The sequence below is a fragment of the Mauremys mutica genome, chromosome 22, assembly GCF_020497125.1.
Source record: "Mauremys mutica isolate MM-2020 ecotype Southern chromosome 22, ASM2049712v1, whole genome shotgun sequence".
In the NCBI taxonomy this organism is placed as follows: Eukaryota; Metazoa; Chordata; order Testudines; family Geoemydidae; genus Mauremys; species Mauremys mutica.
This window is the reverse complement of record NC_059093.1, coordinates 23,886,944-23,957,300: the sequence shown is the minus strand read 5'-3', so window position 1 is coordinate 23,957,300 and position 70,357 is coordinate 23,886,944. Positions and strand designations below refer to the sequence as shown.

At 52.6% G+C, this 70,357-nt stretch overlaps 8 non-coding genes across 8 annotated transcripts; 4 read left to right on the top strand and 4 right to left on the bottom strand.

Moving 5' to 3' along the window:
- Positions 1-6,041: 6,041 nt before the first annotated feature.
- TRNAE-UUC lies at positions 6,042-6,113 on the top strand. The gene has a single exon. It is a non-coding gene; the product is annotated as a tRNA-Glu (tRNA).
- A 13,620-nt stretch (positions 6,114-19,733) lies between these two features.
- Positions 19,734-19,806, bottom strand: TRNAA-UGC. Its single transcript has one exon. It is a non-coding gene; the product is annotated as a tRNA-Ala (tRNA).
- A 112-nt stretch (positions 19,807-19,918) lies between these two features.
- TRNAI-AAU lies at positions 19,919-19,992 on the top strand. Its single transcript has one exon. It is a non-coding gene; the product is annotated as a tRNA-Ile (tRNA).
- A 6,358-nt stretch (positions 19,993-26,350) lies between these two features.
- TRNAS-GCU lies at positions 26,351-26,432 on the bottom strand. The gene has a single exon. It is a non-coding gene; the product is annotated as a tRNA-Ser (tRNA).
- Positions 26,433-38,339: 11,907 nt separating this feature from the next.
- On the bottom strand, positions 38,340-38,411 carry TRNAA-UGC. Its single transcript has one exon. It is a non-coding gene; the product is annotated as a tRNA-Ala (tRNA).
- Positions 38,412-48,097: 9,686 nt separating this feature from the next.
- Positions 48,098-48,179, top strand: TRNAS-CGA. Its single transcript has one exon. It is a non-coding gene; the product is annotated as a tRNA-Ser (tRNA).
- Positions 48,180-50,844: 2,665 nt separating this feature from the next.
- On the top strand, positions 50,845-50,917 carry TRNAK-CUU. Its single transcript has one exon. It is a non-coding gene; the product is annotated as a tRNA-Lys (tRNA).
- A 16,590-nt stretch (positions 50,918-67,507) lies between these two features.
- Positions 67,508-67,693, bottom strand: LOC123354988. The gene has a single exon (XR_006574991.1). It is a non-coding gene; the product is annotated as a U2 spliceosomal RNA (small nuclear RNA).
- Between the last annotated feature and the right edge of the window lie 2,664 nt (positions 67,694-70,357).

Below are 70,357 nucleotides of genomic sequence, written 5' to 3'. Positions count from 1 at the left end.
ATATGCCTAGGCCTAGTACTGTTTCTCACATGCGTACTTTTCTGGGCATGACTGGATATTGCAGGCAGTGGATTTTAGGTTATGCAACAGTGATTAAACCCTTACAGGATCTGACTAAGTCTGGTACCCCTGAACCTCTTCCTTGGCCCCCAGAGGCTGAGAGCGCTTTTGTTGCTATTAAACAGAGACTATCTACTGCTCCGGCCCTGGGACTTCCTGATTATACTAAACCATTTACTCTTTTCTGTCATGAGCGTAATGGGTTTGCTTTGGCTGTACTAACGCAAAAGCACGGGGACAAACACCGTCCAATTGCCTACTACAGTACTGCCTTAGACGCTGTGGCGGTAGGATTTTCCCCTTGTTTACGGGCTGTAGCGGCAACGGCCCTTTCTGTTCAGTTATCTGAATCTATTGTATTGGGTTCTCCTTTGAGTGTGTGTGTTCCGCATGCTGTGGCTGCACTCTTGTTGAAATCTAGGACGCAGCATTTATCCGCTTCTCGTCTTATCAAATATGAACTGGTTTTGCTTTCTTCCTCTCATATTACTTTGGCTCGTTGCCCTGTTCTTAATCCAGCCTCTTTGTTGCCTGGGCCTGAAGATGGAACCCCACATGATTGTGTGTTTGTAACGTCTGTTCTTACTCGTCCTAGAGATGATTTACTGGATGTGCCTTTGCAGAATCCTGATCTCCTTTATTTTGTGGATGGCTCGTGCTTGCGAGATTCTAAGGGTACATTAGTTGCTGGTTATGCTGTCTGCACTACCTGTGCTGTTGTTGAAAGTGCTTTCCTTTCTTCAGTGTTTTCCTCGCAAGTAGCTGAACTGGTGGCTTTGACTCGAGCTTGTGTTCTGGCTAGAGATCAAACGGTCACTATCTATACAGATTCTCGTTATGCTTTTGGAGTGGTTCATGATTTTGGATTGCTTTGGAAATATAGAGGCTTCCTTACATCCACTGGTTCTCCTATTAAGAATGGTTTTTATGTTTCTGCTCTTTTGGATGCTCTTTTGTTGCCTAAAGCTATAGCTGTTGTTAAATGTACTGCTCACAAGACCCCTCATGATGAAGTTACCCGTGGGAATGCTCTAGCTGACTCTGCAGCTAGGACAGCGGCTCTTTCTGCACCTCAGGCTGTACATTCCTGTGTACTGATAGAGCAGCCTTCACTGGCCTCCCTTGACGATCTGGCTAAGATCCAGGAGGCAACATCAAGAACTGAGAAGCACTCTTGGAGTGCTGCTGGCTGCATTTTACATTCTGATAATCTTTGGCGTGCCCCGGATGGTCGCCTGGTGGCACCAAAGATGTTATTGCCCTATCTTGCTCGCATATACCATGGGATGGCACACGTGAGCAAAGGGGGGATGGTTGCTGCAGTTGCCCGAGATTGGTTTGCACCCATTTTCCCTTCTGTTGCCCATTCCTACTGTCAACACTGTGTGATTTGTCAACAACACAACATTGGTAAAGCTGTTAAAGCTATGCGAGCAGCCCACCCTCCTCCTTGGGGACCTTTTGTAAATATTCAGATTGATTTTATTCAAATGTCTAAATGTTGTGGTTATGAATATGTATTGGTTTTAGTTGATGTATTTACCAATTGGGTTGAAGCTTTTCCCTGCAGGAAGGCAGATGCCAGGACTGTTGTGAAACTTCTGCTTAAGGATTTTGTCCCTCGTTTTGGCATTCCTGTGAGTATCAACAGTGATCGTGGAACTCACTTTACTGGACAGATTGTAAAGGAGTTATGTACAACTTTGCAGATCCAACACAACCTTCACTGCCCTCATCACCCACAATCTGCTGGGACAGTGGAACGCCAGAACGGGATTTTAAAAAATAAACTGGCCAAGATTTGTGCTGAAACGAACTTAAAGTGGCCAGATGCCCTTCCATTGGCACTGATGAGTATGAGAGCCATTCCCAATCGAAAGACTGGACTCAGCCCTCATGAGATTTTGACGGGGCGCCCAATGCGACTACCAACTGCACCCCCACTGACCTTAGCTCAGATGGACATTCATTTGATGGATGATATAATGCTTAAGTATTGTCAGGCACTAATGAAATGTGTTAAGTCTTTTTATACACAGGTGAAGGAAGCCTTACCGAAGGATCCTGTGCAACCTTGCCACTCGTTGGAACCGGGAGACTGGGTCTACATAAAGGTCCATCAACGAAAGACTGCCCTGGCTCCACGCTGGAAAGGCCCTTTCCAAGTCCTGTTGACTACCAACACTGCTGTGAAGTGTCAAGGACTACCTGCCTGGACCCATGCATCGCACTGCAAAAAGACCCCTCCACCTCGGGAGGCCACACCTACTGATGATCAACGTGCTCCTTCTTCTAGCCCTGCTGCACCTGCTGGACAGCGGAAGAAGAGGACAAGGTGACGTGCTAGAAACCTCTCCCTTGTCCTCTGACGGACCTACTGTGCCTTTGGATTTTTCTAAAGGTATTCCCACATTACAACCCTCTTCCCTTTATCATGCTAGAGCACGATTGTTTTTGGGGAAGAGGAGAAGATGCATTCGTTCTGCAAACTCCTCCAGAGTCCAGGGATTCCTGACTAAAAGAGACATTATGAACTGGCCCTGGTGGAAGAAACGAAGCATCGTTTATTGGCAAGGAGGGAACTGTGGGGAGCGTGCTTGGGCGTGTGGGGTTCAATGGTGGCTTGGATTTCTTCCAGGGGCAGGGCTCTGTGCTTATGGACAAGTACCCTGGGGATGTACTGCCCTCCCTAATTGGCTTTCAGATGATGACTACCAAAAGCACCTTGCTACCACAAAGGTTACCCCCACTGGCCCCTCAACCCTGGCCGTCACTTCTGTAATTTATCCGGATGTAAACGAAATTGTATATTCTAATGAGATTCGTTGGCCCAGACCTTCCCATCTTAGTGATTTATTAGAATATTGCTCAGAAAGCCTATTTTTTAAAGTTCAACAGACTTCATATGAGAGAACCATTGAGTGGAAAACAAATGGCTCAGTGGCAATAGAGATCCATAATATTACTGCAGATCAGCCCCTAGCCTTTAGATATGAAATTGATGGATTCCATAGTGAAGTAGATATGATGGTTATTCCTGGAATTTGTGCTATGTTTCCTGAAAGAGGCCCTTATTGTTATTTGGTTACCCAATTAGTGAATAATCAAACGACTACCCAAAGAGTTTGTTCTACTACTGGAAATTTTACCTGTCTTGAGACCATTCCAGTGACTGATAATGTGACTTGTACTTTATTGCAATACACTCCCTCTTATGCTATTGATATTAATGCCTCTCAGAAATATATGCAGGTCTACAACCAACAGATGTGGTATAGACCTACGCTGAGGGGAAATGTGCCAGAATATCGGTGGACTGTACTAAACACTACACTAGGGACTGTGAAGTTTACATTGCCTTTATCTAGTTTTCACATCACCTCTACATATCCAAATTGTTCCCAAGGGGCTGCCATTAGATTAGCACAACTGAGGGCCTGGGTTATTTCCTCTAGAAAGAAGAGGGATCTAGCCGGATCCTTGTGGGATGGGGCCAATTCTGCAGCTGCTGTTTGGAATATTTTTAAGACCCAGGAGCATGATGAGAAATTGGGCCAATTAGAGAAGGCCACTGGCCTGATTTCTGGGGCACAGCTGACACAAGTGCGAACCGGAGTGGGTGAGTTACATGTCATTTCCGCCCTTAGTTCTCTGACCCAGAATTTATTGAGAGAGATGGTACTGAATATAACTGAAGCCAGGGGAAGTTGTCACTGTTTATGACAATATTTGCTGGGAGGGTAAAGGTCAAGGGACTACCCTTACAGGACACCCACTTTTTCAGGCTAATGATAGCTGTGTGTACATTAATGCCACCACGTTACAAGATATACATATTAATCTTACCACTGCTGCAGGCAATCATATTATTTACTGGCCTGCAGATAGAATGTTACATGTAGCTCTTAGATTTCAGGTATATTTTAATTGGACTAGGATAGTACCTGATCGGTTTCAGAATTTGCTTTCATTGTTGCCAGAGGTTCGCAGAATCTCTGAGTTGCAGGGGCAAATTCACATGCTTCAGAATATATATCATGCTGAGCAGAATGCCTTTCATTCCGCTTATAGAGTTTCTACTTTATGTACTAAGTTTGATGTATTGTGCTTTGTTACCAAAACTGTACGACAACCCCATTATTTTATTCCTATGGGGATGTTATTGTTTGTAGTGTTGTTAGTTGGTGTGGGATTATGTTATTGTTGTTGTTGTTGTAAAGGACGTAATGATAGTAATACTACTTTTCATGTTCATGCTAATCATGCATTGTCCTTACATCCCATGAAAACCCCTAAGGTTGGGATGTCTCCTGTGGACTCTGAAATCCATGGTTTAATGCAAATTGAGATTTGAGGTATTTGTTGTACTAGAAGTACAAAAGGGGGGAATGTGGAGGCCAAGAATTAATTAATAAAGGTTTGAAGGGATCTTAATGTATGTTAGCTAATTAGCAGAGGTTAAGCTGTTACCCTGTATCTGGTGCAGAGTGAATTGTGTGAAAAGTCGTTATGACCTTGTGAATTGCAGTCTTGTTTTCTGTTCTGGTATTGCAGACAAATAAGATAATGAATAGGCTTATGTATAAACAAATGCAAATGTTTACTTTTACTGTCTGCAAGTTTGCTAGCCACTGTCTGTTAAGAAGGTATAAAGATTGTTATGATTGTTTTACTAATTGAGAGAGATCTGTTCAGGACAAGGGGCAACCCAGTTCCTGACACTCTCTCCCTCTTGTGTTCACTAGAGTATTATAATAAAGTATTTGTTTTTGCTGCACCTAAACATAAGCGAGAACTGAGTTTTCTTCGACACTGAAGCTCAGCGAGAGGAAGAAACATGACCTGCCAAAGAGCATAGAGAGTTTGTTTCATTTTGGTCTGTGACTATTAGCAGAAGAGTGACACCTAAGGGCTGTCGCTACCACCCACTGTGGGGCTTGGATTTATGATGGTGGGATTAAGAGCATCATGCTCTACCAACTGAGCTAGCTAGATTTAAAGTCAGTCAACTGCCCAGTCGCAGTGTAGGAGGAGCCTGAGGGTGTTTATTTGTGAGCTGAGGTTCCCTGTCTGACATTTGCCTTCTTTCCTGGTTCGTTATGTCTCCAGCTAGCAAACCGGAGCTGTCACAAGGCTGGTTAAATGCTGCTTTCTAGACCAGAGAGCTGGGGTTGATTTAGCATGCTGTCGCCATCAGCTGGTCAGAGTAACCAGGGTGGGAGGGTGGAATTTAGGATTCTCCCACCAAGGGGAGGTGCTGTTGGACTCATCTAGTGGGGGAGAGTCTGAGTCTGAGTTCCCCACATACCACACACACATTTTCACAGGGAATCAGGTCCCCTGTGGAAAAACTCAAAAGAAGCCTGGCCCAGGAGTGTCAGAGAAGGGAATCACTGTTTGCCTTAAGAGGTGGGTTCGGGAAACCTGCAGGTCCTTAGATCCCTCCAGCGTCTGATAGAACCATTTGTGGGGAAAGTCTGGGGAAGCCGAGGAGGACAAGGAGACGGGAAAAGGGCTTGCAGCTGTTGTGCAATCCCCATGGTCCCAGCAGAAGGTCCAGGGGGCTCAGCACTCAGAAGATGGCAAAGCTCAGAGCCCTGTTACACAGAGTCAGAATGTAATCAGCTCACACCCAGGGGGAGCAACACCCTTCCCTTGGTCTCTGTGCCAGAGCTCCTATCAGCTCAGTGTCCTTCCTGCAAGAGTCGGCTGCTGAGAGGGTTGCGATGGGGTAAATGAAGGCAGAGGAGGATTGTTCCTCATGGGGTTTTTTTGTATTGCTCTGTGATCCTGCTGGAGGAAGCATCATTTGAGTTTGTTTCAGTGACTTGGGTTGGTCTCAGGTTGTGACCCTGAGCACAGGGGTTCCTGCACTCTGCTCCCAGTCCCTCAGGGAATGGACAATGGAGCAGTTTCAGAAAGTGGCTAGAAAGTAGCCTAAGAAAGTGTAACATAAGTGAGAAGAAAAATCATATTTCACCTCCCTGGTGGTCTAGTGGTTAGGATTTGGTACTTTCACTGCCAAGGCCTGGGTTCAATTCCCAGTCAGGGAAAAGTGACTTTAGACTGAAAAAGCTTCAGTTATTCTTCACTTGCAATGTAAACAAATCCATGTTTTTTTCCTGATTCCCCCATCTTCCCAGTGTCTCCATGGCAGGGCTGGCTCCAGGCACCAGCGCAGCAAGCAGGTTCCTGGGGTGATCAGTGGAAATGGGAGGCACAAAGGCAGGTCTGGCCCTCTGAGTCCCTCTTGGAGGGAAGGACTTGCTGCCAAAAGTGGCAGAGGTAGAGCTACTGTTGATTGCAGCTTTTTTATTTTTTTTTCCACTTGGGGTGGCAAAAACACTGGAACTGGCCCTGCTCCATGAAAGACAATTTGTTAAATCCCAGATCAGTGCAGTTCTATCAGTTCTCAGCCTGAGTCCTTAGGTCTTAATCCTGAGGATATTGTCCCATCATGGGACCATTTCCCTCCTCTCTTTCCTAGGGAAGCACAATTTTCCTTGCACAGACACAGGAACAGCAAGATCTTTCTCTGTCTCTTGTGCAAAGCTGGGGGCCAAATTCCATGGAAACAATGGACAAGCCGGGGGCCCTGGGCACATCCAGCCCTGGCCGTGAGATGTTCCCTCCCCTCTTTCTTTATGCCCCTGTTGTCATTTCATGGATTGTCTGGGATGGGGGAAAAGCTGAGTTCACTCCAGGTGGAGGGGAAAAAGGACCCTGAAAATCTCAGGCCCCAACCCCTGCTACCAGGATCACTGAGGTGCTGGGAATCTGCATGGGAAAGGGACTGTGTGAATTGTCAAGGTGGGGAATGAATAACAATCTACAACTAAATCCACCTCATTAACCACTGACACAGGCTAATCCTGCTGCCGATAGAAGGGAAACTGGGAGTGATTCTTTGCTGTTCAGCCATGGAACCAGTGACCCCATTGCACCGCAGTGAATGTGCTGGGGAAAGCTGGACTTCACAGGCAGGTGGAAAGAGCAGATCCTAGAAACACCTGGAGCTCCCCACACCACTGCTGCCACCAGGGTCAGGTGTTGAGCGCCTCACAGTGCCCCGCCCCGACACATTACCTTCCAGCAGGGGGTGGCAGCACCCCCCACCCAATGCAGGGGCGAAGGCTGAGTGTATCTCTGCACCCTGAGTCAAGGGCACCCACTCTCTCTGCCCCACACATCGAATCTGGCCCTGCTGCAAAGTGACCCCTAAGAACCAGCAACCTCCAGGACAGCAGGTTTGGCCCTCAGAGGAGGGAATGTGTCCCCCATGCTGCTCTTAGGCCACTGGATGCTCTGGAAACAAGAGGGCTCTGAGTGTAACCCAGTGGTCAGCAACCTTTCAGAAGTGCTGTGCCGAGTCTTCATTTATTCACTCTAATTCAAGGTTCCGCATGCCAGTAATACATTTTAATGTTTTTAGAAGGTCTCTTTCTATAAGTCTATAATATATAACCAACTATTGTTGTATGTAAAGTAAATAAGGTTTTTTAAAATGTTTAAGAAGCTTAATTTAAAATTAAATTAAAATGCAGAGCCCCCAAGACTGGTGGCCAGGACCTGGGCAGTGTGAGTGCCACTGAAAATCAGCTCATGTGCCACCTTCGGCACACGTGCCATAGGTTGCCTACCCCTGGTGTAACCCATAGCAAACAAAGACTATCTGGGGATGTAGCTCAGTGGTAGAGCACATGCTTTGCATGTATGAGGTCCTGGGTTGCATCTCCAGGTTGATTTTTTCACCCTGCTGCTTTGCTCATGCCCAGAGGGGATGTGGCCCAGCAGTCTCCCTGCACCAGTTTCAATCCTGCTCAGTGAGGGGCAAGTGCCAATTGCATGGAAGGTCTGGGGGGGGGGGTTCTGCTCCTAAGTCACCTCGGTACATGTAAGATTCCCACCCGCTGTGCTGCTTGGGACAAGGGTAGATGAGAAGGGTGAATCCTCCAGCACTGGAGGGAAAGGTCCCATCTGCACAGACTGAGAGGCCAGGAAACAGAGGGGCCGTCAGTGCTCAGAGAGGAGGGAGGTCAGTGATGTACACCCAGCAGGGGACACTGTCTTTCTGAGGCGAGTGCAGCTGGCTTGGGATGGTTCTGACTGTTAGCCAAAAGGGCTCGTTTCCCCCCGGAGCTCACCTAATTACCCCAAGGAGGCACGGAGGATCAGAGAGACGAGTACCACACCCTTTATTGATCGGTCGGCTGAGCGGGTGTTCTCCTCTCGGCTAGTGCCAGAGAAAGAGACACACCCCACAAGCCCGAACGGGCCTTTTTATAATCAGTAACAAACAACTTAGCGTACGTTCGTCTACGTCATTTGGTTGACCTGTAGAACCTGTACATGTATCTGTTAGGGGATAATTGGGTACGCAGGATACATATATCATTTTGTGGGGGAAACAAGATACATCTGTTGAGGATACATTTGTCATTCTGACGGGGACACAAGATACATCCGTTGACTCTTTGTACTAGATACTTTGGATGCATACATGGAAAAACAGCTGCACACACTTGAGGAGCCAAAATGGCTGATAAGCTATCCAAACAAGCTAATAAGCAATTAGCTGACATAGGTAGATGTACGTCCCTTGTTCCTGTTAGGTCGATTAAAGTTTCAGGCCTACTACAGAAAAGCTTCATTGACACTGGTTTTCACCAACACTGACGATGGATAGAAAAAAGGCTGGAGTCAATGACTGATGAGACCACAGCAGGGGAAGGGGAATGGCAGCCCCACAGAAGGTCCTGGGTGTTCAGATGCCCCAGTTATTGCACCCTGGCCTGTCGTAGAGAGAGAAAAGACCCAGCGGGACCCAGCCCCCTACACTGATCCCATGGACAAGAACCTGGCTGGGAGTGGGGTGAAAGCTCCCTGTGGGCAAAGGGGAGCTGAAATCCCTCAGTGTCCTGGAATTTAAGCAATGGAAGCTTCAAACCCTGCAGGGGTGTGGGCTGAGGTGCATCAGCAGAAGGTTGGGCTGGATGGGGGCGGCAGGTTTGTATAATTTTTGGTGGTGCCCAGAATGGGACCAAGTCCTGCCCCACCCCCACCCCCACCCCAGCTTTAGGCCGATTCTCCTGATTCCCCTGAATCGGGCCCCACCCCTAAGAGGGCCCTGTGCCCAAGCCCTGGTACTGCGTACTGGCAAGAGCTGGTGCGCTGTACCAGGGTGGCCCGGCTTCCTCAGGGGGCAATTTAAAGGGCCTGTGGCTCCCAGCAGGGGCTGGGGTAGGGCGGTTTTGGGTGCTGGGGGCTATTTAAAAAGTCCAGGGTTCCCATTGCTTCTACCACCCCGGCCCTTTAAATAGCCCCCAGAGCCCCGCAGCTTCCCCAGGGCTCCCTCAGCTATTTACAGGGCCGGGGCAGTGGAAGCAGGGGAGCCCCAGGCCATTTAAATAGCCCCCAAGCCCCGGGCTGCTGCTGCTACCCCGGTGCTGAGGGGGGAGGGGGCACTTACCGTACAGGGTGGGCTGTACCCCCTGTACCCGCACTCCCTGCCCTGCCTGCACCAGTCCCTGCCTCCAGCCAGCCCCACACCCCCTGCCTGCAGCCAGCCCATCTCCAGCCAGCCCCACACCTCCTGCCCACAGCCAGCCCCACACCTCCTGCCCACAGCCAGCCCATCTCCAGCCAGCCCTGCACCCCCTGCCCTGCCTCCAGCCCCTCACCCCCTGCCCTGCCTGCACCAGCCCCTGCCCCCAGCCAGCCCCACACCTCCTGCCCCCAGCCAGCCCATCTCCAGCCAGCCCTGCACCCCCTGCCCTGCCTCCAGCCCCTCACCCCCTGCCCTGCCTGCACCAGTCCCTGCCTCCAGCCAGCCCCACACCTCCTGCCCCCCAGCCCCATCTCCAGCCAGCCCTGCACCCCCTGCCCTGCCTCCAGCCCCTCACCCCCTGCCCTGCCTGCACCAGTCCCTGCCTCCAGCCAGCCCCACACCCCCTGCCTGCAGCCAGCCCATCTCCAGCCAGCCCCACACCTCCTGCCCACAGCCAGCCCCACACCAGCCAGCCCTGCACCCCCTGCCCTGCCTGCACCAGCCCCTGCCTCCAGCCAGCCCCACACCTCCTGCCCACAGCCAGCCCATCTCCAGCCAGCCCTGCACCCCCTGCCCTGCCTGCACCAGCCGCTCACCCCCTGCCCTGCCTGCACCAGCCCCTGCCTCCAGCCAGCCCCACACCCCCTGCCCTGCCTGCACCAGCCCCTGCCTCCAGCCAGCCCCACACCCCCTGCCCACAGCCAGCCCCTGCTGCACACCCTGCCTGCACCAGCCCCACACCCCCTGCAGCCAGCCCTGCACCCTGTCTCCAGCCAACCCCTGTCGTACCCCCTGCGGCCCTGCCTGAAGCCAGCCAGCTCCCCACACCCCCCTGCTCGCACCAGCCCTACACCACCGGCCCTGCACCTCCTGCCCTGCCTGCAGCCAGCCCCACACCTCCTGCCCTGTCTCCAGCCAACCCCTGCTGCACCCCCCTGCCTGAAGCCAGCCAGTCCCACACACCCCATCTCCAGCCAGCCCTGAACCCCTTGCCCTGCCTGCAGCCAGACCCTACCTCCAGTCAGCCCCTGCCCTGCCTCCAGCCAGCCCCATGTCCACTGATGCCTTGCAGTTCCCAGGGCAGTAACCCTGCACACCTGCTTCAATGAGGGGGGCAGGGAGCAGCTGGGACCCACACATGTGCACACCGTAGGGTGACCAGACAGCAAGTGTGAAAAATCGGGACGGGGGTGGGGGGTAATAGGATCCTATATAAGAAAAAGTCCCAAAAATTGGGACTGTCCATATAAAATCAGGACATCTGGTCACCCTAGCACAGCCCCGGGAGTGGCAGGGACCCACACATGTAAAACGGAGCTCGTTTCTAGTTCAGGCCCATCTTTTTTAAAAAGAACTGTAGGTCGGGTTAACATACACCTGTATTTTCCTGGACATGTCAGGCTTTTTGGTTCTTAAATCACTGTCTGGGAGGAACTTTTAAAGTTTAAAAATTTAAAAATTCCTCCTGGGAAAATACGGACGCATGGTAACGCTATTGGTACAAAAATACATACTGTGGCACATCCCTTAAATCAGAACTTTTTATAGGGAACCGGTTCCTAAGGAATGAAAGTCTTTTTTATATATACATATATATATATCTATATAAATTTTAAGTTATCCCTGCCGGGGCCCGGCTGAAAATGACTGCCCAGAGTTCGAGAACTGTCCCTGTTCTCATTGGACAGATGGGGAGAAGCCTGAAGTACAAAGAAGGGACGTGACCTTCCCAAGGGCCTACACAGCAAGGTGGTGGCAGAGCCAGAAAGAGAAGCCAACAGTCCTAACTCCTGTTCTAATGGACCAAAAAAACCCAGAGAAAGGGCTAGAGCCCAGGAATCGAGATGGTGGGGAAATTTCATTGAAACCATTTCAGTCAGAAAATCCCCTTCAGACTAAACCAGTTTGTTTCTCGAAATCAAAACAAGTGGGATGAAAGTTCTTTGCACAAATATTTTGTTGCAAAACAAAAGCATCTCCTGTTTGTCAGTGTGTTAAATTGTCTCGTCGCACACAAAGAGGAGACACTTAGATCTCAAACATTAGATAAGATGCTTCAGTCTGAGCTAAGTAATTGCTGCTCTTAACAATTTCAAAATAAAAAAATACAAATCAAATAGACTATTTCAGCTATTCTATTATGTCATAATCTGCTCTGAGTAAATGTGATAGGACACCGCATATTACACACTACTCCTAGTGACACTCGCCAATGGATCCCCACCCACCATGAGGTAGGTAGGAGCGGATCATTATTATCCCTACTTGAAAGAGGGAGAAGCTAAGGCTGAGAAAGGAGAATTGACTTGTCTTAGGTCACACAGCCAGTCACTGGCAGATTTGGGAATAGGACCCAAGAGCCCTGATTTTTAAACTAACCATCGGATCTTGAATTTCAGACACTGAATGACCTGAATAAAGTGCTCTCAGATGAGCTCCAGACCAACAACAGTGCACAGTAATTATTCAGCAAGTATTTGAGGAGAACTGCAATGTTAGAGAGAATCATGAACTGCTCAGAGACCATTAATGCAGAGGAGCAGCAAAATTCATCAAACATATAACAGGTTCTGACTTATTTCCTTGGGCTTAAAAGAGAACAACAAGGACCTGAGTCTCCTCCCTGTCAATAACCCCCTGCTCAGCCAATCAGGGTAGAGACTGAGGACGGCAGGCTGAGGGCTCTCGCCCAAAGGATGGCCCAGGTCACCGGTGGGGATCACTGCCTGAGCACTATTTCAGCCCCACATTTTTGGGTGGACATCCCACAGTGGGAGCTGCAGAGCACTCACCTGAGACACATACGCACACCCCTCCTGGTGTTGGGAGGGGAACAGGAGAAAGGACAAAAGAAGCAAGAGACAAAGAGAAAGGAGGGAGAGACGGATGGAGGAAAAGGTGAAACCAAAAGGACAAACCCTAATGACCCCAGTGATTCTAAGGGACAAAATCCCAGGTGCGCAATAAAATTCTGCCTCCTTAAGCTCATGTTTTCCATGCCTAGAATTCAACGGTCACCAGATGGTTCAGACTGAACAGGTTTCAAACCTCGAGGAGGCTCTTACCTTCTAAACAGGGAAGGCTGGTCTCTAGTAAACTCACTAAAAGGGAAGGAGAAAACTTGAAAGAGGTTCCTCCTGGCGCCCACGTACGTGAACCCGAATACTCTCTCAGTCCTCAAAGAGAGACCTGGAGAAGGAGACTTGCTGAAGCAAAGCCACAGGGGTCTCTGAGGTTTCCCTGACCCCTCGCCCCTGTCCTGCCTGCCTGATGTCAGCATCTCTCTGTGAGGTCACCACCTCCCCACCACCTTTGACCAATAGTCTGAGGTCCTGCAAAAGGCCTTTGTGATGTCACTGCCACACCCCTCCCTTGCTGTGCTAATGTCCTGCCCCTGCCCAGGCACTTTGGAGTTTTGAGCTACTCCCTGTGGATCACCCCACTCAAGGAGCGTTCGTTCTAGGAAGCAAGCCGGCTAGACAGGAAAACATCAGACGCTGCTCCCAATGCTACACTCAGTTTTTCAGAAATTAGTCGACTTTATGGCCAGAAGAGACCATTAGAGCATCTAATCTGACCCCCTGCATATCACAGGCCTCCTGTATGACACAAGAGCTACTTTTGGGGCAAACACATTCCAGAAAGGCATCTAGTCTCCATTAGATGACACCAGGAGATGGCAAATCCACCACTTTCCTTGGTAGCTTGTTCCTGTGGTGAATCATCCTGGCTGTTGAATATTTGTGTCTTATTTCTAATATGAATTTGTCTCTTTTCACCTTCCAGCCACTGGGTCTTGTTATGCCTTTCTCTCCTCGATTAAAAAGCCCTTTAATACCCAATCTTTTGTCTCCATTAAGGCCCTTCAACACTTCAATGAAGTCACCTTTCAATCTTCTTTTGATAAGCTAAACAGGTTGAGCTCGTTCAATAGCTCCCTAGAAGGCATTTTTCTCCAGCCCTCAGAACACTTTGTGGCTCTTTGGTCATCAGACTCCTGAAGTGCAGCTGGATGTGGCTCTTGTTCTTCTGCACAACATAGCTCCTGGAGAAGAGGGATCTGCAAATGTACATTCATATGATACCTTTGTTTAACTGATGAAAACATAAACTAGACACTTAGAGGATTGGAACTGATTTTAGCTGATGGACAGCTTTGCTAGGTTTTTATGCATTTGGACAGTGAAATGTTGAGTGTTTACATTGATATCAAGCACTCCTGTATAGAGGAGCCCCTGAACATAATGGACAATGGAAATGAAAATGTTTTCCTTTTTTTAAAAAAAAGAAAGAGGGTTATAAGAGAACACTGGGGTTTGAACTGATGACTATTTGAACTGCAGTTAAGCACTCTAACACTGAGCTATACCCCCATGACAACAGGAGTATGGAATCATGATCTCCAGGACTTTGAGGGACAAACCCAGATTCATCGAGCTCCTTTGCCATTCCCAGACCACAGGTGGTTTTAAAAATGGGGTTTGATTAAACTTCTTAAATGTGGCAAACACCACAGCTTGCACACCCACCGATATAGCTTCTCCCAGTGACATAGCTGCCACCTCTTGGGAAGTGGATTAACTGCACCCACAGGAAAACTCTCTCCCATCAGCATAGAGCAGTGGTTCTCAAACTGAGAGTCAGGACCCCAAAGTGGGTCATAACCCTGTTTTAATGGGGTCGCCAGGGCTGCCATTAGACTTGTTGGTGCCTGGGGATGAAACCAAAAGTCTGAGCCCCACCACCCAGGGCTGAATCCCTCAAGCTCTGGTTTTGCCCTCCCCTAACTGGGGCAGGGCTCAGGCTTTGTCTCCTCTGCCTCTGCTCAGTGTAGAGGGGCTTGGTGCGTCTTTCTAGGGTCATGTAGTAAGTTTTTTTTTGCAAAAAGGGGTTATAGTGAAAGGAAGTTTGAGAAACCCTGGCATAGAGCCTCTGAATATGTCTAGACTTGGCTCCCTGTGGGTGATCAGACACTGGAAGTGCAGCCATGGAGACACCACACACCAGCCTTGCCTAGCAGGCAAGAATCAAACCTCCACAGACAAATGCCTGTTGCTTTCTAACCCATCTCCCTAAGCCACCACCACTTAACAAAGGGGCTTTTCTACACGATGGTTCTGTTCTCACTGAAGGGTCATTTCCAATTGTTCGCTCAGACCAGCATTAGGGGAAATGGTGCCCTGGGCAAAGCTTGTACTTTGGCACTTCCCCATTGCCCCTAGACGATCCCCCTCCCCCTTTACCGCTAGCTCCTGCACTCCCAACCCTTGCACCTCCTTCACCCCTAACTCCTGCCCCTGCTGTGCCCCCTTTGCCCTTAACTCCCTGGGCCACCAGCCATTGCCCCTATCCTGCAGCCCCTTCACATGGCTCCAGTGCTGGGGGCCCCGCACTTGTTCTCCCTTTCCCTGGGCTTTGGCATCACTAGCCCCTGCTTAGCGAGTAGGGTTCAGTGGTTCCCAAAATGTGGGGCATGACTCCTAGGGGGACACAGAGGAACATTTATGGAGTCAATGAAATCAGTTGAGCTTCTTCAGTCTCTCGCTGGAGACATTTCCCTTGTTTTTAAAGGCAAAAATCCTGATCTTTCCAATGAGCGCTGCTGCTTCAATGTTCAGTTTGGGGAGGGATTTGGCTGCACTCAGAGATCTGCCCGCGGGTTAGAATCTGCGAGCTGAAGGGTCGAACGCAAACAGCGTTTAGATGGGACCGTTAGTGCCGCCCCCGTGTGGCCAAAGTTCAGAACTGACCAGCAGAGTTTACAGCTGGAGCCTGGGATGCTCCTGAACAAACTGGGCCCAAAGCCTCTCGCGTGGGACCCTCGCTGTGCGGTAGGAGGCGGAGGGAAGCTGATTGTCAGGACTCAGGGCAGCTCCCTGCCAGGCTGAGCCGGTGTCTGTGCTAAGCTCGGCATCAATCAGATGATTCTGGGCAGTTCGGGGTCCCCGGGCTCCCACAGGAGGGTGAAGCAGGTCACCCCTGGAGCAGGTTAAAGCTGCAGGTTGACAGTGGGGTTGCTGCTCCTGTGAACAGCTGCTGTAGCACCGCCTGGGCAGGACAGGGAGAGCCAGTTATACCCCCCCCCCAGCCTGTATCGGGGGATGGGAGCACTCACACCCTGGGGACCCACCCACCAGAGATCTACTGGGGGGAGAGTGGCACCCACACACCCAGGATGTTGTGGGGGGGGACAAGGGCATCCACACTCCGGGATCCTCTGCAGAGGGACGGACACCCACACAGCCAGGATTCTGTATGGGGGGCAGAGGTACCCGGACACCTGGGTGGGGGAAGGGGGCACCGAAACAGCCGGGATCTTACCTGGCAGGACAGCGGCACCTGCAGCTCGACATGAGACGGGGGCGGGGGAAGCAGGAGCATTTCCCAGTCCCAGGCTGTCCCCGTCTGGCCAAGGCACAGAGCTCACAAGCAGAGTTTAAAGCTCCAGCTGCCAGGCCACAAAACAAGCCGGGCTCTGTGGCTGGTGCCTGTAATCCCAGCTCCTGGAGAAGCTGAGGCCGGCGGATTGCTTGAGCTCAGGAGTTCTGGGCTGTAAGGGGCTGTGCTGATCAGGTGTCCGCATTAAGTTCAGCATCAATATGGTGATCCCGGGGAAGCTTGGGGTCTCCAGGTTGCCTAAAGAGGGGTGAACCGGCCCAGGTCGGAAACGGAGCAGGTCAAAACTCCTGTGCTGATCAGTAGTGGGATCGCACCTGTGAATAGCCCTTGCAGCGTAGCCTGGGCAAGACAGTGAGACACGGTCTCTTTTTACAGGTTTCAGAGTAGCAGCCGTGTTAGTCTGTATCCGCAAAAAGAACAGGAGTACTTGTGGCACCTTAAAGACTAACAAATTTATTTTAGCATGAGCTTTCGTGAGCTGCAGCTCACTTCTTCGGATGCATAGACACCCCTACCCCGCAGAGCCTGGCTGGGGGGATGGGAGCACCCACAGGATGGGGATTCTGACTTGGGGGGAGGGACGCCCCCTGCAACACAGATCTTGAAAATAGAAACAGCGACACCCACACACCACAGATCCTGGATGGGGTCAGGGGAACCACACACGGGAGCTAGTTCATGGGGTGGGGGACACATCCTTATGCTCCGTTGCAACATTCTTAATGAGAAGAACGGGGGCATCCACACAACACGGACCCTTAACGGGCGGGGGGTCACCCACACACTCCACTATTAACCAGGAGGGATAGGGGCACCAGACACCCCCAGTAACATGGGGAACACCGACATCCACCAGATCCCTCATGGGGAGTAAGACAGAGGGGATTATAATGGGGCCCGGCGCACCCACGCACCGGGGATTGTTAAGGGTTGAAGGGACAGGGACACCCACACACACTGAGATCACGGCCTTGAAGGAACGTAAACCCTCCACAGAAGGACCTGGTCTGTTCCATGATGGCAGCCCAGCCTGGGTGAGTCAAAGTCTCTTTTTATACAGGCACGCCCCAGAGATCCTGACTAGGGGAGAGAGAGACACCCACCCCCCAGAGATCCTTAATGGTCTAGGGTGCACCCACACACCAGGGATTCTTATGGGTGGGAGGAATGGAGACAGCCAGACACACTGAGATCACTTCCTCCCAGGAGCCTGGGCCAGACAGGGAGACACAGTCCCCCTTTACAGATCTGCCAGACAACCTCCTCCCACTCCCTCCACACAATGTTCTTATTTGGAGGTGAAGCCAGGGAAATCACATGGAGGATTCTTATCTGGGGAACTGGGGGTACCCACTTACCACCTGGGATTGTTAAGGGCAGGAGGAACAGGGACTCCCACCTCTGTAGCATGGGGGTGGGTCGCCTGCTGGGATCATCGGGGCATATTTCACCTCGTCAGCTCCCTGCCATTGCCTTGGGGGCCCCTTGTTCGCTGCCTCTGGCACCCAGTTTAGCCTCCTTCCTGAGGGCTGAAACGCTTTGATCTGTCTAAGTTCTGTGGGATCAATACGTGTCATGGTGTAATTCTGTGTTATTCGGGGCTCAGACTAGCTGAGCTAATGGCCCCTTCTGCCCTTAAACGCCATGAAAACATTTCCCTGGTTTCTCCTTGCGCCTGACAGACACCACGGTGAGGGGCCCAATAGAAGATCCTGGACACAGCGCTCTGGCTCTTACTTTACTTGGGGACGTCAGCGCTTTCCTAGCAAAGCTGCTGCTAAAGCGCTGGATTTGGGGAACGGTTCGGCTCCGATTCAGAGATCTGCCTGCGGGGTGTGAACCTGCCACGAGGAGCGGGAAACGCAACCAGCAACGGGAGGCGTTGGCTGAGCTCCAGGCTGCCCCGGTTTGGCCAACGCTTAGAACTGAGCCGCGGAGTTTAAAGCTGGCGCTGGGAGGGACCTGAACACGCGGGGCATGAAGGCTCCTGCGTGTAATGCTTGTTAGGTGGGCAGCTGAGCGTAACTGATTGCCGGAATTCAGGGCTGCACCCCGGGGTGCTGAGCAGGTGTCTGTGCTCAGGTTGGCCTCACTATGATGGTTTCTGGGAAGTTTGGGGTCACCAGTCTCCCTAAAGAGAGGGGAGCCAGGCCAGAAAAGGAGGCTTTCAAAACTCTGGTACCAATTGGGCAGTGGGACTGCCCCTGTGAAGAGCCGCTGCAGCCCCGCAAGGGAGAGCCGGTCTCTCTTTATGCAGCCCCCACCCCACTCACCCATTCCTCAGGACAAGGGTTGTGCTCAAAGATCTGTGCCCCGTGTTTTCACCTCCATGTGAAGCACACAGTGCAAATAACCCTCAGCACATCAGCTCAGTTCCAGGCTCCACTTCTACCCGTTCAGGGAAGATGGTGCAGAGGAGCCCCTGGGTGGCTGTGGGCCTGGGGAGGATGGCTTTTGATTTTTCGGCCATACCGCTACGGGCAGCAAGGCCAAAAGTCAGATGGCCGACTCTCCCGTCCACCACGCTCATCAGGAGCACTTAGTCGACAGGCTCGGAGAATACGGGCATCGCCCCCCCCCCACTACCTCTCGCATGCAAAGCGAGCGCTCTGCCGCTTGAGCTAATTCCCCACAGCTGGCCTGACTCTCAGGCACCGGGCAACAAAAGGCAAGGGCTCTGTGGCCTTAAGCAGAACACAGCCTGAAATGGGGGCAGGGCGCTACCCAGAGCTGGGGAAGGGGGTCCGAGTCCCAGCCACGCTCCTTGGCACAAACACCAACGCTCCCTCCCTGGAGTGTGTCTGGGCTGAGAGTTAGCCCCTGAAACAAGCACCAAACTTCAGAAGACAACGCAGGGATAGATCACTTGACGATTGCCTGCTCTGGCCATTGCCTCTGAAGCGCCTGGCATCGGTTACTGTCAGAAGACGGGATAGTGGCCTAGCTGGACCATCGGTCTCACCCAGGAGGGCCGTTCCTATCTTCACCACTTTCCTCTAACCCAAGCAAAGCCAGGAGCAGGCCCAGCTCAGCAACTCTAGCAGGCTCCCTGGCCCCTGGCCCAGCATACAGCAAAACGACCCTGCCTCCACCAGGATAGACAGCCACCCACTCCCTCTTCCAGACCAACGCAGCCCTTCCCCGCTTTGGCTGTCTCCAAGCTGTCTGCGTGCTCTGCTCTGCTCCACGGCTGCCATGCTGCCTGAGATCAGGAGTCTGCGAGGTCTCATGGTCTCAGCTGAGCTGGTATCGCGTGCCACCCCGCCCATCTCCTCATTCCCTTCATGGACCCCTGGGATGTGAGTAATTCTGTATTTAAGTGGCTCTCCCTCCTGGCCAATGAGCTTGGCGTAGACTAGCAGGGAGGGAGGAGGAAAGGGATTGTGCTCCAGTGAGAGCTCAGAAAGAAAGGTGCAGGTCCCCCACTAGAGCCCAGCCCAGCAGAGCAAAGCAGAGCAGAGCAGAGCAGGCTGGAGAATGTGTGTCTGGGTCTGACTACTTCTCCCCTGCTCTTCCATTTGAGCTAACTTCCCCCAGCTGTCTCCAGCCTCCCAGTCAGCGCAAGAGGGAGAAGGGCCAGGGAGGAAGAGCTTTGTGCTCTGCAAGGGCTGGCTTTTTGGGAGGCCAAGCAGGGAGAGGGATGGAGGCCACTGGAGGAGCTGAGCCGGCTGACTGTCCATGGCTTCTAAGCAAAGGGCAAGAGAAGGCCCCGGGGCTGCCTTGCCGCTGGAGAATGCGGGCATTGATCCCGCTGCCTCTCGCATGCAAAGCGAGCGCTCTACCACTTGAGCTAATTCTCCTACCTTGGCAGGTGATGTCTCGATCCATCCATTCGATAATGGAGGCCACATCGTTCCCCGCGCCAGCCACTGACTCCTTCCAAAAGGGTCAGGCAAGGCAAGGCTTGCCGTCGGCCGGCTAGCTCAGTTGGTTAGAGCGTGGTGCTAATAACTCCAAGGTCATGGGTTCAAGCCCCATGCTGGCCACTTCGGGAGGGAGAGGGTGGCTTCTGCTCTTTTGGCTGACTGCTAAGGGTGGCAGACGCCAAAACCAGGTGGGCCAGGAGCGGGCAAGAGCCCTGCTGGGCGCAGGCGCTGGGGCAGGACCAAGCTCCTGACACCTCCTTGGGCTCCCCTCCCTGGGCTCCTCGCTCCACCTGCTGCCTGAAAGGAACTTGGAGACTCCGTCCACACTTGCAAGGCACATCCAGTGCTGTAACTCCCTGGCTGCAGCGCTGGCTGTGCACCCGTTCGGGTTGGGGTATAAGGAATGCAGCGCTGGTGATCCAGCGCTGCTCATCAGGTGTGGACACACACCAGCGCTTTAATTGGCCTCCAGGGAATAAGGAGGTATCCCAGAATTCCTGTTCAGCCACTCTGCTCATCAGTTTGCACTCTACTGCTCTGGCCTCAGGTGACCCGCCCTTTAAGTGCCCCGGGAATTTTAAAAATCCCCTTCCTGTTTGCTGCAGCCAGGTGTGGAGTGCAATCAGTTAATCTTTCCAGGTGACCATGCCTCCACGCGGCAAACGAGCCCCAGCATGGAGCAATGGCGAGTTGCTGGACCTCATTAGTGTTTGGGGGGAGGAAGCTGTGCAGTCCCAGCTGCGCTCCAGCTGTAGGAATTATGATATCTTTGAGCAGGTATCAAGGTCCATGCTGGATAGGGGCCATGATCGGGACGCGCTGCAATGCAGGGTTAAAGTAAAGGAGCTGCGGAGTGCCTATTACAAAGCCCGCGAGGGGAACCGCCGATCTGGCGCTGCCCCCACGACCTGCCGTTTTTACAGGGAGATGGACGCGATACTTGGGGTGACCCCACTGCCAATCCGAGGACCACGATGGACACTTCTGAGCAGGGTGGGGGACAGGAGCAGCAGGAGGAGGCGGGGGGGTGGAAACCACGAGTGAAGCTACTGGGATGGGGGAAGACACCCCAGAGTCCCAGGAGGCATGCAGCCAGGAGCTCTTCTCAAGCCAGGAGGAAGGAAGCCAATCGCAGCAGCCAGCAGTTGCTGAAGGACAAACAGAGGAGCGAGTTACCAGTAAGCGTCTTTTATTTTCAGGGTGGAAATGTTTCAGGAGAGGAGGGGGGGTTAGGGCTGCATACATGCATGCCTAGATGTGGAATAGCCCATTGATGTAGTCTATCACGTCGCGGTAATCGGCTGCAGTAATCTCCTTAAAAGTTTCAGCCAGAGCGTGGGCAATGTGCCTACGCAGGTTTATAGGGAGAGCCACTGTGGTCCTTGTCCCAGTCAGGCTAACTCGTCCACGCCACTGTGCCGCGAGGGGTGGGGGGACGATTGCTGCACACAGGCAAGCTGCATAGGGGCCAGGGCAGAATCCGCATTGCTGTAGAAGACCTTCCCGCTCTTCCCTAGTGACCCGCAGCAGGGAGATATCTTCCAGGAGTAACTCCTGTGGAAAATGTTGGGAGACTGTTTAGTGCAGATCCCCCATGCAGCTGTTTGCTGTCCCCAATGCACAGAAACCCCTGCACAGCCCTGAAGCAATCTCAGTACCCCTTACTCACCATTTCCTGTCTCCTGTTGTGTTATGTGTGGTCTTATTTGGTATGGGAAAAGAATGCTAAAGTGAACACTGAAAACTCCTTCAGTGTGTGGGAATTACTGTTTGGATGAGATAATTAACAATGCTACCCTGTTAAATGTTGCCATTTTTGCCTTCAAGAAGTGACCTTGACTGCTGGACGGCCCAGATCTACCACAGCACAGAGACTACAGAATCTGAGGAAAAAGCCTCGAAAAACCAGGGAAGACAGGCTGAAAACAGTTATTGATCACTCTGCTTGAGAGAGTAAACAGCTGCAGGAGTAGGAGAGAAAGGGAAAGCAGGATCCACCAGAGGGACAGCAGGATCCGCCAGAGACATTGGTGGAGAAACACTGTGGCAAAGAGGAAAAGCACAGGCCAGCTGCTAGGCATCCTGGCACGCCAAGCGGACTCTCTCCAGGCACTCGTAGCCATGCAGGCAGAGCAGTCCCGTGCTGCCCCACAGCCCCCCCCGTCCCAAATTTTATTCTTTTCTGCCCCAATGTTAGCTCCAAACCCCCTTCCACAGCATCCAGGTTCTTACCACCACCAGCTGCCTCCAACACCTGTACGTTCACCAACCAGCCCTGAGAACTATGACCCTTACACTCTGCACTCAACCCCCATCACCATGCAGTATATGCACCCTGAAGTGCAGCAGCCATTGCACAGCACTGCAGACAGGACATATGCAAACTTGTGACTGTAGAAGCAGCAAAGAATCCTGTGGCACCTTATAGACTAACAGACGTTTTGCAGCATGAGCTTTCGTGGGTGAATACCCACTTCTTCGGATGCAAGCAGTGGAAATGTCCAGGGGCAGGTGTGTATATATAAGCAAGCAAGAAGCAAGCTGGAGATAACGAGGTTAGATCAATCAGGGAGGATGAGGCCCTGTTCCAGCAGCTGAGGTGTGAAAACCAAGGGAGGAGAAACTGGTTCTGTAATTGGCAAGCCATTCACAGTCTTTGTTTAGTCCTAAGCTGATGGTGTTAAATTTGCAGATGAACTGGAGCTCAGCAGTTTCTCTTTGAAGTCTGGTCCTAAAGTTTTTTTGCTGTAGGATGGCCACCTTAAAATCTGCTATTGTGTGGCCAGGGAGGTTGAAGTGTTCTCCTACAGGTTTTTGTATATTGCCATTCCTAATGTCTGATTTGTGTCCATTTATCCTTTTCCTTAGAGACTGTCCAGTTTGGCCGATGTACATAGCAGAGGGGCATTGCTGGCATATGATGGCATATATTACATTGGTGGACGTGCAGGTGAATGAACCGGTGATGGTGTGGCTGATCTGGTTAGGTCCTGTGATGGTGTTGCTGGTGTAGATATGTGGGCAGAGTTGGCATCGAGGTTTGTTGCATGGGTTGGTTCCTGAGCTAGAGTTACTATGGTGCGGTGTGCAGTTGTTGGTGAGAATATGCTTCAGGTTGGCAGGTTGTCTGTGGGCGAGGACTGGCCTGCCACCCAAGGCCTGTGAAAGTGTGGGATCATTGTCCAGGATGGGTTGTAGATCCCTGATGATGCGTTGGAGGGGTTTGAGCTGGGGACTGTATGTGATGGCCAGTGGAGTCCTGTTGGTTTCTTTCTTGGGTTTGTCTTGCAGTAGGAGGCTTCTGGGTACACATCTGGCTCTGTTGATCTGTTTCCTTATTTCCTTGTGTGGGTACTGTAGTCTTGAGAATGCTTGGTGGAGATTTTCTAGGTGTTGGTCTCTGTCTGCGGGGTTAGAGCAGATACGGTTGTACCTCAGTGCTTGGCTGTAGACAATGGATCTTGTGGTGTGCCCGGGATGGAAGCTGGAGGCATGAAGGTAGGCATAGCGGTCGGTAGGTTTTCGGTATAGGGTGGTGTTAATGTGACCACCACTTATTTGCACCGTAGTGTCTAGGAAGTGGACCTCCCGTGTAGGTAGGTCCAGGCTGAGGTTGATGGAGGGGTGGAAGCTGTTGAAATCATGGTGGAATTTTTCCAGAGTCTCCTTCCCATGGGTCCAGATGATGAAGATGTCATCAATGTAGCGTAGGTAGAGAAGGGGCGTGAGTGGACGGGAGCTGAGGAAGCGTTGTTCCAGGTCGGCCATAAAAATATTGGCATATTGTGGGGCCATGCGGGTGCCCATAGCGGTGCCACTGATCTGGAGATATATATTGTCATTAAATTTGAAATAGTTGTGTGTGAGGATAAAGGCACAGAGCTCAGCAACCAGTTGTGCTGTGGCATCATCAGGGATACTGTTCCTGATAGCTTGTATTCCATCAGTGTGTGGGATGTTTGTGTAGAGAGCCTCTACATCCATGGTGGCTAGGATGGTGTTTTCTGGAAGGTCACCAATGCACTGTAGTTTCCTTAGGAAATCAGTGGTGTCACGGAGATAGCTGGGAGTGCTGGTAACATAGGGTCTGAGTAGAGAGTCCACATATCCAGACAGTCCTTCAGTGAGAGTTCCAATGCCAGAGATGATGGGGCGTCCAGGATTTCCGGGTTTGTGGATCTTGGGTAGTAGATAGAATAACCCTGGTCGGGGCTCTAAGGGTATGTTGATTTGTTCCGGTGCTAGTGTAGGGAGTGTCCTGAGTAGATGGTGCAGTTTCTTAGTGTATTCCTCAGTGGGATCTGAGGGAAGTAGCCTGTAAAATTTGGTGTTGGAGAGTTGTCTGGCGGCCTCCTTTTGGTAGTCAGACCTGTTCATGATGACAACAGCACCTCCTTTATCAGCCTCTTTGATTATAATGTCAGGATGGTTTCTGAGGCTGTGGATGGCATTGCGTTCTGCACGACTTAGGTTGTGAGGCAAGCGATGTTGTTTTTCCACAATTTCTGCCTGTGCACGTCGGCGGAAGCATTCAATGTATAGGTCCAGACTGTCATTTCGACCCTCAGGAGGAGTCCATGTGGAGTTCTTCTTCTTGTGCTGTTGGTGGGAGGGTAACTGTGTATCAGTGCGCTGTTCAGTGTTGTCCTGGAAGTATTCTTTGAGTCGGAGACGGCGAAAGTAGGCTTCCAGATCGCCGCAGAACTGTATCATGTTGGTGGGGGTGGCAGGGCAGAAAGAGAGTCCCCGAGATAGGACAGACTGTTCTTCTGGGCTGAGTGTGTGGCTGGATAGATTGACGATATTGCTGGGTGGGTTAGGGGTATCACGGTTGTGGCCCCATGTGGCAGGTAGGAGTTTAGACAGCTTACAGTCCTTTTTCCATTTTAGAGAGGTGAAGTGGGTAATGTAGATCTCCTGTCTTTCAATAGAGTTACTGAAAGTTTGGGTGTTAAGAGCTGATAGGTCAGTGGTCCAGTCCCCTCAATACGGTTTCACCATTTCCACTCGCTAAACTCCCTCCCACCCAACTGGGCTCCTGGAGCAGGGGACTGAGCCTGAGCCCAGACACGGACACTGCAACTTTACTCCAGACCAAGCTGCGTGATCCTGATTAATCCGACACGGGCCAGCCGAGAATGTTTCATTGCACTGGAGATGTAGCCTAATGTTACGTCTACACTGTGATTAACACACCCAGGGCACCTGTCCCAAAGCCCGGGTCAGCTGACTCAGGGTTATGGAGCTGGGGCTGCAAGACTATAAAATTACAATGCAGACAAATGGGCTTGAGCCCAACCTCTGAGGCCCCACGAGGGGTGAGGGTTTCTGAACCCAGGCTTCAGTGTGAACACAAATATCTGCACCACAGTTTTTAGCCCCTCAGCTTTACGTCCAGGAGCCCAAGTCAGATGACCCAGGCCAGCCCTGCTGCCATCTTTATCCCAGGAGAGATGGACTCTAAGAGTACGTCTCCACTGCAATGTAAGCCCAGGTGTGGCACGCTGTGCTCAAAGCAGCACCTGGAAGCCCCATATTCACCACTCTCATATAATGATGCCATGGTTTGTACAAAGTCTGCCTGGTGAAGTATCATTTCAAAAGTCTTGATCTGTTGAACATTAATATCATGTTGGCTTGTGTGTGCTCGCATTGGTTGGGAAGTTATGAAGTTTTGCTCTGTGTGCGTTACTGAAATATGTTATGAGGTTGGGAAATACCCCCCACCAGCCTTTCAGGTGCGACAAGGGAGGCGCCAGACTCGCTGCTGGCCCATTGAAGGGATCCACACTCCAAAGGACTATCCCAGGAACCGTGTACAATGCAGGCTTCTCCGAGATAGCACAGAGACAATGGACACTGCTTGACTCACATCATAGCAAAGGAGCTTCCTAGCAAATTGGAAGAAACTATGAAAGAGAGGAAGAGACATCATGACTTGGCCTCTCTCCCCCACAACTCAGCAGCTGGAAACACACCTGGAGGACAAAGACTGAACTGAACTGACTCAGAAATCAGAAGAGAATAATAACAATAATACTTGCAAACCAAAGTCCCCAAACAGACTAGTATTGGTTTTTCAGCAGAAAATTTGCAGTTTGGGGAATTTTGTTTTCTCAGTCAGACTTTGCCAAGGGAAGCAGGGAGAAAATGTTTGAGTTGCCTCCTTCAGAGCAGCTTGGCCTAGACACTAGCTCTGGTTCACTGCTCTGGCCTTGCTCGGGGTGAGGGTATTTTAATAATTTGGGCAGGTCCCAGGGTGTTTGGGGGAGATGATGAGGATGTTCCCTTTTGAGATAAAAACTAAGAAATACAGCACTAGAGAATTTTTTTTTAAAGAAATCTGGGATTTAGACATTTTATTTTAAGCAAGGGAGTTCTGAGTTTCTGTTTGCAAGAAGGAACATTGTTTGATCTGTCATTGTACCAAAAGGGGACATGGTTGTCTACAAAGGAGGGGGTGATGACTAAATGCATCCGATGAGGATGGGATTCGAACCCATGCGTGCAGAGCACAATGGATTAGCAGTCCATCACCTTAACCACTCGGCCACCTCATCTGAGCTGTCAAGCAAAAGACAGGAATAGAAATCTAAGGCCAGCAGAGCTAGGGACAATAAGGAGATTTTAAATACTAAGCGGAAGCAGAAGCTGAATGAGCTCCCCCCTCACACCTAGTGAGGAGCTGGGGGAAAGACTTCAGGAACAGACCGTGTTTGCACAGACACACGTACTCTGCCTAGGTATGCAGCATGATGGGGCCACTTTCCCAAAATTACCAGTTTTGGTGGTGTTGGGTTACAAATCACTTTAGGATTGAGTGGAATGAAATGTTATTATCCTTCCTGCATGAGTGAGGGGCAGCAGAACATACCTAGTTGGTCCTGATGGAGGGGTAGGTGGGTGAGGAATAGCTTTTATTGGACTTTGTAGAAGTGATTGAGAACATCACCCTAAACCAGTGGTCCCCAAACATTTCACACTGTGCCCTCTTAGCCATGGCTGTGGCCCCGCGGAAGCTGCAGTCAAGAACCGAGGCTGGGAGTGGGGCTGTTGCTTGCTGGGGAGAGGGGTGCAGACAGGGGTTAGGGGGTCGAGGCCGAGCAGGGAGTCAGACCCCCAGGCTGAGGGTGGGGTTGGGGAAGAGCTGGGGCAGAGTGGAGCTGAGTGCTGCTCCCTCCATGGGGGCTGGCTCGGACCCTGAGGTGCCCCCATGAATGTTCCTCTGTGTCCCCCTAGGAGTCATTCCCCACATTTTGGGGACCACTGAACCCTACTCGCTAATCAGGGGCTAGTGATGCCAAAGCCCAGGGAAAGGGAGAACAAGTGTGGGGGCTCCAGCACTGGAACCATGTGAATGGGCTGCCTGAGAGGGGCAATGGCTGGTGGCCCAGGGAGTTAAGGGCAAAGGGGGCACAGGAGGGGGCAGGAGTTAGGGAGGTGCAAGGGCTGGGAGTGCAGAAGCTAGCGGTAAAGGGGGAGTGGAGATCGTCCAGGGGCAACGGGGAAGTGCCAAAGTACAAGCTTTGCCCAGGGCACCATTTTCCCTAATGCTGGTCTGAGCAAACAATTGGCAATGACCCTTCAGTGAGACCAGAACCATCGTGTAGAAAAGCCCCTTTGTTAAGTGGTGGTGGCTGAGGGCTTAGGGAGATGGGTTAGAAAACAACGGGCGTCTTTCTGTGGAGGTTGGATTCTTGCCTGCTAGGCAAGGCTGGTGCGTGGTGTCTCCATGGCTGCACGTTCAGTGTCTGATCTGCCACAGGGAGCAAAGTCTAGACATATTCAGAGGCTCTATGCCAGGGTTTCTCCAACTTCTTTTCACTGCAACCCCCTTCTGCTAAAAAAAACCTTATTACATGGCCCTGGAAAGAGGGACCAAGCCCCTCCACACTGGGCAGAGGCAGGGGACACAAAGCCTGAGCCCTGCCCCAGTTGGGGGAGGGCAAAACCAGAGCTTGAGGGATTCAGCCCTGGGTGGTGGGGCTCAGACTTCTGGCTTCAGCCCCAGGCCCCAACAAATCTAATGCCAGCCCTGGCGACCCCATTAAAACAGGCTCACATCCCACTTTAGGGTCCTGACACACAGTTTGAGAACCACTGCTCTATGCTGAGGGGAGAGAGTTTTCCTGGGGGTGCAGTTAATCCACTTCCCAAAGAGGTGGCAGCGATGTCAGTGGGAGAAGCTATATCGGTGGGTGTGCAAGCTGTGGTGTTTACCACATTTAAGAAGTTTAATCAAACCCCATTTTTAAAACCACCTGTGGTTTGGGAATGGCAAAGGACCTCGATGAAGCAGGGTCTGTCCTTCAAAGTGCTGGACATCACAGTTCCATACTCCTGTTGTCATGGGGATATTGCTCAGTGTTACAGTGCTTGACTGCAGTTTATGTAGTCTTCAGTTCAAACCCCCATGTTTTCTTATAACCCTTTTTCTTTTTTTTTAAAAAAGGAAAAAATTTCCATTTCCATTCTCCATTATGTTCAGGAGCTCCACTATACGGGAGTGCTTGATATCAATGTAAACACTCAACATTTCGCTGTCCAAATGCATAAAAACCTAGCAAAGCTGTTCATCAGCTGAAATCAGTTCCAGTCCTCTAAGTGTCTAGTTTATGTTTTCATCAGTTAAACAAAGGGATCATATGAATGTACATTTGCAGATCCCTCTTCTCCTGGAGCTGTGCTGTGCAGAAGAACAAGAGCCACATCCAGCTGCAGTTCAGGAATCTGATGACCAAAGAGCCACGAAGTGTTCTGAGGGCTGGAGAAAAATGCCTTCTAGTGAGCTATTGAACGAGCTCAACCTGTTTAGCTTATCAAAAGAAGATTGAAAGGTGACTTCATTGAAGTGTTGAAGGGCCTTAATGGAGACAAAAGATTGGGTATTAAAGGGCTTTTTAATCGAGGAGAGAAAGGCATAACAAGACCCAATGGCTGGAAGGTGAAAAGAGACAAATTCATATTAGGAATAAGACACAAATATTCAACAGCGAGGATGATTCACCGCAGGAACAAGCTACCAAGGAAAGTGGTGGATTCACCATCTCCTGATGTCATCTAAAGGAGACTGTTATGTCCTAGGGGCAGCCGGTGTAGGAAGCAATCACTTGAGGCCAGAGAGCAGACAGCTAACCAAAACCTCCATTTTATTTACAGACACAGAGAGCTCACTCAGCCGGTTGAAACCAGCTGAGCTATCCCTTAATAGTCTAACTCAGTTGCCATAGTAACAAAACCCATGACAACCAAATACACAACATATTCCTCCCCCCCTAATAAGAACATCCCCAAAATAAAACACACACTAAACTAGAGAAGGAGGGTAGACTGCCTCCATTCCCGGCTAAACCCTGGGGATTATTTTGCCCCATAACCGTGGGTTCGCCCTAACTAAAGATCCAGCCGATGAGGAGGCCTTCTGTCTCTAGGTGGATTACGGCGAACTTCTGGTGTTGTTGCACCCGAAAGTACTAGGGGCTCAGGGTCCGCAGCACGAATAGGTGAGGAGGTGGTATCAGCTCGTGCTGGGCAAAGGGGTATCTCAGCTGCCGGCGGTAATGGAGGAGAACAGTCAGGAACAGGTGACTCATGATTCGGTGTCTCACCAGGAGGGGTGAAGTCAGACCCCTCAACTGCAGATGCGTCCTGAAGACTGGCATGACCTGGCAACAGCTGATCTACATGTCGCCGCCAGGTAAGATTCTCTGCAGTCCGGACTGTATAGGAAACAGGTCCTGTTTGAGTGATGACTGTGGCCGGGACCCATTTAGCTCTGGAAGTATAATTCCGAGCCAAAACTGGCTGTCCTGGGCTAAAGGTTCGGTCTTTTGCTCTGGGTGCCTGTCTGATGACTTGATATTGCTGCTGATGTTGCACAGTTTGTCTGGGTTCAGAAGGTTTCAGCAGATCAAAGCAAGTGCGCAGCTGTCGTCCCATCATTAGAAAGGCTGGGGAAGCCTGGGCCGTAGCATGAGGTGTGTTTCTATAGGAAAGTAAGAAGGTATCCAGACGCTTTTGAATGGAGTGTTGTCCCTTTGCTGATTTCAAAGCGTTTTTCATTGTCTGCACAAATCTTTCAGCTAATCCGTTGGTGGACGGATGATATGGTGCTGACGTGATGTGGTGTATCCCATTTGCCTTCATAAAATTTTGAAACTCCTGAGAGACGAACTGCGGTCCGTTGTCGCTCACAAGTTGTTCTGGCAGACCAAAACGACTAAAGAGTCCTCGTAGTTTTTGAATAGTACTCTCTGCAGTAGTGGACTGCATTATAGAGACTTCTGGCCATTTAGAATGGGCATCTATTGCCACCAAGAACATGCTTCCTTCAAGGGGGCCAGCAAAGTCAATGTGAATACGTTGCCACGGGTTTTCAGGCCAGTCCCATGGGTGTAGGGGTGCCAACTGGGGTGCATTTCTTACACCCTGACATGACATACAAGCTTTTGCCTTCTCTTCAATAGCACTGTCCAATCTAGGCCACCAAAAATAGCTTCGTGCAATTTTCTTCATGCGCACTATTCCACAGTGACCGGAATGTAGCTGTTCTAACATCTGTGATCTCAGGGGTGGTGGAATAATGACACGCCTCCCCCACAACAAACAACCAGATTGGACCGATAACTCCGTCCGCCTGGACATGTAGGGAACAAGGTCGGGTGAGACCGGAGAGGTTTGTCGAGATTTTCCATGCATCACCAGGTCCATAACTTGGGATAATACTGGGTCAACGCGGGTTGCCTTCTTTATCTGAGTAGCAGTGATGGGTGTATTCTCTACCTGTTCAAAGTAGAAGATTTCCTTTTGGGCACTATCTTGATGTTTGACCGGTAAAGGCAACCTTGAGAGGCCATCTGCATTGCCGTGCAGAGTGGATTTCCGATATTTGATTTCATATGTGTGTGCAGAAAGTATCAATGCCCAACGTTGCATACGACTAGCAGCTAATGGGGGAATGCCTGTGTAGGGTCCAAAAATTGATGTCAGAGGTCGATGGTCTGTAAGAAGAGTAAACTTTCGCCCAAACAGGTACTGATGAAACTTCCTAATTCCAAAAACAATTCCTAATGCATCACGTTCGATTTGGGCGTAGTTAGTTTCTGCTTTGCTTAGAGTGCGTGAAGCAAAAGCAATAGGTCTTTCTTCTCCCGAAGGCATAATGTGTGACACGACCGCTCCCACTCCATAAGGGGAAGCATCGCAGGCCAATTGCAGGGGTAAGGATGGATCAAAGTGCGTTAGAACTTCAGAATTTAACAATGCATCCTTAGCTTTGTTAAATGCAACATCACAGGCTTCAGTCCACTTCCAGGCCTTGTTCTGCCCAAGGAGCTCATGAAGTGGTTTTAGCAGTGTGGCTAACTGTGAGATGAACTTTCCATAATAGTTCAGTAGTCCTAGAAATGAGCGCAGCTGGCTTACATTTCGAGGTGGGGGAGCCTCCACAATAGCTTTAACTTTTGCAGGGGCCTTATGAAGACCTGCAGAATCGATGATGTGTCCCAAATATTCAACAGAGGGCTTGAAGAATTCACACTTGTCTTTGCGAACTCGTAGGCCATACTCTTCCAGTCTTTGTAGGGTAGCCTCTAAATTCTTTAAGTGATCCTCTTCATTTCTTCCAGTGACCAGGATATCATCCAGATAGCACTGAACTCCTGACAAGCCACACAAGATCTGGTCCATAGCCCTCTGGAACAGGGCGGGAGCCGATGTGATTCCGAAGGGTAGGCGACAGTATCGATAAAGCCCCTTATGAGTCACAATAGTCAACAGTTCTTGGGACTTTTCATCGACGTGCATCTGTAAATATGCTTGACTCAGATCAATCTTACTGAACTTTTGTCCCCCAGCCAGGCCTGCGAAGAGGTCATCGATGCGGGGAAGCGGGTATTGCTCTGCACACAACACTGGGTTGACAGTGACTTTAAAATCACCGCAAATCCGGAGAGAGCCATCTTTCTTCACTATTGGAACGATAGGAGTGGCCCATGAGCTATGGGTAACTGGTATTAGGACTCCATTGGTGACCAGGCGCTCCAGGTCTGCTTCAACTTTGGCCTGATGGCATATGGCACAGTTCGGGCTTTCAGATATTTTGGTGGACTGCCAGGTTTAATGTTCAATGTCACAGTGATTCCCTTCATACTTCCCAAATCATCTCCAAAAACAGCAGCATGTTTCCTTAGTATAGGGGTTAGACTGGTTTCTTCTTTAGTCATCCGGTGCACTTCTGCCCAGTTCAGCTGAATCTTCCCAAGCCAAGACCTACCCATTAAGGCTGGGTAGTTACCTCTCACCACAAACAGTGGCAATTTAGCCGCCCGTCCATTGAGCTCCACCTTAACATCAATAGTGCCCAACATGGGCACAGCTTCACCTGTATACGTCTTCAGAACAGTTTTTGTTGCCTTAAGCGGAAGATGCTGTAGCTTTTCCTTATAAACAGTCTCAGGAACCAGCGAGACAGCTGCACCGGTGTCTAGTTCCATGCGTATAGGTTTGCCCTCCAATAAGGGGGTTACCCAGTATTCATGTGAGCCTGCTGCCAAAGACAAAACATGCAGTGGCACTTCCTCTTGTGAGGAGGTGTCACCTTGATCATCCTGGGTCTGCTCTAGGGTATGCAAGGTTCCTCTTTTTGTCGGCCAGACCACAGGCCTCTTTTTCTTTTGTTTACAGGCACACTCAATGTGTCCCTTTTTGCCACAGTGTCGACACACCAGGTCCTTACACCAGCATTCTGATGCCTGGTGACCCAGCTTACCACAGCGGTAACATTCTTGACTCTGCACAGTTTTGTGGGTCGGTTCTTGTGACACCTTTTGCACCCTAGGGGGTGCACCGATGTATTGTGCCTCCCTTGTAGCCAGTTCCATGGAGACAGCAATATCAACAGCCTTCTGTAATGTAAGCTGAGCCTCTGTCAGTAGGCGCTTCCGTATAGCTTCACTGCAGAGGCCACACACTAACCTGTCACGCAGGGCATCATTTAACATCTCTTTAAATTCACAGTGTTCTGCTAGCTTTTTTAAAATGGCTACAAATTGTACAACTGTTTCATCTTCCTTTTGGTCTCTTTTGTGGAACCTATATCTTTCAGCAATTACCAGTGGTTTTGGGGAGAAATGAGACCCCAGGATTTCCACAATATCACTGTAAGATTTAGTCTCAGGCTTAACAGGGTGTAGTAAGCTTTGTAGCAGAGAGTAGGTTTTAGCCCCTACAACAGTTAAGAATATTGGCACCTTCTTCGCTTCTGTAATGTCATTTGCAATACCAAAAAGCTCAAAATGCTCAGTATACACATGCCACTGCTCTGTATTCTCATCAAAAGGCTCCAGGGGCCTGGTCAGAGTAGCCATGATTTTTAGTTTCACTTTCACAGTCACTGCAAACAAGCAGCTTTTTTTCTTTGTTTGGTCTTTACCTTGACTTCTACTTCCTTCTGTTACTGGAGCAGCACCAGGATCCCATCCTCGTCACCAGTGTTATGTCCTAGGGGCAGCCGGTGTAGGAAGCAATCACTTGAGGCCAGAGAGCAGACAGTTAACCAAAACCTCCATTTTATTTACAGACACAGAGAGCTCACTCAGCCGGTTGAAACCAGCTGAGCTATCCCTTAATAGTCTAACTCAGTTGCCATAGTAACAAAACCCATGACAACCAAATACACAACAGAGACTAGATGCCTTTCTGGAATGTGTTTGCCCCAAAAGTAGCTCTGGTGTCATACAGGAGGCCTATGATATGCAGGGGGTCAGATTAGATGCTCTAATGGTCTCTTCTGGCCATAAAGTCGACTAATTTCTGAAAAACTGAGTGTAGCATTGGGAGCAGTGTTCAATGTTTTCCTGTCTAGCTGGCTTGCTTCCTAGAACAAACACTCCTTGAGTGGGGTGATCCACAGGGAGTAGCTCAAACCTCCAAAGTGCCTGGGCAGGGGCAGGACATTAGCACAGCAAGGGACGGGTGTGGCAGTGACATCACAAAGGCTTTTTGCAGGACCTCAGACTGTTGGTCAAAGGTGGGGGGGAGGTGGTGACCTCACAGAGAGATGCTGACATCAGCCAGGCAGGACAGGGGCGAGGGGCCAGGGAAACCTCAGAGACCCCTGTGGCTTTGCTTCAGCAAGTCTCCTTCTCCAGGTCTCTCTTTGAGGACTGAGGGAGTATTCGGGTTCACGGACGTGAGCGCCAGGAGGAACCTCTTTCGAGTTTTCTCCTTCCCTTTAGTGATTTTACTAGAAAACAGCCGTCCCTGTTTAGAAGGTAAGAGCCTCCTTGAGGTTTGAAACCTGTTCAGTCTGATCCATCTGGTGACAGTTGAATTCTAGGCATGGAAAACACGAGCTTAAGGAGGCAGAATTTTATTGTGCACCTGGGATTTTGTCCTTAGAATCACTGGGGACATTAGGGTTTGTCCTTTTGGTTTCACCTTTTCCTCCATCCATCCCTCCCTCCTTTCTCTTTGTCTCTTGCTTCTTTTGTCCTTTCTCCTGTTCCCCTCCCAACACCAGGAGGGGTGTGCGTATGTGTCTCAGGGGAATGCTCTGCAGCTCCCACTGTGGGAGGTCCACCTGAAAATGTGGGGCTGAAATAGTGCTCGGGCAGTGATCCCCACCGGTGACCTGGGCCATCCTTTGGGCGAGAACCCTCAGCCTCCCGTCCTCAGTCTCTACCCTGATTGGCTGAGCAGGAGGTTATTGACAGGGAGGAGACTCAGGTCCTTGTTGTTCTCTTTTAAGCCCAAGGAAATAAGTCATAACCAGTCATATGTTTGATGAATTTTGCTGCTCCTCTGCATTAATTGTCTCTGAGCAGTTCATGATTCTCTCTAACATTGCAGTTCTCCTCAAATACTTGTGGAATATTTATTGTGCACTGTTGTTGGTCTGGAGCTCATCTGAGAGCACTTTATTCAGGTCATTCAGTGTCTGAAATTCAAGATCCGATGGTTAGTTTGAAAATCAGGGCTCTTGGGTCCTATTCCCAACTCTGCCACTGGCTGGCTGTGTGACTTAAGACAAGTCAATTCTCCTTTCTCAGCCTTAGCTTCTTCCTCTTTCAAGTAGGGATAATAATGATCCGCTCCTACCTACCTCACGGTGGGTGGGGATCCATTGGAGAGTGTCACTAGGAGTAGTGCATAATATGCGGTGTCCTATCACATTTACTCAGAGCAGATTATGACATAATAGAATAGCTGAAATAGTCTATTTGATTTGTATTTTTTTATTTTGAAATTGTTAAGAGCAGCAATTACTTAGCTCAGACTGAAGCATCTTATCTAATGTTTGAGATCTAAGTGTCTCCTCTTTGTGTGCGATGAGACAATTTAACACACTGTGACAAACAGGAGATGCTTTTGTTTTGCAACAAAATCTTTTTGCAAAGAACTTTCATCTCACTTGTTTTGATTTCGAGAAACAAACTGCCTTAGTCTGAAGGGGATTTTCTGACAGAAATGGTTTCAATGAAATTTCCCCACCATCTCGATTCCTGGGCTCTATCCCTTTCTCTGGGTTTTTTGTCCATTAGAACAGGAGTCAGGACTGTTGGCTTCTCTTTCTGGCTCTGCCACCAGCTTGCTGTGTAGGCCCTTGGGTAGGTCACTTCCCTTCTCTGTACTTCAGGCTTCTCCCCATCTGTCCAATGAGAACAGGGACAGTTCTCGAACTCTGGGCAGTCATTTTCAGCCGGGCCCCGGCAGGGATAACTAAAAATGTGTATATATATGTATATATAAAAAAGACTTTCATTCCTTAGGAACCGGTTCCCTATAAAAAGTTCTGATTTAAGGGATGTGCCACAGTATGTATTTTTTGTACCAATAGCGTTACCATGCGTCCATATTTTCCCAGGAGTAATTTTTAAATTTTTAAACTTTAAAAGTTCCTCCCAGACAGTGATTTAAGAACCAAAAAGCCTGACATGTCCAGGAAAATACGGGTGTATGTTAACCCTACCTAAAGTTCTTTTTTAAAAAGATGGGCCTGAACTAGAAACGAATTCCGTTTTACATGTGTGGGTCCCTGCCACTCCCTGGGGGTGTGCTAGGGTGACCAGATGTCCTGATTTTATAGGAACAGTCCCAATTTTTGGGACTTTTTCTTATATAGGATCCTAATAACCCCCACCCCCATCCTGATTTTTCACACTTGCTGTCTGGTCACCCTACAGTGTGCACATGTGTGGGTTCCAGCTGCTCCCTGCCCCCCTCATTGAAGCAGGTGTGCAGGGTTACTGCCCTGGGAACTGCAGGGCACCAGTGGACATGGGGCTGGCTGGAGGCAGGGCAGGGGCTGACTGGAAGTAGGGTCTGGCTGCAGGCAGGGCAAGGGGTGTAGGGCTGGCTGGAGATGGGGTGTGCAGGACTGGCTGGCTTCAGGCAGGGGGGTGCAGCAGGGGTTGGCTGGAGACAGGGCAGGAGGTGCAGGGCCGGTGGTGTAGGGCTGGTGCAGGCAGGGGTGTGTGGGGCTGGCTGGCTTCAGGCAGGGCCGCAGGGGCATGCGGCAGGGATTGTCAGGGCTGGAGACAGGAGTGCGGGACTGGCTGGCTTCAGGCAGGGGGGTGCAGCAGGGGTTGGCTGGAGACAGGGCAGGAGGTGCGGGGCCGGTGGTGTAGGGCTGGTGCGGGCAGGGGGTGTGTGGGGAGCTGGCTGGCTTCAGGCAGAGCCGCACGGGGTACGACAGGGGTTGGCTGGAGACAGGGCACGGGGTTCAGGGCTGGCTGCAGGGGGTGCAGGGCTGGTGCAGGCAGAGTGTGCAGCAGGGGCTGGCTGTGAGCAGGAGGTGCAGGGCTGGCTGCGGGCAGGGCACGGGGTGCAGGGCTGGCTGGAGACAGGCTGGCTGTGGGCAGGAGGTGTGGGGCTGGCTGTGGGCAGGGGCTGGTGCAGGCAGGGCAGGAGGTGAGGGGCTGGAGGCAGGGCAGAGGGTGCAGGGCTGGCTGGAGATGGGCTGGCTGCAGGCAGGGGGTGTGGGGCTGGCTGCAGGCAGGGGCTGGTGCAGGCAGGGCAGGGGGTGAGAGGCTGGAGGCAAGGCAGGGGGTGCAGCAGGGACTGGCTGCGAGCAGGAGATGCAGGGCTGGCTGGAGATGGGCTGGCTGCAGGCAGGGCAGGGGGTGCAGGGCTGGCTGGAGATGGGCTGGCTGCAGGCAGGGCAGGAGGTGTGGGGCTGGCTGGAGATGGGCTGGCTGCAGGCAGCGGGTGTGGGGCTGGCTGGAGGCAGGGGCTGGCTGCAGGCAGGGGGTGCAGGTACAGAGGGTACAGCCCACCCTGTACGGTAAGTGCCCCCTCCTCCCTCCCTCAGCACCGGGGTAGCAGCAGCAGCCCGGGGCTTGGGGGCTATTTAAATGGCCTGGGGCTCCCCTGCTTCCACTGCCCCGGCCCTGTAAATAGCTGAGGGAGCCCTGGGGAAGCAGCGGGGCTCTGGGGGCTATTTAAAGGGCCGGGGCGGTAGAAGCAATGGGAACCCTGGACTTTTTAAATAGCGCCCTGCAGCCCTACCCCAGCCCTATCCCAGCCCCTGCTGGGAGCCCCAGGCCCTTTAAATTGCCCCCTGGGGAAGCCGGGCCACCCTGGTACAGCGCACCAGCTCTTGCCAGTACGCAGTACCAGGGCTTGGGCACGGGGCCCTCTTAGGGGTGGGGCCCGATTCAGGGGAATCAGGAGAATCGGACTAAAGCTGGTCCTGTGTGAGGGTGGGGTGGGGTGGGGTGGGGCAGGACTTGGTCCCATTCTGGGCACCACCAAAAATTATCCAAACCTGCCGCCCCCTGTCCAGCCCAACCTTCTGCTGATGCACCTCAGCCCACACCCCTGCAGGGTTTGAAGCTTCCATTGCTTAAATTCCAGGACACTGAGGGATTTCAGCTCCCCTTTGCCCAGAGGGAACCTTCACCCCACTCCCAGCCAGGTTCTTGTCCATGGGATCACTGTAGGGGGCTGGGTCCCGCTGGGTCTTTTCTCTCTCTGTGACAGGCCAGGGTGCAATAACTGGGGCATCTGAGCACCCAGGACCTTCTGTGGGGCTGCCATTCCCCTTCCCCTGCTGTGGTCTCGTCTGTCATTGACTCCAGCCTTTTTTCTATCCATCGTCAGCACCATCCCAAGCCAGCTGCACTCGCCTCAGAAAGACAGTGTCCCCTGGTGGGTGTGAATCACTGACCTCTCTCCTCTCTGAGCACTGACTGCCCCTCTGTTTCTTTGCCTCTCAGTCTGTGCAGATGGGAGCTTTCCCTCCAGTGCTGGAGGATTCGCCCTTCTCATCTACCCTTGTCCCAAGCAGCACAGCGGGTGGGAATCTTACATGTACTGAGGTGACTTAGGAGCAGAAACCGCCCCCAGACCTTCCATGCAATTGGCACTTGCCGCTCACTCCGCAGGATTAAAACTCCTGCAGGGAGACTGATGGGCCACATCCCAGCTGGGCATGAGCAAAGCAGCAGGGTGAGAAAAAAAAAGCTTGGAGATGCTGGGGATTGAAGCCAGGGCCTCACACATGCAAAGCATGTGCTCTACCACTGAGCTACATCCCCAGCTGGGTTGCAGGTTACACTCAGAGCTGTCCTATTCCCAGAGCATCCAGTGGCCTAACAGCAGCATGGGGGACACATTCCCTGCTCTGAGGGCCAAACCTGCTGTCCTTGAGGCTGCTGGTTCTTAGGGGGCACTTTGCAGCAGGGCCAGATTCGATGTGTGGATTAGAGAGAGTGGGTGCCCTGGACTCAGGGTGCAGAGATGCACTCAGCCCTCTCCCCTGCATTGGGTGGGGGGTGCTGCCACCTCCTGCTGGAAGGTAATGGGAGGGGAGGGGCGCTGTGAGTCGCTCAACACCTGACCCTGGTGGCAGCAGTGCTGTGGGAAGCTCCAGGTGTTTCTAGGATCTGCTCTTTCCACCTGCCTGTGAAGTCCAGCTTTCCCCAGCACATTCACTGCGGTGCAATTGGGTCACTGTTTCCAAGGCTGAACAGCAAAGAATCACTCCCAGTTTCCCTTCTATCTGCAGCAGGATTAGCCTGTGTCGGTGGTTAATGAGGTGGATCTTGTGGTAGATTGTTATTCATTCCCCACCTTGACAATACACACAGTCCCTTTCCTACTCTAATCCCCAGCACCTCAGTGATCCTGGTAGCAGGGGTTGGGTCCTGAGATTTTCAGGGTCCTTTTTCCCCTCCACCTGGAGTGAACTCAGCTTTTCCCCCATCCCAGACAATCCATGAAATAACAACAGGGGCATAAAGAAAGAGGGGAGGGAACATCTCATGGCCAGGGCTGGATGTGCCCAGGGCCCCCTGCTTGTCCATTGTTTCCATGGAATTTGGCCCCCTGCTTTGCACAAGGGACAGAGAAGGATCTTGCTGTTCCTGTGTCTCTGCAAGGAAAATTGTGCTTCCCTAGGAAAGAGAGGCGGGAAATGGCCCCATGGTGGGACAATATCCTCAGGATTAAGACCTAAGGGCTCAGGCTGAGAACTGATAGAACTGCACTCATCTGGGATTTAACAAATTGTCTTCCCTGGAGCAGGGCCAGTTCCAGCGTTTTTGCCACCCCAAGCGGAAAAATAAATAAATAAAAAAGCTGCAATCAATGGCAGCTCTACCTCTGCTGCTTTTGGTGGCAAGTTCCTTCCCTCTGAGAGGGCCAAATTGCCCCTGAAGCCTCCTCTTTCCATTGGCCACCTCAGGCACCTGCTTGCTGTGCTGGTGTCTGGAGCCAGCCCTGCCATGGAGACACTGGGAAGATGCAGGAAACAACAATGGATTTCTTTACATTACAAGTGAAGAATAACTAAAGGTTATTTTGGTTCAAAGTCACTTTTCCCTGACTGGGAATTGAACCCCTGCTTTAGCAGTGAAAGTGCCAAATCCTAACCACTAGACCACCAGGGAGGTGATGATGGTGCTGTTCTTCTCACATATGCTACACTTTCTTAGGCTACTTTCTATCCACTTTCTGAAACCACTCCATTGTCCACTCCCTGAGGGGCTAAGAGCAGAGAGTGCAGGAACCCCTGTGCTCAGGGTCACAACCTCAGCCCAACCCAAGTCACTAAAACAAACTCAAATCATGCTTCCTCCTGCAGGATCACAGAGACACACAAAAAAAAACCCATGAGGAACAATCCTCCTCTGCCTTCATTTACCCCATTGCAACCCTCTCAGCAGCCCGCTCTTGCGGGAAGGACTGAGCTGATAGGAGCTCTGGCATAGAGATCAAGGGAGGGGTGTTGTTCCCCCTGGGTGTGAGCTGATCACAGTCTGACTCTGTGTAACGGGGCTCTGAGCTTTGCCATCTTGTGAGTTCTGAGTGCTGAGCCCCCCGGACCCTTCTGCTGGGATCATGGGGATTGCACAACAGCTGCAAGCCCTTTTCCCGTCTCCTTGTCCTCCTCTGCTTCCCCACAAATGGGGACCTGCAGGTTTCCCTCACCCACCTCTTAAGGCAAACAGTGATTCCTTTCTCTGACACTCCTGGGCCTGGGCTTCTTTTGAGTTTTTTCCCAGGGGACCTGATTCCCTGTGAAAATGTGTGTGTGGCATGTGGGGAACTCAGACTCAGACTCTCCCCCACTAGATGAGTCCAACAGCACCTCCCCTTGGTGGGAGAATCCTAAATTCCACCCTCCCACCCTGGTTACTCTGACCAGCTGATGGCGACAGCATGCTAAATCAACCCCAGCTCTCTGGGCTAGAACGCAGCATCTAACCAGCCTTGTGACAGCTCCGGTTTGCTCGCTGGAGACATAACGGACCAGGAAAGATGGCAGATGTCAGACAGGGAACCTCAGCTCACAAATAAACACACTCAGGCTCCTTCTACACTGCGACTGGGCAGTTGACTGACTTTAAATCTAGCTAGCTCAGTTGGTAGAGCATGATGGTCTTTCAGGGTGTGAAAAACCCCAAAACCACTATAATTAAGCTGACCTAAGCCATGGTTAGATAGTGCTAAATGAAAGGAAAGACTGTTCTGTCAATGTAGCTATTACAGGGATGGAAAACCCCTCCAGTCACTGTAGCAGGTGTCTACTCCACAGTGCTAGAGCAGTGTCACAGCAGCATTTTAAGTAGAGCCAGCCTTACAGTGAGACCAGATCTGGCTCCAATTTGACTCTGTGGACACTCAGGTACTAACAACATGCTAATGCCTCCATAGTTGGCAGGATTCAAACCTGTGGGGGGAGACCCCAATGGATTTTTAGTCTATCGCCTTAACCACACAGCCACAAGTACTTAATGTACAGTTACTTCACTACACCATGATTCTGTTCTCACAGAATTGTCACTTCAAATTGCTCAGACCAGCTCCCCCAGCACACTCCTGGCTGTGCATTAGTGTAAGTGTGTCCATGGCTGAACAGCGAGAATTCCTGCCCATTTCCCTTCCAGCTGGAGCATGATGAGAGTGTGTTTGTGGTTAATGACATTGCTATAGATTGTTGTTCATTCCCCACACTGACAATTCAGACAGTTCCTTTCCTATTCGAATCTCCACCATATCATTCCAACAGCCGGGGTCAGGATTTCTCTGGGCACTGAAATGTTTCAGGGGGTTGAACTCAGCCTTGCATTCCATCCCTGATGTTTCATGGACTAACAGCGGCAGCATAAAGAAAGAGCTGAGCCAATATCTCACTGTCAGAGGTGAAGGTGGCCACGTCCCCTCTGTCTGACCATCGCCATTGCAGGAGAGAAGGTTTCAATGGAATCGAATGCCCTGGCTCAGACAAGAGACACAGGGAGGTTTTGCTGTTCATGGATCTGTGCAAAGGAAATTGTGTCTCTGTGTGAAATTGAGGAGGGAAATGAAATGTTCACATGGTGACCCAATGACCTAACAAATGTGGGTGAAGGAGTCGGGCTGGAAAATGATTTTACAGGAGTTCGTATCAATTTATTGCCCTGATTAAAATCCATGGCTAAAAGGCAGCCACTGTTGTTAGTACTTGAACCTGTGTAGGGACACCCCAGTGGGTATCAAGTCCATTGCCTTAACCAGGGATAATTGATTATTTTATCAAGATCTAAATTTCTTGGTCAAGATATAGTCAATGTCTAGACTCCAGAGAAAATAATACACTGATGATAATAAGAAGAATTTAGAAATAATTTGCAGTCACTATGGGCATAACTATGATGATTGTCTCGTGTTTCACTCTTCATATCTGGCACCACTGCCTTGCCCTTTAGTCTTGTAGTTTACCAAGGGTAAAACTAAACATCTCTTCAGATACGAGGGAGTGTTTGCGTTCATTCCTGTGAGCTACACAGGGGCTTGATGTAGCTGCTTTCAATCCTCTGGCTCTGCCCTGATAAGTAACATTTCAGGGTGTCACTGAACTGAAGGAGGGAGATCATTTTTTGACAGATTACGCTGCCTCTTAAAGGTGTTTGTCTGGCTGGCAGCCCTGGTTCCCAGGACCCTCCTGAGGGAAGAAAGTTTCTGTGCAAAATACTAAAACTTTTAACAGAGAAGAGGGAAAGGCGATGGCCACATGATGGGGCCAGTATGTACGACAACATGGTTCTTTTATATGGGATGACTCTGAACACTGACTGATCTCCACTCCCTTGTGTTTGAAGAGATGTTTAGTTGTACACTTAGGAACCTATAAGGCTGAAGCAATGTTATGGATGGTCACACTACGATTGAAGGGTTATTTAATGTTGTAGAAATTGTTAAAAACACTTAGCTTAAACTGGAACTGCCTGTTATTAAAGGCTGGTTTCCCCACGTCAGTTCCATAAGCTCTGCTAGAAACACCCTGGGTTCTCTCCTGCCTCGGTGGGAACTGGAGGGAATCGTCCCCTGCTGCCCTTGGCTCCAGGCTGGTTTTTCTGGTGAGGGGGCATGGAATTGATTTGTTCGCTGTTGAGAAGGGAGCCGGGCCAGTTCTCAGGGAACGAGAACTCCCAGCATCTTCCCAGCCCAGCCCAGGCTGCTGCCCTGTCCCAGCCTCTGTTCCTCTGGGAGTCCTGCGTGTTTGACTCTAGAGGAGGCCGGGAGCAGCAGCTGAGGCAGAGGACAGCCTGGGCCGGGCAGATAAGTAGGAGTTTAGCCAGCAAAAAAGGTAAAATGGCAGTGGAGTATTAGCCTGGACTCAACAGCATTTCTCCATTGGTCTGTCTGCTTTGGGGCAGGGACAATAACATGTCCTGCTGCTTTCGTTATTTCAAAGGGTGGTTTAGGATTTTCATTCTCACACACGGTGCACAAAGCAGGACTCAACCTTTGGCGTAAACTAAACAAGCTGCTCACAGATTCTGGCAGCCACAATGAGCATTTGGGTGAGAGCTCAGACCTGCCCCTGTCCCAGACAGGGGTCATCTGTGTGGGGACTGGACCACTGACCTACCCGCTCCTAACTCCCAAACGTTCAGTAACTCTATTATCAGTGCCAGTGAGTGTTATTTAAACCATAAGAAAAACCACACTGGGCCAGACCAAAGGCCCATCTACCTCTGAAACTGACAGTAGACAATAACAGGTGCCCCAACAGCCAGTCAACAAGGCAGTACTGGGAGTTGAACCTAGGCTCTTCTTTTTATGAAACAGAAGTTTTAGCCAGCTAAGCCATGGTGCCTGGGGGTAGCTATAACAGACTGTCTGCCCACACCTGACTCCTTGCCATCGCCACCAGGGCCTGACAAGCTTTGCTTGTGTTTGGATTCTGCAAAGCAGAGGAGCAGGTGAGGTTTTCCTAGCAAGCTGTGTGTGAGTGAATCTTTGGCCAGGTCTGCACTACAAAGTTGTTTCAGCAGAATTATATTGCTCAGGTGTGTGAAAAACACACAACGCTCTCTCGGTCGGTAGCTTGTGGCTGGTGTACACACTGCAATGCTATGTCTGGTGACAAAAGTGCCCTGTTTTGCTGACAAAATAAAATGACTTCGATGAGAGGTCTAGAGCTTTTTGCAGCAAACTTAAAGTAACAGAGTAGACGCTGCTGTTCATTATATCACCATAACTGGCCTCCTCCAGTATCCCACAATGCCTGCTGTGAACTCATCTGCCCTGCATTCCTCCTACAGAGCCATGGGCCCCTCCCCTTTCATCACTCTGGGAAGTTCTGACAGCTGAGCCTGCTGCTCTGCTCCGGCAGCCAGGAGCAAATCACTGCCGTGGATGCTGCTCTCTCCCTCCCTGCGAACACAGAGCAGGGTGGCGGGAACTTCCTTACATTGTGGGGGGGGCACCGGCATCCGAACTGTGACACCCCCAGGACACCCCTTCCGTCAAGGAGGCTCTTACCTTCTAAACAGGGACGGCTGTTTTCTAGTAAAATCAGGAAAAGGGAAGGAGAAAACTCGAAAGAGGTTCCTCCTGGCACTCACGTGCCTGAACCCGAATACTCTCTCCGTCCTCAAAGAGAGACCTGGAGAAGGAGACTTGCTGAAGCAAAGCCACAGGGGTCTCTAAGGTTTCCCTGGCCCCTCGCCCCTGCCCTGCCTGCCTGATGTCAGCATCTCTCTGTGATGTCACCACCTCCCCACCACCTTGGACCAATAGTCTGAGGTCCTGCAAAAGGCCTTTGTGATGTCACTGCCACACCCCTCCCTTGCTGTGCTAATGTCCTGCCCCTGGCCAGGCACTGCGGAGGTTTGAGCTACTCCCTGTGGTTCACCCCACTCAAGGAGCATTCGTTCTAGGCAGCAAGCCGGCTAGACAGGGAAACATCAGACGCTGCTCCCAATGCTACACTCAGTTTTTCAGAAATTAGTCGACTTTATGGCCAGAAGAGACCATTAGAGCATCTAATCTGACCCCCTGCATATCACAGGCCTCCTGTATGACACAATAGCTACTTTTGGGCAAACACATTCCAGAAAGGCATCTAGTCTCCATTAAATGATATCAAGAGATGGAGAATCCACCACTTTCCCTAGAAGACATTTTTCTCCAGCCCTCAGAACATTTGGTGGCTCTTTGCTATTGAATGAGCTCAACCTGTTTAGCTTATCAAAAGAAGATTGAAAGGTGATTTCACTGAAGTGTTGAAAGGCCTTAATGGAGAGAAAAGATTGGGTATGAAGGGGCTCTTTAATCGAGCAGAGAAAGGCATAACAAGACCCAATGGCTGGAAGGTGAAAAGAGACAAATTCATATTACAGCTAAGGCACAAATATTCAACAGCGAGGATGATTCACCACAGGAACAAGCTCCCAAGGAAAGTGGTGGATTCTAATTCTAATTCCTTATGAATATTCTGTGTGTTTGTGTCTGCAGGGGAGGAACATGCTATATGCCCAGAGGACTTTATTCCTCCAGCTTGCAAGGACAGATGGGATGTCAAGGAGTTGCTCCTTCAATCCCCCCCACAGAAAGGCCCTTCTTAGGAAAGGCAAAATCCTGGAGAGAAAGAGTAACACTGAACAAGACTCCAGAGAGACAGATTTTTATAATCACAGTGAGAAGTTTTTAACCTGACCAGGGACTTGAACCCTCAGATTAAAAGTCTGATGCTCTGCCAACTCAACTAGTCAGGCTCACATCTGAAAAACACAAGTATATGCAGAGTATCCTCGACAGAGGTTTGTTCAACCTGTTCTTAAAAACCTCTGAGGACAGAGACACCACAGACGCCTTTGGGAGCCTATTCCAGAGCTTAACTGCACTCAGAGTCTGACATTGGCGAAGTAGGAGGCTGAGAAAAACAACACTGGCTGTCAGAAAAAAACAGCCCTCCCTGGTGCTTTAAGCAATAGGTTTTGGTGTTTTAACAGCCATGGCCTGGGTTCAATTCCCCCTAAAAACCAGAAGTTTTTCAATGAAAATCTCCATTCATTTCACATTTGAAATGGAAAGGCAAAGCGGGCTTCTTGTCCTTATCATCAAGGCAAAGAATGGCTTTTTTCTCAGTAAATATTTTTAAAAGGCGCTGACTCGACCTGAAGATCTCATTGCATTTGTATTTACAATGGAATGATTCTCTCTAGGATAGACAGAAATTCTTCAGCTAGACTCGGATTCCACAGGAATACGAGAAGCGATTGTGTCTAACACCTGCCTTTTTTCGGACAACAGTGATGTCCAAGTTTGCCATGGACATTTCCCTTTCAGCACCTCAGGCCCCATCCAACAATACAAGAAACTGAAATGCACAGAAAGTTTCTCACCATAGGGTTCACTGACCAGACCGGGGGAAAAGTTTTGCCATTTGAAGATGTTTGAATTCCCTCCAACTTCTTTCATACAAATGCTAAACAGTTGGTGATGTAATGTTACAGGAGAGGTTTAAATTAGGCTATTTCGTCAGACAGAAGACAGTGATTGTGTCAGGAGTGGGATGTGAATGGAACCTAGAGCAACAAATGACAGTGTTAGAGGGCTTATTCCTTCACCCTCTCACTTCCCTGGTCCTTCTCGCATGACCAGAGCAACAATACCCGAAGTCCAAAGGCGCAAACAATTCGATGTTTATTGGGGTAAACATCCAGCAAGCAATGATTCCAGTTTCCTTCCTTAGTGTTCCCTTTTCAGCTCTGACACCAAAGAGCCTTGTCTGTGTCCCTGTTTCTGTTCCCATCCCCTGTTCCCATTTCCCCCTGTAGCAAAACATGATCCCAACTCCCTCATCCCCAGTCCCTGTTCCCATTCCCCCGCCTCCCGCCTTCCTGATTGACTGCAGACTATATAGTAAAACCTGAGTTTTGCTTAGCTATTCCTTAACCAATCATTTTACTGAAATTTAACTAACCAATCCTAATATACTGTAACATGGTTATTTAACCAATTGTATTCCACCACCTTCATTGGTTAACACCCAACAAAATTAATTATACAGCAGACAGAAACAATCACAGAACTGGACAGAGACCATGCAAATAAACATACAAAACAATACAGAAGGGAGGATTTCACAACTACATCTATACGGACATAAGGGTTTTCCAGCTGTGTCTATTGATAAGTGAGTTCTTGCCAGACAGGATGCTACCAAACTAAGTTTCCCTTTCTCTGGAGGTGATAGGAATATCAGGACAGGATTGTATTCCTAAAAGCCCAATAGCACCTTATTTCAATGTGACTAGTTTGGAACATGTGAATGTGACCATACACTTCCCAGCTTATGGCTGCCTTTGCTGCTTAGCCGAAGGACCAGGCCTCAGACTGTCACAGTAAGAGAAGGCCATTACACAGACAGACAGTGATTTTTTATTCTTTCTTTTATATCTTTATAACTAGCTAAGTGATAAAAATACACCTAAATTCTTAAAGTACAGGCCTTTGCAGACGGGCCTGAATCTCTGTATCCTAACAGTCCTCGAGGTCAGGCAGCCTCTGGGTAAGGGGGTGGGGAATCAGATTCTTTCTACAGCCAATTCCACCAGGGTCCTGTATAAACCAGGGAAGTTTGTCCCAATAGCCAGACCAGATGCCCCCTGTACACTTGCCCTCTGTTGTCATTGCTTCTCTCTCTCCCTTCCCCCCATCTCTGCTGCTCCCCCTCTGGGGGCTTTCTCAGCACCTGGCCCCACAGCACTTCCTGGGGGCCAGAGACTGCGCTTTCTACACCGCACTGCCCCCAACCCCACTGCACTGCCCCGCAGGCTCCAGGACTGGAGCAGCCTCCATGCTGCGCTCCCGGCCATGGCCATGGCCCGTGTGCAGACCTGGGAGGGAGGAGGATGCCACGTGCTTGGGGAAGAGGCAGGGCCAGGGCGGGGATTTGGGGTGGGATCCAATGGGGCAGTGAGGGGGTGGGGCTGGGGGCAGGGCCAGGGCGGGGATTTGGGGAGGGATCCAATGGGGCAGTGAGGGGGTGAGGCTGGAGGCAGGGCCAGGGCGGGGATTTGGGGAGGGATGCAATGGGGGAAGGAGGGGGCGGAGTCGGGGGGGTGAGTGTCCCTCCGGGCTCTGCCTGTGTGCCGGAGCAGAGGGCACAATTGTTTGTTTGTCCAGTGTCCCGACCAAACATCGGTCGGGACGCGGGACAAACAAGCAAATATCGGGACATTCCTGATAAAATCGGGACGTCTGGTCACCCTACCTCAGGCTTCAAGTTGAGAATCATTTCCCCTTCCCACTCTGTGGGAGGGGAGACTGTTAAACGCGCTCTCTGTGCGACTGCACATGGCTAAGCAAAGAGAACAAACCCCCAATCCCCCTGTGCTTTGGGAGCCAGGTTTGCGGTGGGAATTCTGTAGTTCAGATGACTTCACGCCTGGACATTGGGATTCTTTACCATTTTCTCTGGCACTGGGGAAGTTGTGTGCTCACAGCTGTGATGGCCGAGTGGTTAAGGCGTTGGAGTCGAAATCTAATAGGGTTCCCCTGCGCAGGTTCAAATCCTGCTCACAGCGAGGCCTGTGTTTTAGCCAGTCCCTCACCCGGGCAATACCTCTGTACAACCCCCTGAGACACTCTCAATTTTCTCCCCACCCCAAGTAAATCCTGTTCTGCTCTTTTCATAGAGATGCCTGGGACACCACCTCACACTGTGTCCCTGAGGGGTCAGGCAAACTCTCAGCGCCTGAAGCCTCTGCCACTCACCTGGTGCCCCATAGATCAGCCACAGCCCTGGTTCTGCTCCTCTCTCTAGAGTGTGAAAGGAGCCAAGTCAGCGACTCCATGGGAGCTACGGGGCTGCAGAAACAACAAGGGGTGGGGGGGGAGAAGGTGCTCAGCACCCACTGGCAGCCAGCTTTCCCCCTGCTATGGGCCTTGTGGAGAAGCTCCTGCTGGTCCCCTTCAGCACCTGCCCCCTGCCAGTGATAAGCTGTTCAGTGGTGTGTAGGGAGAGGAAGAGATGGGACTTGGGGGTGGGGGCAGGGCCTGTTGCAGAAAAGGGGGGATTTGTCTCAGACCCCGGATCCCTCTAGGGCCGGCCCTGAAGGGAAGCACCGACTATCACAGTGACAATACAACTGACCAGCCTTGCGGGGGAGGCTGAGGGAGATCCGCACTCACCAGGTCTCTTCTCTCCCCCAGGGTGAGCCAGACACTGCTCTCTCCTGGCTCTCACTCTAGCAGCTGGATGCCAAGGAGCCATTTCCCCACAGGAAGTGCATTGAGTGCCCCTGTGCTGCTGGGGGGGCTGGCGCTGCTGCTGCCTGTGGGGCTGGCAGGGGGGCTGATGTCTGCACAGACTCTCAGCTGCCAGGCCGGAGGGGGCACTTGGGACCTTACCAGACTGGCTCAGTGAAGACGGGGGGTTAACAGAGCAATACAGACGCTCTCCAGAGCACGGAGCAGCATCCGCCCATGCAGCCAGGCAATGAGCATTTCCCACAGCCTGGAGCTGAGAGGGAGGCGGCAGCTGCTGTTCCAGCTCCTCGGGGACAGGCCCTGTCAGCCAACAGCCACTTCTTACTCCCCACAGCTATGGGCGTCGGGTTCCTCCGGTGGGGGTGTGGAGCAGCCGTTGGTTTTCCTGTTCGCACTCCTCTGCGGTGTGAAAATCGGGGAAGGGAGGCAGAAGCCCCACGTCCCTCCTGAAATGACACCCAGTGGGGGAAGCCAGGACAACAGAGTGGGGTGGCAGGTGGTGGCCAGACTCTCACCGCCAGGGTCTAGCCTAGCTCAGGGTCCAGCTCAACTTCCTCCCCGTGCCACTGGCCCCCAATATCCTTCCACCACCAGGTGTTAGCTGGTGGTAAAGATCTGGTGCTCAAAGTGCTTTCCTGTCTCCAGCTATATAAGAGTGAATCATTTCCCTCCTGCTGGGTGACTCCTTCCCCGCCAGAACCAGGTCTTTGGTGGGGGTCTGGAAGTGGCTGTGGCTGACTGGTGGTTGGGATTCTCACTGCTTCACCTGATGCCCACAAGTTTGGAGCTTGTGGCCACACTTTTTCTTTTGCTCACATGGCACTTGAAGAAAGCAGAGCCAGGGCCAGGCTTGCTAGGCAGGAGGGAGGCAGAGTCCCAGGCTGGACCCAACACACCTCTCCTCCTCTGGGCACCTAGAGCAGAGGCGGCTGGTGCTGACAGCTCTGAGGGAAGACTTAAAAGCCACAGAGCAACTGAGGGCGGGGCTAGACGAGGGCAGGACCATGCCTATGCGTGGCCAGCAGACAGGCACAAAGACACCGGGCCAGCCTGCTCCCTGCAATGCCAAACCCCCACTGAAGGCCACCCACAGACCAGCATTCAAGGCGGCTGCTGAAGCTCTGTGGCCAACATCAGAAGATGGTAGGAAAGCAGGGCCAGCCCCCATGGTGGGGCCTCTGACCGTTCCCACTCATGGTGCTGAGTTTTGCAGTGGGGCAGGAGATTTTACCCCAAGAGGTTTTTCCCCAACTGATGAGAACCGGAGAAACACCCAGGCTCCCAAGGCGCTATGTAGCAACTCCCTCAAGCACAGGGACAGAGGGAAACTGCTCCACACGCTTGCCCGGGCAGCCGTCCGTTTTCTTTGGCAAGTCAGGAATGGCAAAGGCGAGACTGGAAGCACATGGGGCTCATGCCCCAGCCTTTGTGGCGCCCACCCCCAACTCCTTCCCAGGGCTCTAGCTGAAGGCAGAGAATTGGCCTGAGAGGCCAAGAAGAGGTTCCAGCCCTGAAGGGAGCAGGACTTTCAGCACGAAGGTAAAACTGCAGCAATACAACCATAAAGTAACTTGAACCCTCAATCACTTGATCCCAAGTCACATACTTTATCCATTAGACCATGTAGACACAGGAGCAAAGCTACTTCACGCACTTCTTTGGAAAAGGTGGACACTGTGTTTCTTGGGTCATCTACTGAAGGGGGGCGAGACTCTCAGGGCACAAGAAGTCGAGTTCCCAGCGAGACGTGAGACTTAATTTTCTGGAGCCAGGTACGGGACTTTGGTAGGGAGGCTCAGGCATGGGGAACTGGGGTGCAGCAGATGGACTCGCTGTCTAGGTGCTCACTGAGGAGGAGGAGGAATCCTGCTGACAGGCAGTGGCTGTGCAGAAAAAGAGGAGGGGTTCCGGGGACTTTTTGTGCCACTCTTTTGCCTGCCTGCTCGTTCTTGTGGTGAATGGTTAAGAAGGTCTCCAAAAGCCCAGGTAGCTCAGTTGGTAAAGCATCAGGCTCTTAATCTGAGGGTCCAGGGTTCAAGCCCCTGTGTGGGTGCTTAGCTTTTCAAGTTGCCTTGTGTGCCAGGACCCAAATTCTGTTCACAGCCACATTCGGATTCCCAGAAGCTGTGGCCATTTCCTGGAAAGGTTCCTTTCCTTAGTAATCAGGAGAGAGGCCACATCCACAGGAACAGGTGTAGAAAGCACAGTCTCTGGCTGCCACGAAGCGCTGTGGGGCCAGGTGCCGAGAAAGCCCAGAGGGAGAGCAGCAGAGGTGGGTTGGGGAGAGAGAGAAGCAATGAGGACAGAGGGCAAGTGTAAGGAGAGTCTGGTCTGGCTATTGTCGGGAACTTCCCTGGCTTTTACATGACCCCGGTGGAATTGGCCGGCGGAAGGATCTGAGTCCCCACCCCCTTACCCAGAGGCTGCCTGACCCCAAGGACGCTCTTTCTACTCTCCTGTGTGGCAGAGACCTCGTAACCCCAACAAGGCTGGGCCCAGGAATCCTGGGGGGCTTGACCCCCCCCAATCTTGTCATGATCACTTGAAAAGGGCTACAGTGTCCCCACTCTGGGCACTTCCCTGACCCACTCCTCATTGCATGTGCTTCAAGCAAACACCATTTATTACCCAGCAATCAATGTAAAACACAAGGAAAGATGGGAAAGGAAAACACGTCACCCTGTTCTGTGGTGCAGGGAGATCACAATCAGCGTCTCTGGAGGGTCAGGGCAGGTCACAGTCTCTCCCTCACATGTCCCAGGCCTCCTCCCCAGGCCCTGGCTGTGCTGCAGGGACACCACCACGGGCTGGACACTTGCTCTGGCAGTGGCCACATGCTCTAGGTGACAGGCCCCTTGTTCCCAATGTCTGCCCCCTACATAGTGCTGGTCCCATGGTGTAACGGGCAGCCCTCAGGACTTTGAATCCTGCAATCTGAGTTCAAATCTCTGTGGGACTGTGTGGTAAAACTCTGGAGCTCAAATTCCCTGTCTCCAGCTGTGCAAGAGTGAATCTTTCTGCTCCTGCTGGGTGACTTGCCCACTGGGGCCAGGTCATTGGCCAGAATGGGTTGGGGCTCTAGAACTTGCTACCCTGGTTGCTGAGTCCTGTGGTTTGACCTGGTGGTGGGGATTCTTGCTGCTTCACGTTTGGCCTTTGTGCTTGCTGCTGTGCTTGTCCTCTTGCCCACATGGTTCTTGAAGAAAGCAGTGCCAGGGCCAGGTTTGATAGGCAGGAGGGAGGCAGAGTCCCAGGCTGGAGCCCAGCACCTCTCCTCCTCTGGGCACCTACAGCAGAGGCAGCTGGTGCTGACAGCTCCAAGGGAAGGCTTAAAAGCTACAGAGCAACCGAGGTCAGGGTCAGAGGAGGAGAGGACCATGCTTATGCATGGACAGCAGATGGCCATGAAGACACCCGGCCAGCCTGCTCCCTGGACTGGCAAACCCCCACTGAAGATGTGCCTAATCCACTTGCTGATCAGGAGGAAAACCTGTCAAAATGTGTGTGGAGAACCTGCTTGGCTCGGAAGGGAGCGAGGAAAAAGAGCGAGTGAAAAAAATAACTTGTGAGAGAGCAAGCGAAAAGAACGTGAAAGGCAGAGAAAGAAATAAAGGGAGAGAAAAAAACATTAGAAAAAGAAGGAAAGAAAGCAAGAGCATGAAAGGTAGAGGGGAAAAAAGAAAGCAAGAACATACAAGCTAGAGAAGGAAAGGAATGAAAAAGAACGAATGAACCACAAGCGCTAGTTGAAGCTGGAATGGGAGAGTCAGAGAAAGGACAGACTGACCCGTTAAGTAAGGTTGCACCCCAGATTCTCCATGTGGGGGCACAGGCCTCCCATTTCCATCCTGGCCCTGCTTGGGGGGACCATCCATAGGTGCCTACTGGCAGCTCCATGCTCTGAGGAGGGGACAAGCCCCCCCATACCCTGCCCTCGGGACACGGGCTCTCCCCAATCCCGACCCTCTTCCCGCATGCTCCTGGGAATGGGGGGGAAGCTGGGGGGAAGGCGTGTGCTGAACAACACCGTGGGTGTCTCTCTCTGGGGCGAAGGAAGAGGATATTTTTTGTACCAGAAGGAAAGAGCAGGAGGCGGGGGCGTTTGTGGAGCCGGGGCGCACACCAGAGCGAGGAACTGAACGCAGCCCAGCGTGAGCCCAGTGCCAGTTGGAGCAGAGACGCCCGTACCTGGAGGACCATCTCCAGAACCTACCTTGATGCTGCCGTCCATCGCCGCTCCCACACTGAGCTCCCCACCTAGACCTTCCTGGACGAGGTGAGGTGGTGCATTGGCAAAGGGAGCAGGGTTTTGTGTGTGTGTGTGTGTCTAATTTTGGGAAGTGAAGTCACAAACTGCTGGGGCTGGTTTCCTATTGGTGTGACCGATTTTTGCAAAGCTTTCCCCCCTCATCTTCTTTTGGCACTAGGGCTTTCTGCGCTGCCGTTGACAAGGGCAGCGGCACAAGGGGCTCAGGGTGGAGAATCAGGGAGCTGGCGGGGGGGGAGGGAGAAAGGGCGCACGGGGGTGTGTGTGTCACAAGGATAAGAATCACATTTAGCCCTTGCACGGCAATGCTGGTGCACTCACGCACTGCCACAGCTTCTAGTATCATGACTATTTATCTGTACAAGAGCAGCACCTACAGAGACCGGGGCAGAATCAAGGCCCCTGTTGTGCCGGGGGCTGCACAGACACAGAGACAGTCCCTGCCCCAGCTGAGATCAGACCCCTTTGGGCCAGGCACTGCCCAGACACAGTGAGAGACAGGCCACGCCCCAGAGAGTTTACAGGCTCCACACCCAAAAAGTGGGAGGAGAAATAGAGGCCCAGTATCACACAGCAGCACTGAGAGTAGAACCCAGGAGTCCTGGCTCCTCCTGGTCTAACCACTAGACCCCACTCTGCTCCCAGAGTTGGGGACAGAACCCAGGAGTCCTGGCTCCCCAAAAGGGCAGGAGTGGGGTCTAGCGGTTAGAGGAAAGGAAGATGGGTGTCAGGACTCCTAGGTTCCAGTCCCAGCACTGGGGTTAGAGTGGAGTCTCGTACGTTAGCACAGGTGAGGCTGGGAGCCAGGACTTCTGGGTTCTTCCCATACCCCCTGAACCATCTTGCACATGTGGAAGCCAGTAAATAATTAACAAGGATTTGAAGAGATCTTAATGAATGTTAGTTAGCATGAGTTAGGCTAGCTGTGACCCTAATGACGTGGGATTTGTAGAAGCAAGATAATGTAAGACAGAGTGAACTGTGTGAAAGTTATTACGACCTTGCAATATGCAGTCTTGCTTTTTCTAGTAAGATAGCAGAAAAGCTTATGTATAAACAAAATGTATTTGTTGCTTTTTACTGTCTCCATGATTGCTAGAAATTGTCTGTAACAAAGGTATAAAGGCTTGATGTAATTGTTTACCAGTTGAGAGACCTGTCCAGGACCCTGTGTCTTATGGCACTCTCTCCCTCCATTGTAATTACTGGAGAAAATAATAAAGTATTTGATTTTGCTGCACCCAAACAAAAAGCGAGAACTAAGTTTTTCTTCGACACACAGCAGGAGAGGGCTGGGCAGGAAGTGATGATGGGGTGAAAATTACCAAGAAATGCAAATCCTGGAAGGAGCCTGTGCCAGGAACCAGGTGGTGCAGAAATGACGGTCCCATCCCCACATTTAACCCCGCACCCCTTGGCTGGCACTGGATTGTGCCCCCTGTGCCCCCAATCTGCCCCTGCAAGCCCTGGGGGGCAGGGAATAGTCATGGTACTGGGCCCCCCCCATCCAATTGAAGTATTCAGTGTCACACTGACCCAAGGTGTGTGCATAGAATGGGGATTGTGTGTGTGTGTATTGATTGATTGATTTCTGCATGTGGTTTTGGGCAAGGGTTTTGTGTGTGGGTTTTGTGTGTCTTGTGCAATCCCTCGGTGTTTGTGGCTGTGCAAGTGTGTGTGTTCATGTGGCTGGATTTGTGCATGTGTTTGCATCTGTTAGCAGTTGTGTTGATGTTGGCTGGATTTGTGCAGATGTTTGTGTATGTTTGCAATTGTGTGTGTGTGTGTGTGTGCATGCTCTGCTGCCCTCTGCCGGCGCAACAACTGTTTCTCTGTATGTAACAGCCCCCCTACCATTGACCCCGGTAGTGATTTCCCCATCTTACAAGGGCTGGCTGGCCTGACCCTTCTCCCCTCTGCGCAGTGTGGCAGGGGCTGCAGCTCACCCCCTGTGGGGCAGGAGTGCCAAGGTGCAGGGCACTGGGCTCTGATGCACCTGGAGAGCAGCTCAGGTGAGGCAGGGCAGGGCATGTGGTGTCCGTTCTGCATTGCCTGGTGCTGGGCCATTGCACAATCCCCAGCCACACCGCACAGCGCGCCCCGAGAGGGAGTGGGGGGCCAAGCAGATGATCCAGCATGAGAGGGGAGAGGATGTGTGATTGGGGGGAGGAAAAGCCTTGGGCTGCACTGGGGGAATGCAGAGCAGGGGTGAAACCCCAGAAACCTGCAGCAAAGGGATGGACAGGTGGGGTGGGTGGATAGAAGGGGCAGCAAGACTAAAATCTAAAAGGGGAGTGTGGGGTCTGGTGATCAGAGCAGGGGTGGGGGTGAGGGTTGGTGGTCAGAATTCCTGGGTTCTATCTCCAGCCCTGGGAGGGGAGTGGGGTCCAGTGGTTACAGTGTGTGTCAGGGGGGAGCCAGGACTCCTGGGTTCTCTCCCTGGCTCTGACTCTCTCTTGTGCAATCCCTCGGCAGTTACCCAGCTCGTCAGCTTGTGGGAGCGAGGGGCTGGGGCCGGGTTGCGACACGGCCCAGAGTCTCATACTGCCCCTTTGTTACCCAACCCGGGGCAGGGTGGGGGATGGCCTGGGAGACCCACTAAGAAAGGTGCTTCTGGTGGGTTTGTGTGTGGGTCACGCTGCCCCCTGCTGGATAGACCCCTCTAGGGCAGAACCAGTCTCAGCCCGGGTCAGACCCTGGGAGCCCAGCCCCCTCTGTCGCCACGGCCATGTCTATTGGTCTCCTGGAAAGGTCCATTCTCATGGGTAGCTGTCCAGTGGCAGTGAGTTCCACAGGCCTCGGCACACACTGTGTGGGGCAGGAGGTCCTTGTGTTGGGAGCAGTGGGAGTGAACTGTGTGCGGTTGCGTGTCTGAGCACAATTGTGAATATTCCAGTGTGTGTGTCATTCTGAGTGTGGCTGGGGGTTGTGATTGTTTCTCTCTTTGGGGGTGGAGCTAGCATGCCCCTCTGGGTGTGTTGTGTGTGAGTGTTCTTGGGACTGTGTGAGTCCCTTTGTGCGTCAATGTGTGTGTCACTTGCTGCAGGATACAAAATCCTGCAAAGCCAACACACACACACACACACAGAGCAGGGCTCAGCCCCACCAGCAGGGGCAGCAGGGACACACGCATCTCTCCTGGGCCAGCTTGGCCAATTTCCCATCACAACCCGGCACAGTGCTGGTGCCCCCACACGGGGGTGGGCAGTGACCAGGCAGGGTGGGGCAGATGTGCTGGATTCAGAAGGAAGCACTTTGAGAAAATCAGTCAAGGCCCTTAGCAGAGCTGGGACACCGACCCAGTGAGCCCTGCACCACCCTGGGAGGGGAGTGGGGTCTAGTGGTCAGAGCAGGGAGAAGGCTGGGCACCAGGACCCCTGGGTTCTATCCCTGGTTCTGGGAATGGAGGGAGTCTAGAGCAGGGGGACTGGGAGCCTGGACTCCTGGGTTCCATAGGAGAGACTCTTTTTTCCTGTGCTTCCCTCCCTAGAGATCCCAGCCCAGCCCCCTAGTGGAGAGTGAGTGGGAGCGGAGGAAGTTGCTCTCCCACTTCAGAAACATGATTCAACCCCCCCACCATGGGCTGTGACATCATGGAACCCCCCTCCCCAAAGCAGACAGTAGAAGCCCCGCCCCACCAGAGAAGGGGGGTCTAGCTGCACCCACAACAATCCCACTCATGGTTGCAAAGAAACGCCACACCCCCACAAACCACTGCTAGGACAGGATCTGCTGCTTCCACTGCTTTATTTTTCACCATGAGCTGCTCCCCACCAGGCACCACACCCCATTCACACACCTTTGGTCAATATGCAGCTCAGTGGCAACCACTGCCCCAAAGTGACTCCGGTGCAGGCACCCACAGCACGAACTCCCCACACCGGATTCTGTCCACACGCAGAGAATTCTCTCCGCCGGGCTCCTTCGGTTCCTCTCGCTGCTCTCCGTCCTGCCGCCAGACACTGCTCATCTGCATAGCCCCGCCCATGGACACGTGACCCCTTCTATCCTTTTAGTCTCGAGTGAATGAGTTGCCTGCTGGGAGTGATCACGTCACCGCACGTCACAGCCGCCGGGCGGGGATTGTCTGTGAGCCCCGCGCTGGGGGCGGGGCTTCAGGGAGAGACCCAGCCCCATAGACAGCCTGGGGCAGGGAGATATTGGGGGAAGGGATGAGGGGATGGGGGGAGAAGGGGGGAGGGAGAGACCCAGCCCCATAGATCTGCAGGGGCAGGGGATCTTGGGGTCAGGAGGGGAGAAGGGGGATTGGCAGAGACCCAGCCTGGGGTGCAGGAGAAATGGGGTGGGGTGGAGGGAGACATGTCGGGTGGGGGTGGGGTGTGTGAAACGTTGGTCCAGGGAAACTGAGTCACTCCCAGGACATTGTGTGCAGGGGAGACCACAGGGGCAGGGAGAGAGCCCCAGCCCCAGTGAGATATTGGGGGCAGGGGAGGGGATGGAGGGAGGAGAGACCCAGCCCCATAGACCCCCCAGAGGCAGGAAATCAGGGGAGAAGAAGGAAGGGAGGGATCCAGCCCTATAGACCTGTAGGGGCAGGGAGATATTGGGGGCAGGAGGGGAGAAAGGGGGTTGGCAGAGACCCAGCCCAGGGTGCAGGGGAAATGGGCTGGTTTGGAGGGAACTGGGGAGGAGAAGAGACACATGGCAGGACACATGTTGGGACAGGGAAACTGACTCACTCCGAATACATGCGGAGCAGGGCAGGGCGGAGGCAGATCATGCTGGTCCCAGGGGAATTTCGGGGGGTTCTGATTCCCCACTCAGCCGGGGGGCTCCCCTCTGGGCTGAGGAGCCCTGGGGTGGGGCGGGTGCAGGGGCTGGGTGTGTGCCAGGCTGGGGGAGCTCTCAGGGGCGGCTCCCGGCACCAGCACACCCAGCGCATGGTTGGGGGGTGACAAGCTGCAGGGGGGGGGCTCTGCTGGTCGCTGCGAGGGCAGCAGGCACCCAAACCCCTCCCCCACTCTACCCCCCCTCACCCCCCTCCCCTCCCGGAGCTGGGGGAGAACCCAGGAGTCCTAGCCCCCTGTATTTCCATATGGCTCCATCCAACAGACCCGCCCCCGACTGGGGAGAGACAAGGCCAAGGGAGAAGCAGGCGGGGGGGCAGGGCCGAGACCCCGGGACATGCGAGTTCAACCCGGGGGCGGGGCGGAAGGTGTCAGGTTGACCCAGGGGCCCACCCTTACCTGGGCTGGAGAGGACGGAGTCGCCCCGGAGCAGGCTGGGAGTTGTAGTTCCTGGCTCGTCTCAGAGCGGAAGTGACGCACAGGTTGCTCAGACAACGCCCCCCCTCCCGGTGCACACTGGGAAGTGTAGTTCTCTGTCTCACACACACACGCGGCCTCTATTGGAGGAGGGGCTGTACTCATCACTTCACCGCGCCGCTCCCTGATTGGTGGAGAGAGCGCGGGACAGAGACTCGGCGCGTGGGGGGAGGCCCCGGTTCCCTCGCCCCGAGGCTTCGCTGACCCTACCCCCGGGCGCGCGCTGCGGCCGCCCGCTCGCGGCCAGGGGCGGTCCCGGAGGGGGGCGGGGCCGGTCTGAGGGGCGCTGGGGCGGGATGGTGAGTGGCGGCTCCGCACGGGGGGGCTCGGGGCTCAGACCCCCGGTTCCAGGCACCAGGCCCAGCCCCTGCCCCGGGAGCAGCCCCAGGCCCTAACCTGCCCCCTCCTCCCCCTCTGTAGGGCCCCCCCTGTGTTCCCCCCGTCCGCTGTGACCCTCCCGCCAGCCCCACCCCCATCTGTGGGGCCTTTCCCTTCTCCCCTGACCTCCTCCTCCTCCCCCGTCGTGAGCATCCTGACGCCGATCTCCTCCTCCCCCCTGTCCTCAGTGCTCTACCCCCCCTTCCTCCTGCCCCTCCCTGTCCTCACCATCCTGCCCCTAATTGATTCCAACCCATTTCTCCATTGCTGGGCCCCACTTTCCCATCCCCCCCACTCCCCCAGTCCATCCCCAGGGTGTGAGGTTCCTCATCTCCAATCTCTGCTACCCCCCAACCTGCCGGGTTCCCCTTTTCAGCCACTGTGGGGTCCTCCAACCTGCCCCCACCCATCCACTCTGGGCTCTCTAAATCCCACATTCCCACAATGCACCTTGGTAACCCCACCCTCCTCTATCCCTAATCCCCCTAGTCCCTTCTCTTGGGTCCGCCTGGACACCCCAACCCACAGTCCGGCCCCCACATACATCCCAGTCACTCATTCACACGCTGAGCTAGTTCTTCAGGGGCCCCCACAGCCCCCCAAACTCCTCCATCCATGAGCCCCATGGACCTGTGGCCGGGAAGGTGGGGAAGCTCCCACTTTGGCTGGGCTGGGTGTGGGTGTTAATCTTTTCCTGGCTTGTGTGTGCTGAGCTCACAAAGGCTTTTTGCTTCCTCGGGGTGGGGGGTGGTTTTGGCCAAAGGTGACATGGTTTGGTAGCCCGGTGGATGCTGCGTGGTGTCTGGAATGGGGTGTGTGTTCCCATCATGCCCCTTCTCCTCTGCCTGCAGAGCTGAGCACAGACAGGTCTGAGGAGCAGAGCAGGAGCTCTGGGAAGGAGAAGAGCAATATCAAGATGGAGTCTAAGATGAGGCCAGGTGACTTCTGTGGAGGGAGACATGCTGGACAGCACCAAGGATTGGGGAGACAACCAGTTGTGAGCCCCGGGCTCAGATTTCTAATTGTAGCTGTGATGGCAGAATGGGAGGAGGGTTGAAGCCGGAGCCCTGGGGTGCGGGAGTAGCGAGAAGAGGAGCCTCGCCACCGTTGCTTTTTCTTTTCCTCTTGTGTTGTGTTTCATACCAAGGGAAAAGAAGTCGCGGGGACGGACTCCAGCCCCGAGGTGAGATGGAAAGTGAGCGAGAGCAGTGACAGGGTGAATCCTGTTGGTGCCAGGCAAGACCTGCCCAACTGGGATGAGAGTAGCTGTCTCTGTCGGTGAGAGAAGTATCTGGTTTGGGGAGGGCTCTGGTCACAGCCCCCCTGGCTCCAGGCAGGGAGGTGGGTTTCCGGACTAGCTGTGGCTTCAAGGGAGATGATGTTGCTATTTGTGGGGGCTGATCATCTCTCTGGCCAGGAGAGGTGTGTGCTCCCTAGCAGAAGGTTGGATCCATGAGGGTGACTCCCTGTTCTGAGTTTCTTTCTTTCTCCGAGGTTTCTCTCTCTGTGTTGTCCAACTCACACTCAAACTCTCTCTCTCCTTTCATGGACACCTGTCATGTTCAGTTGCCTGCATCCTCTTCCTCTGCTCCCTCTCCCTCAGTCTCCTATGGGCTCAGCTGGGTCCATCTGCCCACGGGCAAGGTCTGTGCCATACTGGGAAGGATGTGTCCTGCCTGCCAGGATAAGGGGGTTGCTCCTCCCACCCCCTATCTTGGGGGAGACCTCATTGCTGTAACTGGGTCACAGCGTGTGTGGCCAGCCATGTCTTTGGGGCTGTGGGGGCTGAGACTGAGAGGGGTGGGCTCGCGGTCATGGCTTTGGGCACAGGAGAAGTGGGGCTGGGATTAGAGATGCCCAAAACCCTCCTTATCACCCGCTAGCTCCATTACTGCATCACCCAAAAGCCTCGTTCAGGGTCCACTATGCCTCCTTGTGCTGGGCGCTGCAGGGACAATCAGAGGGACAGCAGGATGCATGAGGAAATAGATGAGTGTGTGAGGCAGATGGGTGAGGGGGTGTGTGTGGCATACATTGGGGATGGATGGGAGGTTGAGAGTTTGACGGACAGCGGGACAGATGGAGAGCTGCAGGGACGGATGGTGACATCACAGGCTGGACTTGTGATGGGTTCAGCTCATGGCCGCTGGCCCTGTCATCTCCTGCCTCCATCTGCCCGTCTGACTCTGCCCCTGTCTCTCGCAGGCAGCAGGCAGCAGAGTCTGGCCCTGTCGTTACACTGGTGCCTACATCCAGTGCGCACCTGTGTGTTATGTGCTCCTGGAGAGTTCAGGCAGGGACAAGCGTGCGGCTCATGGCTGCTGAACCAGCTACTCCAAAACCTGCCACAGATCTCCCCCTCCTTGGGCAGCAAGACCCTGGCCAGGGGGTTCCCTGTCCCTCCTCGCTGCCAAAGCAGCCTGCTCAGCACAAAGACCGAGGTCACCTGCCTCCGCCCAGCCTCTAGCTGGAGCTGCTCCCGCCCCGAATTGCTGGTATCCAGCCTGGCCGGAGTTGGTGCGATGTCCTAGCGGAGTCCATTCTTTCTCCCTGGTAGATGACGATTTTCCCCACTGCAGTTAGTTGCTTTTTCTTTGCTTCCCCATAGCCCCTCCCCAGTGATAGTGACCCCTGCTGGCCAGGCACGGGAGTGTCCTGTAGGTGCCATCGTGTAGGAGCTGTGACTCCTGGTGGCGAGGGGCAGCAATGCCTGGCATGTATCCCCCCCAGCATTGCTGCAGCAACCCCTGGTGGCCACTGAGGGCAGTTGCCTATGTGACCCCACCACTGCCATTGCACCTGTGAGCGCTGGTGGGTAGGTGAGGCAGGGCCCTGTATGTATATCAGCCATTGGGGCAGTGCCCTCTGCGTATCCCACTCTCATCTCGGTGACTCGTGTTGCCCAGGTGGGGCAGTCCCCTGTGTGTATTTACTCCCCCGCCCAACCCCTGCATTGGGCCAGTGAGCACTGGTAGCCAGAGGAGTCAGTGCCTGAGGTGTGTTCTTCACCTCCCCCAAGGTGGCAGGGTGCCTGGGTGGCCGTGTCAGGCAGTGCCCTGGGTATCTTCCAACCCCTTTGTGGCAGTGAGCCCTGCTCCTGGTGTGTGTCACTCTCCCACTAGGGATGTGCACTGGTGGTCCAGTGGGGCAGTGCCCTGTGTGTAGCCCCCTTCCCCCCCCCCAGGGTGACCAGATAGAAAGTGTGAAGAATCGGGATGGGGTGGAGGGTAATAGGCACCTACATAAGAAAAAGCCCCGAATATCGGCACTGTCCCTATAAAATCGGGACATCTGGTCACCCTATCCCTTCTACCCCTGTGCCAGGTATGGCAGGCACTGATCCCTGGCATCCCCATGGGGCAATACCCTCTGTATATCCCCCTATTGGGGCAGTGACCCCTGCTGGTCAGGTGGGGCAGTGCCCTGTGTGTGTGTGTCCCCTATTTAGGTAGTGACCCCTGGTGGCTAAGTGAGGCAGTGGCCTTTAATTCCTCTTCTCTCCCCAGCCTCCTCTCTCTCTGGGGTAGAGCCCCCAGTTGGGGCACTACCCGATGTGTATCTCTACTAATTGGAGCAGTGACCTCCCCGTGGTGCCCTGGTGTGGCAGTGCCCTATTGGTATCTCCCTCCCCCTCTCCCCGCACCATTGTGATAGTGGCCACTTCAGGCAGTGGCCTGTTTATCATCCCCCCCACCCCCACCATTGCAGCAGTGCCCCCTGGTGGCCATGTGCAGCAGTGCCCTGCATGTATCCCCCCCAACCATTGCTGCAGTGACCCCAGGTGCCCAGTTTGAGTAGTAGCCTGTGTGTACCTCACCTCGTGGGGCAGTAACTTGTGGGGCCACGTAGGGCAGTGCACAGTCTGTGACGTCTGGTGGCCACGTAGAGCAGTGGCCTGTATGTACCATCTCCTCTGGAGCAGTGACCACTAGTGTCTTGGTGCTAAGATGCAGCCACCTCTGGGTTACATGGTGGGGCTGTTTACAGGACAATGGGGACAGGCCCCCCCGTTCCAGGAAGTAGGGGAATGTCTGGTGCTCGGGGCAGAGCGTTCCACCTTCTATTGAACTGTGATGCTCTGAGCACCTTTCCCCTGCATGAAGAAGACCCTGTGTGGCTCCAAAGCTGGTCTAGTAACAGGTATCACCTCACCTGCCTTGTGTCCTGGTATTCTGGCCAGTGTCCAACTTCCCCTTCGCCGTTGGTCCTCAAACCTCCTGCAAGCAACCCCCCCCCCCCCAGTCCCTTAAGCTGCCACACCTCCCCTGGAGCCCAACCCTGGCGGGGGGGGGGGAAGGCACCCCACCTGAAAACCCTACAGCACCATGGGAGTGGTAGTGTCCACTGCCTCCATCTCCCCCCAGCCAGGACGGGCCCCACAGCACCATGGGAGTGGTCATGTCTCCTGCTTCCATTTCCTGAGAGCCGCTGCCAGGCCCGGCCCTGACTTCCCATTTCTGGTGCGAGTGCAGAAGCAGATGCTGCCGTGAGGCGATGCTGGGAAGGGTGGTGCTGGTGTCAGGGGAAAGCAGGAGGAGTAGGTGGGGTCTGTGCTCCTGCGGGGAGGTGCTGCCCTTGCTGTGAAAAGGCCCCGCCCTTAGGGGAGATGTCATCTCCCTGCCCTGCCACGCTCTGCACCAGCCCCTGCTTGTCACAGGAGCAGGGCTGGCTCCAGGCACCAGGGTAGCAAGCAGGCGCTTGGAGCGGCCAGTTCAAAGGGGCGGCCTGTCCAGTATCGGGGCAGCACGGCTGGGTCTTTGGCGGCAATTCGGCGGCGGGTCCCTCATTCCCTGTCTTAGTCTTTGAGCTGCTGCCGAATTGCTGCCAAAGAGGAAGCGGGGGAGGACTCGCCGCCGAACTGCCGCAGAAGCAGCAGTGTGGTTGAGCTGCCGCCGAAGAGCCACAGCTTGTCCTTTTCCCCCCTCCTGCTTGGGGCGGCAGAAAAGCTGGAGCTGGCCCTGCACAGGAGGAGCAGGCTCCAGTCTGCGGAGCTGCAGCAGGGAGCCCCGCAGCAGGGAACCCCGCAGCCCAACGCCTGTCAGGCGCCCCCGTTCCCCATGCCCCTAATCCCTGCTGCCCCCCCACCCATCAGTTATAGAACAGGAGGCAACTTAACTTCTGCTCCCTGTTCCCGGTGGGGGTCTAACAGAGCGCGAACCGGAGCCACTTCACTTCCATTCGCTGTTCCCTTTATAGACGCACAGTCAGAGCTCTCACAGGCTGGGCAGCAAGGAGCTGGTGCAGTTTGTCTCACCCCAGTGGCTATTGCAGCCCTTAGGATAGAGGTTTGTTCTTTAAACATGGGGTCAGTCTCCTGTGGGGTTGGGCCACAGGAGAGCCCCGTGTCCCTTCCTGTGCTTCTAACCCTGCACTGTTCACCCTGCATCCTCCCCCACGCCCCTAACCCTGTGCCCCCCTCTGGCACCCCTAACCTCTGCACCCCTAACCCTGCGCTCCCCCTGCACTCCCTCCAGCACCCCTAACCCCTACATCCCCAACCTCTGGCGCCCCTAACCCTGCATCCCCTCCAGCACCCTTACGTCCCTCACCCCTAACCCTGTGCCCCCTACACCCCTAACCCTGTACCCCCCCAAACCCTAAACCTGTGACCTCTGGCACCCCTGCACCCCCTCCTGCACCCCCTCCTGCACCCCTCACCCTGCCTCCTAACCTCTGCACCCCTAACCTCTGCACCCTTACGTCCCTCGCCCCTAACCCTATGCCCCCTACACCCCTAACCCTGTGCTCCCCCTGGACCCTAAACCTGTGAGCTCTGGCACCCCTGCACCCCTCACCCTGCCCCCTAACCCCTGTGCCCCCTCCTGTCCCCCTAATCCCTGCACCCCCCCTCTGGCACCCAACCCCTGAACCCCCTCTGGTGCCCCCAAGCTCTGCACCCCTAACCTTGTGCCCCCTCCAATTCCCCTAACCTCTGCACCCCTAACCCCTGCCTCCTCCCGTACCCATAATCCCTGCACTGTGCCCCCTTTTCCCCTAACGCCTGCACTCCTCCTGTGCCCACTTGGGGAAACTGACCTGGATGCACGGAGTAGCTGGCATTGCTGCTCGCTCCCCCCGCCGCCCCTGAACACGGCTCCTCCGCACATCGCTAGGGGGCTGTGAGGGGTGAGCAAGGAGCGACATCAGGGCTCCCTGCTTCCAGGTCACCTTCCCCACCTGGGCTGCTGCTCTCTGTCCTCCCCTTATGCAGCCCAGGTGGGGAAGGTGACCTGGAGGCAGGGAGCCCTGATGTTGCTCCTTGCTCCCCTCTCACAGCTCCCTAGGGGGGCACGGAGGAACATTGGGGGGAGCAGTATCCGCTCATCACCGCTCTCTCCCCCTTCTCTTCCCCTCCCTCCCCCCCATGCTCCTATGCCGGGAGGGAGCAGGGAGAAATCTGGGCACCACCCCAAGCAGCACTCCCCTGCCAGCCGGGAGCAGTTTCTGACTTTACACCTGCAGCACACACCTCTCTGCTACCGTACAGCACCGCCCTTGACCATGGTACCCCTGGGCAATTCCCTGGTGGCACCCACCCCTAAGGCTGGCCCTGGCTATGGGCTGCAGAGGGAGTGACCAGACCAGGCGGCCATGGAGAGCTCCAGCCCCTGTTCTCCCCTCCCAGCTTCTAGCAATCAGAGGCCAGGGACATGCTTCCATGCTGATGACAGGTATTGCTCGATAACGAGCCAAAGTACCTTCATATTCCTCATCTGAGTCAGATGCCACCCACCGAAGATTGATTTTCCTGTCTAGTGGTTCAGGTTCTGTAGTGTCTGCATCAGTGTTGCTCTTTGAGGACTTCTGACAACATGTTTCACACCTCGTCCCTCTTGGATGTTGGAAGGCTCTTCAGATTCTTAAACCTTGGCTCGAGCGCTGTAGCTATCTCTAGAAATCTCACGTTATACCTTCTTTGTGTTTTGTCAAATTTGCAGTGAAAGTGTTCTTAAAGTGAACAACATGTGCTGGGGCATCACCCAAGACTGCCATAAAACGAAATATACGGCAGAATGCAGATAAAACCATGGAGCAGGAGTCATACAGTTCTTCATCAAGGTCTTCAGTCACAAATTAATGCATTATTTTTTAAACAAGCGTTATCAGCATGGAAGCACGTCCTCTGGAATGATGGTTGAAGTATGAAGGCATATGGATGTTAGCATATCTGACACGTTAATACCTTGCAACGCTGGCTACAAAAGTGCCATGAGAGAGCCTGGTCTCACTTTTAGGTGACGTATATAAGACACGGGCAGCATTATCTCAAGTAAATGTAAACAAACTTGTTTGTCTTAGCGATTGGCTGAACAAGAAGTAGGACTGACTGGACTCTAAAGTTTTACATTGTTTTCTTTTTGAGTACACTTCTGCAACAAAAACAACAAAATCTACATATGCAAGTTGCACTTCAATAATAAAGAGATTGCAGTACAGTACTTTATATTTTACAGTGTAAATATTTGTAATAAAACTATATATAGTGAGCACTGTACACTTCGTGTTCTATGTTGTAATTGAAATCAATATATTTGAATATGTAGAAAAACAAAATATAATACATTTCAATTGGTATTCTATTAACGGTGTGATTAAAACTGAGATTAATCATGATTTTTTTAAAGTTAATTGTGTAAGTTATCTGCGATTAATTGACAGCCCTAGATTTGAATGTTTCTGTCCCATGCAGGACAAGCTAGAATATCTGTGTGCAGGGAAAGAGCCTGGGGGGAATTGTGCTGGGAAATTATTTCCTGTTCTGACATGTCCCCAGTTGCCCTTTTTGCCCTAACAGGCTGCAGCGCAACATCCATGTTTTGCTCCAGCTCATTCCGTCCTCCCAGGGGCCGGGGAAGGGAAATGGCTGCAGTGGAGCCAGTTGAGGGAGGGATTATCAGGGAGTTGCTGGCGGGTTCCCTTGGCGGGGAGAAAGGGCAGTAAATACATACGGGGTGGGAACTTCCAGGAAGGTTGGTCTATGTGGGAGAGGGCAGGAAATCCCCAGGGTGGGGGACAGGGTGTGACAAACCTGCTGGGATTTGTTTACTGTGAAGCTCCAGCATTTCTCGTGTGGCCACCAGGGGCTTTTATTGTGGCCACAGCCTCCCGGGCTGTAATTGAGGGGGAGTCGGGGGCAGCAAAGCAGCGGCTCTTCCCCCGGGCTGCCTGCAGGGGCTGGTCCCTACCCCCTTCCCGAGTCATAAACACTGCAGGAGCAGGCAATCAGTGGGAGTTCCCCACCTCCCCACGTGCGGTGGGGCTCAGGCTTCAGGTTTCTGCTCTGGGATGGTGGGTGGCAGGCTCAGTCAAGATACATGGAACGTAGGCTGGGTGGGGAGAAGTGTGTGTAACTCATCCAGTTAATTATTGATATACATGTGACCTCGAATATTACCAATCTGTGTTCCCCCCCCCAACCAACCATCTCCCAAACAGACCCTCAGTCCAAAATGCATTTGTCCTTCATATTGTTGAAAAGACTCATAGCAAACAGAATTCCAGTTTTTAAAACAATCCTCGAGCAAGACAAAGAAACTCACATCTGTAGACTCAGAAAACACTCCCAACAAATTTTAACAATATGTTGTCATGAAGAAACCAAAGGGCTAAAAAAACCTGATTTTTCAACTACTTTAAAAAAAAAAGCCTTCTCAAATCAGCATTTTTAGAGTGAAACTTTTTCTGCTTTTTTAACCAGACAATTCTCCCCAAAAGGAAAGGCACTGGTCCTGGAGACACTGCAATACCAGGTCAATGCATGGGGTGGACAGAGCAAGCTCCAATTCCATCCCCTTGTTTCAAAAATCAATTTAATATACAGTCCTTAAATAAAGGACCTATCAGATATTAAACTGATAAGAACAGATTTAAAGTTTATTAGAAAATATTTGAAAATAAACTATACAAAGTGTTTGAAGCGTCAGTTATTGTGTCATTGGGGGTAACATACAGGTTGTAGGGGGATGTTAGCGTTTGGGTATTGGACGGCATATACATATACACAGTCTGTCATGTCCCCAATGCGGGGTATACGGTGGGTGGGTTCAGGGTACAGCCAGCAAGCAGTGAGGGCACATCACTCATATAAACAGGTTATGGATAGTCGTGGGCGTGAATAATTGAGCGGACTGGGTAATGATGATAGGGTGCCCCTCACAGGGCAGAATTCAGTTTGGTTGGTTCAGGGCTCAGGGGATAGAGTCCAACAGGGGAAGTTTACAAGTCTCTTCCCCCTTGCGGGTGCATGGAGTCACGCCGGCTCACTTTTGGTATTGACGGTGGCCGGTGATGTGCTCAGTGTAAATGTCTCTGGACCACCGAATAGCGTCCGAGACCATTAGGCATCTCATGAGCCGTGCGTAGCGACGGCCCACCCCACAGGTCCGCAGCACGCGCTCATTAAGGGGGTCCCAGGCGCCCAAGGCCCCAACGATCAGAGCGTCGGTGTAGACCTCGTAGCCCTTTGCTCGCAGGGTGTCAGCCAGGGGAGCGTACTTTTCGAGTTTGCGGACTCGGGCTTGGCGGAAGGCCGTGGTCCTATTCTTGAACGGGATCATTACGTCAACGAGGATGATCTTTTTCCGGTCCTCATCCATGACGACGATGTCCAGGCGCAGCAGGCTGTCGGTGCTGGGGATGGCGCAATTGACAGCAATCTCTCTTGATCTGAGCTCTAAGGAGCCAAGAAGCGATGCTGTGAGTCTCGGATGCTAGGCAGCCGCTCTTCCCCCACTGCTTTCTACTTCAGCACGAGGAGCTCCCAGACACACACCAAACACCACTCACAAGGCTTTGATAACTAGGTAACTCGAAGTGATGATCACTTCCCCGAAATGACTCCACTGGAAGAATTCAAAGCAAGAGCCCTTAACACACAATTCTGTTCAAAGACAGAGAAGTCTTTCAGCCTCCTTCCTCTTGCTGGTTTCCCTGTACACTCCTAATTTGCATAAACCCACCCACTGACCTGTGACTAACAATCTCTCACTGTTAACTCTTACAGCAAAAGAGGCCAAAGAAAGCCTATGCAAGCGCTATACCGCAGCCCCAATGCTCTTTTCTGCTCCTTCTCAAACGTACAGTCATCAGGCACACATAAGTGTTTTGCTCCATACCAGTCCAGTTTCTTGTCTAACCACTGCACACACATGGTATAACCCTACCCTGAGCTGATTCCTGACTTTTGCGCTCAATCCAGGAAAACGAGAATTGAGAGAGAAGCTGTGCAGGGAAGTCTTCCTCAACTTGCACTCCACTCCCCAAGGGCCTTTCTGGCTCTTCTATGGACTTCAGGTTCCATTTGATTGCCAAGGTTTATGGTCTTATTTTAATTAGCCATCTCCTAATGCAAGGATGCTACATGTCAGACTAAAGATCGATTTTCCAAAAGAGCTGAGAAACAGAACTAAAGCTGAGCCTGAGGTGTTACATTTACGTGAGCATCCAGAATCTGACTGTGCCCTGGCAAGTTCAATGCTTCCGAAAGAAATCAGAAAATAAGGAGCCCGTCAGGGCCCTCTGCTAGCACCCAGATCTAGTCAATCTGCTGGGAAATAAGGAAAAGGCCATGAATAAAGAAGTCAGGAAACAACAAGCAAATGAAGAACGGATTTCTCTCCAATTTACCATCTTCTCAGCTACCAATCAAAGTTAAAGACCTAAAGTCGACCTATCGGCATAAGTACAGGTGGTTGAATGGAAGTTAAAAGGAGCTGCTGTGGCAAGTGTTAGGAGCCTGCAAGCAGCATGCAGATCGTTTAAAAATGCTGCAATTAGAGTCTGCGACAAAGTTCCTCCTCTACCTTGGTGGGTCCTGCACTTATTGGCAGATTTGCTCACCTCAGTGATCTTCCCCTCTGGTGGAACCCACAGTCTGGGTCAACTCCTCCTGTGTCTGATCAGGAGTTGGGAGGTTTGGGGGAACCCGGGCCTGTCTTCTACTCCGGGGTTCCAGCCCAGGGCCCTGTGGATAGCAGCTGTCTATAGTGCCTCCTGTAACAGCTGCATGACAGCTACAATTCCCTGGGCTACTTCCCCATGGCCTCCTCCCAACACCTTCTTTATCCTCATCACAGGACCTTCCTCCTGGTGTCTGATAATACTTGTACTCCTCAGTCCTCCAGCAGCTGCAGCTGCAGCTGCAGCTACACTCTCACTCTCACTCTCACTCTCACTCTCAGCTCCTTGCACCACTTGCTCCCAGCTCCTCACACGCACACCACAAACTGGAATGAGCTCCTTTTTATCCTGATTAGCTCTGCCTTGATTGGCTGCAGGTGTTGTAATCAGCCTGTCAGGGGTGCTGAAAGCCTGTGAACTGTACCCAGGTGTGTTCACAAGCATTGTGAAAACGTGCAATTCCCGCTCACACTGCACAGGGGCAGCACAGCTCAGGGGTTCTCTGGAATCACACAATAATGCTGGCTTTGTTCCCACAGCACCTGGAGCTTTTCACAGTGAGACAGGGAGGTGCTGCAGCACCCGCCGCAGCCCTCGTTCCCGCACCTCTGCTTCTCCGCAGGGAACTTGTTATGCCATGAGGGGGTGCAGGGAGACTGTGCAG